Source organism: Pinus tabuliformis, chromosome 2_1 (genome assembly GCF_031772625.1).
Source record: "Pinus tabuliformis cultivar Carrire ecotype Pingquan chromosome 2_1, CPIR1, whole genome shotgun sequence".
In the NCBI taxonomy this organism is placed as follows: domain Eukaryota; kingdom Viridiplantae; phylum Streptophyta; class Pinopsida; order Pinales; family Pinaceae; genus Pinus; species Pinus tabuliformis.
Window position 1 is genome coordinate 975,908,245 of NC_142299.1, and position 72,089 is coordinate 975,980,333.

Consider the following 72,089-nt stretch of genomic DNA (forward strand, 5'->3'; position numbering starts at 1 on the left):
GGAGAGGGCAGTTCTGGAGGCTCTCCTCTTCCACCTTCATGATTTATCGAGGCATTATCATCTAGTTATTTCTTGTAAAGCTTGATTGTCTTATCATATTCTACAAACAACTTGTAACCTTTCACTTCCATAGTGAATAATAGCTTGTGATAATTTTTCTCTTCATCCATTCACGCTTCCTCATCTGCCATGTTCTGCCTTCGTGTTGCTCACCCCGCTTCGGGATCAACGGATTTGAGTTTTCCTTCTCCTCTTTGGAGTTTGTTCCAGGTTAGCATTCACTCATGCAACTCACATCAAGAAGACCTTCTATGATACGAAACTTGATCCAGATATTTTAATTCAAGGATGCATACAAAATTGCATTTAAATGAGCATGTAACCAAGTAATGTAAACACATGAAAATAAGCGAAAATCAATAGCAACCATGAGATCAAAGGCACAAGACAATTTGATGATGGAGTTCACCCAGTGTGGGCTACGTCTCTGGGCCCTGCTCAATGTGGGGAGGACGCTTTCTTTAAATGGTAGCATAAATCAAGTTACAATCAATTACATAAATGACCCTTATACCTCCATTTCCCAGGATGGTTTGAAAATGAAAAACTTAGTTATAGAAATGGACAATACCATTGGATTCGTGGCGCGAAATCATGTCAAATGACTATAAATTTGACCTTGTTCTGAGTAGGTGACTTATGGAGCCCTAAGGAATATTTTAGATTCCCTCAAGATTCCCTGCAAAAAGATTCTCCCAAGATTTCTTAGGAATATTTCTCGAAAATTCTTCCAACCTGGGTGTAGTTCCGACTTGGGATGCACTCTCAATTTCGCCTCCTCTTTCCGCTGATCGGATCTTCACCTCCTCGTTCCCTCATCGAGTGAATTGTTAAGGCTTATTTGTAGTGCAGCGGGTGAAATTTCCAATTAAGGCCCATAGGCCTATTGACTAGCGGCATATGAATTAAGGCGTTGTGGTTGGGAGGTCTCGGGTTGCAAATTACGGGGCCCCCATTATGACATATTGTTTTTATATTTGGCGTGCATGATTTTGTTGTTTGGTAACAAGGCCGCCTGTTTGGCGGGCCAACCCACCGGGTCGAGCAGGTTCAAATCCCATCGACCTCACAGTTGGCACATGGTTGTTGGATTTTGCGCGATATATATATATATATATATATATATATATATATATATATATATATATATATATATATATATATATATATATATCCTTCGGTTAATACATGCGGGTTCACGTGGTTTGACCACCTGCAAACCGATTGATTTGTTTTTAAATTTTAATATAGTATGGTTTGTGAAGGGGTGGTGAGGTTGGTGGCTCGCCCTCGATATTTTTGTAATAATGTTTTTTAATAACAACATTAGAAACCAACCATCAAACTTTTAGGGGTCATTAGGAAAATTAAGTAGGAGTACAATTTTCCTTCTCCAACCGTAGGAATTCGTCACCGTAGGATGCCAAATTGTTGTATCGTTAGCGTTGTCGCTCGGCCTAGTTTGACCAGAACTTTGAATGGCCGTAAATTTCACATACGAACTTGGATTGAGGTATCGTTCATGCTATTGGAAATCTTGCAATAAGATATTTGATTTGACCCTAGTTCCACTTCAATCCAATGAATTTGATTTTTGAGGTTTTACAAAGCCACTTCTGAACTTTGAGCATTTCTAGAGCCACCTGGATCATCAAGGATTTGTGGTATGGTCATTTTGAGATATTTAAAAAGGTGGAAGATAATGCCTATACACTCAATCTAAGCCCATAAATTTTGATTTACTTAGTAGTGAATGTGAAAAGTATGAAACTCTATGATCCTTCATTATTGGATCAAGAAGAGGAGCAAGTCCTGCCATCCTTAAAGGACTTAGCTCTAAATGCCCAGGAAGAGTTGATAGAGGATACAATGTTTCAATAGAGTTTTAGAACCACAAGGCAAGGGTTAAATGCTATTTGATAGAATGGGTTGATAGGACAACTTCCAAGAAAAGCTAAATGATGCTCCAAGGAGAAGGTAGAGAAATTTTCATCACCTTATTTAGTAAATCTTCTAGGGACTAAAAGGTTCCAAAAATGGTGAGGTATGATCTAGATTAAATAATTATATTACTTTTCATCTATATTTATACTTTCATAGTGGAAAAAATTGGAGGAATTAGTTTACATTGTTGGTTATTTTATTGATGGTCCCAGTTTGGAAAATTGGGGGTGAAATACTTCTTGAGCCATTTTGAGGCCTTAAGTGATATTTGTTTTTGTTCCAATATTACTAAGGGCCAAGATCCCAATTTCTACATACCATTACCTTTCCAACAAGGAAACAATCACCTCCACTAGAGCTTGCATGAAAAAATTCTACCTTCTACAAATTGACCTACCATGTTGACCACCATGGTATGAGCGAATGCCATGCTAACCCCGTATTTTTATACATATGGAGCTATCCAAATTGAAATTGAAATTAATATTTTTAAAACATTTTTAATATATATTTTAGAAATAAATTAAAAATTAAAAGATTATTTAAAAACTTTTAAAACATTAATTTATTATAAGCATTAATTTTTCAATTTTTAAGTATACTTTATTTTTAAATAATTTCTTACACTCGCTTATTTGAGTTCTTAAGAATTTTTTTTTATGTTTTTACCTTATAAATTTATTAATAGAACTTTTTTCCAAATTTTGCTTTATTGGTGCTTGATATGTCTTGGAGACCTACACAATGGATTTTGAAAATATTTTTAAAAAATTATAAAAAATTATGAAAATATATATATTTACATATATCTCATATTTTAATTATAAATTTAACAAATCAAAAGTTGAGGAAAGATTTACATTTTTTTGTGTAAAAATTGAGAAAGCATTTGCATCTCAAGATATTTAATACCTCTTAACACTTAATAAATCATAATTTAAGACAGATCTATACTCATAATTTATAATACAATTTATATTATGTATAAATTCCATATCTCTATATGTAAAAATATTCTTATATACTTATAATACATATATTTGATATGTTTTCTATTTTCTTTTTTAATTTATTGTTTAGGTATGCATAGCATAGATTGTGTGTCTCCTAACTAAATTATAAAAAAGAGGTTTGAAATATTAGATTTGATTATTATTATTTTACTTTGTAGAAAAAATGGATCTATAATATATAGCTTCACATTTGTATATACTAGCGTAGATGCATCTTAACTATGGACCTACCAAGCACTAGGATATTTGATCCCTCTTGGAACTTCATAGATCCACAATTAAAGTGGATCGAGGATGGTTTAATTAAATTAATTATAATTATAATTGTAATTATTAATTTTATGTTAATTAATTAAATTTATTTTTTGATTTGATCACGTCAAAACGTCAAATAAGGAATTACAACATCTCTTCTATAGGAGTGTGCTTCTTGACATTATATATATATATATATATATCTACCAACCTTACTTTAAACCTCTTACTAAAAACATTAAATCTTTATATAATTATTAACCAAATTTAAATATAAATTTCTAAAATATTATGGTTATCCATATAAATTCTTGTTACTTAAATTTCTTGTCTAATATATATTTTTAAATTTGAATAATGAAATCATTAAAAAAAATAGAATAAATCTATTTATTTTTATGAGAGTAGGAGAGAATTCACATAAAATTAATAAATTTTAATAAATGAATGTTTAAACAATTTCATTTAAAATAATAGTTTAGAAAAATAACTCCAACATAGTTATTAAAATAAAAGTATTATATATATATATATATATATATATAACTTCAAATTTTAAAAATTGATATCCCGTTCATATATATAATTATAAATTTTACTTTTATCTAATGGAATTTCAAATAATATTTAACAATTACAAATAATTAAAGCTGAAATTTTGCTGTTGGTCAAAATAAAAATATGATAAAAATCTATAAATTCGGTAACTATGCAAAAATTAAATATGGTTGGAATAAAAAATAATTTAAATAACCGTATAAATAAAAATACATTAAGACAACAAAGTTCGATCATTATTCTTCACACACTATAATTGTGTTCGATGTCAGTCGCTGGGCTTTGAATCACTAGATTTGTGCTCTCCACTTATAAATTTCATGGAATAGTTTTTCTGCATAACACTGATACACTCGGAACCATGTAACTTAGATTATAATATAATACCCTTATCGCGCACCTATAAGAAACAGCCTAAATTCGAGCTTCGTCTCATAGGTATACTCTACAGAGTGATATGTAGTTCAATGAGCTTTGAGCGGTAGAAATGATGCACTTTTCCCCTTATTTTATTTTTTTTAGTACCAAACAAATAATAAATATATAAATATCTAAACATACAAAATATTATTAAATGCATGAGCTCCCGAATGGAGTTGATAAGAAAAATAAACCTTAGATGGAATATTTCAGAGAATGTGAACTCAGACAATCAAATGATTTTCTGCGACGGTTATTTTTACTGTTTGATGCCCGAGAAATGCGAAATGCCGGAGTTGTTAGCGAATGATCCCAGGCAAATGTACCGTCTCATGACCGGTCGCGCCTTCTAATAATGTCGACCGAGATTGAGCCGAATGAGTTTCATATTGCTTTTGCTAAAAGTTTGAAATGAGGCGTTGGGCTTTTTTGGTGGTCAAAATATATATGTTGTTTGAAGAGAAAATGAAACATGTGCTTCAAAGAATGATAATAAGATTATAAAGTTATTTTGGCAACTAGAGAAAGATGTGGGTGTTCTCAAACAAAACTATGAATCGCTCAAGGCTCACTGTCATGGAAGAAAAAAGAAAACTCCAATATGAGGGAAGCAGATGACATAGTCAAATGAACCTGAGAAGCAGAAAGCTGTGGTATCATGGCCAACATATGTCATAGGTACTGTATTCATGCCTGTCACTTGTATGGATTCATGGCTTTTTGGGACAGGTTGGTCGAATAGATTTTAGTTGGGGTGGTTATATGCGGGCATTACATTGCTGCCTGGTGTTGGGAGTATAGTACTGTGCTTTTGATTTATTCATTTATCTGAATTTTCTTGGTCTGTTTCGGTTTGGGATTTACATTTGACCTTTGCTGTCTTGCCTGCTATGATAATCGTCTTTAGGATGTGGGGATAATATTTTCGTTTATTTTGGTTGGGCTCTGCATTTCTTATTCTGGATCTAGAATGCCAGTTTTTAATTTGGACGACCGGCTCTCCATATTACAATCAGAGATTGTGCACATTCTGATGATTCTCTTTATTGCCATCTACACCTTAATTTGCATAATTAGGACCCATATTCCTTCCTCTTTCAGGTGTCCAAATGCCTATCTGGATTGATATCCTTTCTCTTGCCTGCCCACACCATAACCAGGGGGAGGGATCTTGTCTGAGTCCTATAAACTACTATGCGCTCTGGCAATGTTGGGTTAATTCTTTCATCATTTCTAGGCCTTGCAAGGAATTTGGGTTCCGGTTTTGTAACATGTGGTGGACTTGTTTGGGGGTGTTGTTGTTGTTGCTGCGAAGGATAAACGATCTGGTTTTTCCTTCCTTGGCTCTGGTCGTATGTCTTGGATGATATGCTATGGGTTTTGTTGCACCTGGATGAATAGGGATTTCTAGCATCTGGTAATTTGAATTTTCAGTAGGAGGGCGTTGGGATACAATTAATTGAGATGACTTGGGTCACCATCCACATTATTCTCTAGCATATTGTTTCTTACGTTCTGGGTATTGATAATTGCGTGCAATAGCTCCGGATCGGGCAACCTATATTTGATATGCACACATCCGAATCTTTCCCATTTTAGATTAAGATTTGATGGCGGTGTCCCTCATTTGGCGGTATGCGGGTACAATGTAGTGTGGGTTCTCACATTGTGCCTGATGATTGGGGATCCCAAGACATTCCTGTAGGGATTTTCTGTTGGATCCACCTAAGAACTCACCTACCACTCTTACGTGCTTTTATGACCATTTTTAATTTTTATCCTCATATTACGCTCCCCTTATATCTTATTGCATTGTGTATAAAATGGATCCTTTTGAGTCAGAGACCTCAGCACGACACCTACATTCGGGCCACGCTGGATGATAAATCAAACTATCGGTTATTCTCCGGGTCAGAGCGGGATGGTGGACCCATTGACAAGGATACTTGGCGCTCGGTGGGCGCCCCGATGGGACCTGTCAGATGGTGGACATGCAATCCCCGAATCACATGGGGAGATACACGACGGTAAGAGACAAATGATCCCGGAATCATCAATGTTCTATTAAAATTACAACCCCAAACGCATGTGCTCTGTTTCGGCCATAATGTTTTGACAGACCTAGTTAGCAGTTTGCAGAAGAGGGTGCTTGTTGGAAAATGGCATTTTTCTGAATTGGGTGAAGTCGAAATGAGGATTTGGGTAGAAACAAAATGGAAGTCTTTGCTGGGTTATATGCCTTCGGTGGTGCATTTGATGTGTGGATGGTACAACTTCCATTTCCTCAGCCAGGACGATTTATTCAAAATTAAGGCACTTCCATGGATCAATGGGAGGAGTTTCTTGGGTCTGCATTCTTGGTATATTGGTTTCAATCTCCTGAAGGAGACACCTATTAACAAACTAATTTGGGTTAAACTGCCTGGTTTTCCAATTGAATTCTAGACTCGAAAATTTTTCATGGACATTGCCAATGCAATTGGTAAGTTTGTTTACGTCGACCCATAGTGTTTGGGTGCTCGGGATAAAAGAATTGCTTGGATTTTGATTGAAAAGGAATACAAAGGTGGCTTCCCAAACCACATCAAACTTCAATGGGAAGGCACCCATTTGGTGCAGAGGCTGGATTTCTGGGATGTTCCCTTTCATTGTCTTATTTGTCATCATACTCGACATTGTATGGCTTAGTGTCCATTTAGGATGGGTGGACGATGAATGACACATAGGCAGAATTGTTTTGGTGCAAAGGAGAAGGCTGGTGGTCATTCTGCTATACCAGTGACTGAACATGGGGTGAAAAGTCATCCTTGTAGTACACATCGTTCATCAGGTACACCATCTTATTCCATTCATTTCCCAGCCTGTGATTTACATCCTATGGAATGTGATGATTCCGCCCCTATTTTGGTTCCTTCATCCCCCTAGACTTCAGGAGGTTCTGGTACACCAGTGGTTGATGACCCCTGACTGTCCCCATTGGATAATATTCCCCTACTTCCCTGTATTGACCTACCTCTTTCGAATATAGAACTACCCCTTCTCATGACATATGATTCCCCCTCCCCTTCACACATTACGTACATCCCTGCACCTCCCCCCCCACACGCCACTCATCCATCTCCGGTGACTAGGACCCGACCTATTTCACCTATATAACCCATATATTCACCTACCAATTTGGTGGACAACGATTTAGATTTCCTGCTCCAAAAAAGGAACTCGGACCTCCATACTCTCACAATTGACAAACCCTCTGGCTCATCGTCTCCCCACATCAGTCCTAGCTCGGCGGGCAACATCACTGTCCGTCGGAAACAGAGTCGGGATAGTAGACATTTCAGAGGATGCACTTGGCCTCTTCCTTTTAGTTCGTCTAACCCACATAAACTTATTGACATTCCCATCGCGTCGTCCATCTCTCCTCGGGCCCTTAGAGAAAATATTCTCGCTCCTGGGCTGACATGAACTTCATCCTTTCTATGAATATCCAAGGTCTGGGCGCTGCTCCAAAATATTTGGCCCTCAAACAAATTTTTCTTTCGACTCGTCCTTATATCATCCTTCTTCAGGAAACTATGCATTCGGCTCTTTAGGTGATAAAATATTTTAGGAAGATTCTCCTCGACTAGCATATGGCAGCTATAGATGCTGCAGGCCTCTTGGGCGGTCTTCTTTCTCTATGGGATCCACGATGGGTCAATATGAAGGCTTTCTCATGTTTTGCGGGCATTCTACATGCTGGATATGTCAAACGTTTACCGAGACAAATTCATATATTGAATATATATGCCTTGTACAGAGACCAGGACTCTTTTTGGAGAAAATTGGTTGCATCGAAGGTATTGGGATTGGTTTCACTTGTCATTGATGGGGATCTGAACTATACCATTGGTTTGGATGAGGTATAGGGGAGGTCCAGAAAACTAGATGCCATGGCTAACCAGATTAAAGATATTATCATCGACTATAACTTCGTGGATATATGCCCCTCTAAGATTGTTCCTACTTGGGACAATGGAAGAGCAGGTGATGGATATGTGGCAAAAAGGCTGGATCATTTTCTTCTACATGAACAAATAGTTGAGAGGCTCGGGTTTGTCTAATCGGACATTGTGAATAATTTTATTTCTGACCATTGACCCATTATTCTCAACTGGAGGTGTGGGGATCTCAAACGTGGGATGCCTTTTAAGTTTAACTGTGTGGTTGGAGGACCCGTATTTTGATAAATTGGTGCGAGATGTCTGCAATAAGGATAAGGAACGAGATATCTCACCCATGGTGAATATCCTGGACAAACTACAGGCCCTTAAGCTGGATGTTAAAGCATGGAAGACGAGGAAGAACGCCTAATTGAAAAAAGATCTAAATGATATATCAATGGTCTTGGATACCCTGCACCCACTATTGTTAATGCATAATCCCTCGGCTGCATTTAGGGACAATACACATTATATGGAGCTTAAAAGGAAACACATACTTCAAATTAGGGAGACTACATGGTGCCTAAAGAGTAGGGCCATATGGATTCGGGAAGAGGATAGAACACAAATTTTTTTCACAAATTTGCTAATCATAGAAGAAAGATAAACTCCATATGGGAGATTTTTGGCGTAGAGGGGAGACGGGTTCAGTCACAACAGGATATATGCAGAGTGACTATTCAACATTTTGAGCGGGTTTATATCCGCAGGGAGTTAGACTATGCCGAGGATCAGATTTGGGGGTTGGATGTATATCCCACCATGTTTGATGTGGATGAAAACACAGACCTGTACAAGGCAGTCACAGGGGAGGAAATTCTGGGGGTGCTCAAATCTTTAAAAGGAGACAAGAGCTCGGGACATGATGGTTGGACAGTCGAACTATTCACACATTTCTTTGACATATTTTAGAGGGATCTTCTTGATATGGTGGAAGAATCGAGAATCAGGGGTTATATTAATCCACATATAAATTCAACCTACATTGCTCTCATCTCGAAAAGGGCATCCTTTGAAAATTTCTCGGATTATCGGCCCATTTGTCTTTGTAATCTTATATATAAGATTATTTATCAGACTGTTGTGGCCAGGATTAAGCACACTATATCAAGGTACATATCTCCTGAGTAGTTTGGTTTCTTACAGAACAAACAAATCCACGATGTGGTGGCTATTGCCTAGGAATGCATACATTCGATCCATACTAAAAAATTAAATGTTGTTGTTATGAAGGTTGACCTATAGAAGGCATATGACTACCTTTATTGGGGATATCTGAGGATGGTACTACATAAAATTAGTGTCCAGGACAGGAGTGCAAAGTGGACATGGATTGCGTCAAAAATTTTAGATATGTTGTTGTTATTAATGGATACCCCACATGTTTTTTTGGGGTTGGGCAGGGGCTCAGACAAGGTTGCTCACTTTAACCATTATTATTTATATTGGCAGTGAATGGGCTCATCTTACATATCAAAAAAGCTGTGGTGGAGGATAATTTTGATGCACTTGTCTTAGGGCGGGATATCAAGATTTCACATATTTTCTTTGTTGAGGATGTGATGATTATGGGGATGATCAAAAGGTTTACATGGCTGGCTTTATTTCATATATTTGAAAAATTTGGGAATGCCACAAGCCTTATCATGAATCTTGGTGGGCTCCAGTATTGCAGAAATGATGTTGCAACTCCTGGGACTCCCTTCTTTACTTTTATCAACCCAGCTATTCGTAACAAACTTGGAAGCGAAGGTGATGTATGCATAAGTACTAGCTCTTGTCGCAGGCTCTCACTTGATCAGCTGACACAAGTTCGCTAAGAGCTTAAGCCAACTTCTATGAGCTCTTAGAAGAAGCTTTTAACTGTGATGGATGGAAGCTAACTCAAGAGAGGCTAATCTACTTGCAGAAAGAAGCTAAAAGTTGAACGAAAATGCAAACCCTAGCAAACCCTAGTTCTACCGACTAACCCTACTTGTGCAAGAAAAGAGATGAAAGATGATGGAATGGATTCCATTGACTCTTGAAATGGTAAGATGCATGTGTCTAAGCTACCTCTGAAGGAAAATATGGAGAACACATCCTTTTGTATTTTTGAGTAATTTTACAGAATTATTATGCATGTGCTTTTAATTGTTTTTTACTGTGTAGAGGTTGATTGGCGAAAGGAAATGGAGTGGACGCTTGCAGGAGGTTGGGAAGGTGAGAAGAGGGCCTAAGGGGTCCCTATCACCCTTCCAGAGAGTTTCATAGCAATCAGATCTCGAAAAACTGCTCATGTGAACTTCTATAGGAAGTCTGCAGGGGTTCTACACGATGTTCTACAGGAAGAGCCGAAAGAGGATTTTAGAGGGTTGATGGGAAAAAAACGGTGGGAAAGTGAAAATGGAGGATGGATGAGGATGTGAAGGGGTCTAGGACTTGGTAAATGAAGCTAAGGCGTGATGAAGGTGGTTGTATTTGTTCAAGGATGGAGGGAGCAATGTTGCACAAGAATGTAGAGATTAGGGCAAGCTGGAGAAGTGTGGAAGATGAAGGGAAGAAATCTGAGTTAGGGGTTTGAGCAAGTGGTATGATGGAGGAAGGATAGGCAGGGAGGTATTACAGGTGCTCTACACACTATTTCTCAAAATTGATCGAAGAAAGACTAGAAAATCTAGAGATCTATCTACTTTGACCTAATCTGACCTAAAAACCAGAAACATGATGAGCAGAAGTTTATAGACAGGAAATCATGCAAGATAACTATGGAAACAAGCAAGAACAGATCTAAACACAACTGGTAGCAACTTTTCCAACTAAAAATCTAACACTAGCAATTGCATTTAAAGGCAAAAATAGTGTTTTTGTGGCAGCAAGTATGCCTTGGTCTCAGCTCATGGTCCCAAGGAGGGAGAGGTGAGATCAAGGATTGCTTGATGGCCTTTTTTGCAGATCCTTTCTATTACCAAACTGTCAAATCAACCTGAAGCATGAAAAGCTATTTTAATCATCAAAATCAACCTAAGTAACAAAGCAAGATCTTAACCTAAATAGCAGAAGTTATTCTATGGATGCAAAGAAAACACATAAAAGTACACAAAGGAGGTACTAGCACTTGGGTTGGGCCCAACCCTAAGAGCTATAGCCTCCTAAGAAAAGCTCAAAGTTGGTGCAAAGTGAAATTTATCTCCATTACTCAAAAAATAATCATGTCACAAAAATGTTTACAACAAAAGCTCGAAAATGCGCTGAAAGGCAGAGCAGCACTAAAGTGCTAAAAAAAACTATTCAATAGTTAAACTACCAAGGCTTGAAGCCTTCCTACTTATGCACCACGAGGACTCCCAATAGCCCTCCTTAACTTGAGGGGCTTGGCTACTCAAAACTGCAGTTAATCAACCACTTCACAAAATCTGCTCGGCTGCCCCTAGAAATCATCTTTGGTGGGCTGTTGAACTCCAAGCTAATGGTGGAGAACTCGAGGAAGGGGTCATTTAGTGTAGGAGACACCCTTCCTACCAATCCTCAGCCTTGTTCCCTCGTATTTGGCTATCAAATGGCTCATAAATGCTTGACCTTGGTCCAAAAGATATCCAAAAATCTGCAATAAGCATGTATTAGACTTTGTGGTCAAGTGACTATTCTCATTCATTCAATTAACATAAATATATTCAAAAGCATGCATAAAACTATGAATAATGGTGGATTAATCAAGAATAATAGGCAAAATGAGCCCAATAAGTTACCTATTTTTGGGGCTTATCATCACCCCCCTGCTGAATGTGTTACTCATCCTCTGAGCAACTAATCTAGCTCATCATCTTTGATTGCTTTGACTGCCTCTCTGAAATCCCAGGCTTCCGAGGTGATGTCCTCTTCTTGATCATCAAACCCTTCTTTTCTCTCTACTTCCTCCCATTGCCTGTGCTCTTATTCTTCTTTGACTCCTTCCAGAAAGTCCCAAAAGCAATGGAGGACTGAACTTTAGGCCGATCCAATTGGCCTGCAGATTTTGCATTGACTGTTTATAAAGTGGTACTCTTGCCAGGGTCTCCCTCATCCTTGTTGGGGAGTGGTACTCTCTTATTTTCAGGCTGTGGGACAACGTCTTCCATCTCCTTGTGCAAGCATGAATGAAATTACCCCCCAATAGCCTTTCCATGTCCTCAAAGTGGGCAATGGCCTGAGCTTGTCTTTCAATGTAGTCTGGGAGAACCTGGGGGTTGTTGGCGAGGTGCTGATGGGCATACACTAAAGCTGAGGGATCTTCTGGTTGTGCTTTGATCATGAGTGGCTCCCTTAGCTCCCTGTCCATAACATTCTGAATTTCTGCTGCCCTCTTTTCCTCATGGTTTAACCAAGAGGCCATGGCCATGAGTTGCACATCTCCCAATGCCGCATTGGGGTCCCATAGATTCATGTTTGGAAGGGCCAAGTTGTGTAAATAGAATTCTGATAACTTGGCCTTATCTTCAGCTGAGCTACTATCACACAAATCCATGAACTGATGATAATTCTGAAATGGAATGGTGCCCCTTTGGGCCAAGGTGTTAATTTGAAATTGCAACCATTGATCTTTAAGATATAAGGCATATGACTTAGTAGGTTGCCTACATTGTAAGGCTTCTACTGCCCAGCTGGCCATGCAGGCCATTTGGGCTTCTTTCTCTTGCACCTGTTGTTTTAAAAACTGTATTTCTTCTACTGCTTGTGACTCCTTTTCCTGTAGCAGTTTTGTTAGCATCTCAACATCTGCTTGCAGCTTTTCCTCTCTCTGTTGTTCCTTAGTTGTTTCCTTGTCTGCTGGAGGCCCTTCTTGCTACTGTTGCCCTCCTAAAATGGATGGCCTATCTTCCTTATGACCTCCGTGTAGTTGCAACTGCTATTTCAGCAGCTCATTCTCCTCCTATAATTTCACTCTTTGACTGCTTTCCATGTGACTCACCATGGCCAACTATTTTCTGGATTCTTTGAGCTATTCTTCCAGGTGGCCTATGTCTGCCACACCCTTGGATTTGGCAATCCTCATCCACATGTGAGTCCTAACCCGTTCTTGTTCCAATGCAAAGAAAAGTGGTAGTGCAAACTTCTGTGGGATGATATTCCCAGCTTCTAACAGGTTGTAGTATGAGCCCAGGCTAGGCTGAGGGCTTGGTTCTAGTATCTCCTTGGTCTTTTCTTCTCCCTGTGATTGTTTGGCTACCTTTTCCTCCAATTTCTCCGTCTCTTTTAACTTAGCTAGAGTTTCCTGTACAGATGTCTCAGCTTCCTCTAGAGCTGTCTTTGAGTCCATCATCCTAATTCTCTCTCACCAGGTCGAGGTTTTTGGGCTTCCTCTTTCATTTGTGATAGATATCTTTGAAGGAGACTCTTCTTTTGGTTTAGTGGTGGTTTCCTCAATGACAATTGGTTCCTTTGATTGTGGCTGGGGTTTGCCCACTTTGATCCTTGTGCTTCTCCTAGCTTTAAAGTACATGGAGGTCTGCATTTTTCTCTTTCCTTTTTGTTTTGTAGGTGTGCTTAAGGCAGCAAGCGCAATTGCTGCCTCCCTCGCCAACGTCTCAGGTGATTTCTCTTCCTGTTGCTCCTTTTCTTTGCTTCCTGTAGAAATCTCTATGTCCATTGTTCCTGTCTGTGTTACTGATATCTCAGGGTGTGTCTTTCCCGCTCTTTCTGGGTGACTTCTTTGGCTGTGGCAACCTTCATTTGGGCTTTCTTGGCCCTTTCCTTTCTACTCTACATCCTCTTTTCCCTTGTTGTTTTTGTTGTTGTTTCTTCCTTTGTTTTGGGATCAGCAGTCTTAGCAAATTCTGCTTTTCCTTTCCGTCCTTCATCTGTTTTGTCCTCTGCTTGAATGTCCTATGTTCCCTCATCATTTTTTTCTCATTTTCTTCAGTGTGCTCCCCCTCCTCACTGCTGGATGGGGTGATGTTTTTGGCCAAAGTTCTAATGTTATCATCCATGGACATGATTCTGAAGATTTCCCAAGATATGGGGACAATGTAGGTGTGCAAGGCATCTTCTAGCAACAGTTTGATGAGCCCATGATGGGCCAACTGATCTGGGATCCCCTCATTTAACTTTGTACCACATTCAATTAGGGACTAAAGAAGGAAATATGGGATGCTCAGTTTCTTGGCTGGAGGCAAGTCAATCCCATGCCTTAGTTCACACAACAACCTGAAATGATATCCATAGATGATGCTAAACCTCCCTTCACATGTGATATACTTCATAATTTGAAAACTAACTTCACTCCAGAGAGGAGGCAAGCTGGTTCTTCTAACCCCATTTTTGTCTTCTACAGGATGCTCCTCGGGTAGGAATATTTTTTTCTTACCAACTTGGCCCAATGATCTCTCTTCCTTGCTCCAAGGGAGCCCCAATGGTAGACCAGTAACTCCACTGATGAGTTCAGGGGTGAGTTCCAGGGTCAAACCCCTAAAACTAACTGTGGCATGTGTCTTTGAATGTGGCTTCAGGGACATTAAAAACTCTTCAGTTATTTCCTCATCATGACCCTGAATTTTGTCAAAGAAGGATATCCAATTTGCTTGGGTGAAAAGGTCCACTACCTCAGGATGCTCGTGCAGTTTGCTAGAGTCTGAGGGTTCTTTCCTTATGAATCCTCCTGGCATGGTGTTGAATGCTCTTTTATGTTTCAACCAAAAAAAGAACATGCTTAGGGAAACAACAGTCAACCACTAAAACAAGGGATAGCTGAACTCGGTTTCTTCTACACCCAAGAAGGAATTCCTTGTGTGTTCAATATCAACTAGCAATAATTCCTTTGTTTTAAGACTATGGTCACCCAGAATTCGATTGTTTGTTTATGAAAAGAAGAATTTTGTTTTTGCAGAACAGAGCACAAGGACATAGATTCTCTTCTCAACATATAGATAGATATGTAAATTCAGTTTTTTCACACACACAAGCTGGTCCCTACTGCTGCATATATCTTTCCTGCAGGAGAATTTAAAAATGATGAGGATATTTTGGAATGCAGAGGAAGAACTAGCTAAACTCAATGAAATATGCAGGCAAGATTTCACGTCTTTTTCTTAATGCACAGGCAGACTTTTACTCTCGTGTTTCCAACTGATGCCATTCAATTCACCACCTTGTACAAACAAATCATGCACAGAGAAGTTTTTTCGAGCCTACCTCATTTGGAGCTTCAAATTTAATGAAAATTCTAGGTTTTCCTTCTCCGTAGAGCTGTTCCGCCTTTCCTATAGAACCCTTCTTGTAGAAGGCTCCCAGTTCTTGTAGAATGAAACTGTGCTTCCGATAGAGCCCGACAGGTGGGAGATTTTTGAAAACAGGCAAAAAATCTGGTGGAGGACGACTGGTTAACTGTTTTTGGAAGCGGTGGATGCGTACTCCAGTCGAGGACATTGTGAGTGTAGAATGAACAGAAGGTGGTGCATGTTTCAGTTGGGCATCTTTTAACTGCGACGTGATTCGTGGTGAGGGGATGAGGTGGTCAGACCGGATCGTTGACGTCACAGCCATAATGCTTTTGCTTGTTTCTGACTGTCATCACCTCCTCTCTGCCGTTATTCGCTGCCACCACTACCAGTCCCGACGATTTCTCCCTGAATGGACACTCCACACATGCTGGCTACACATCTCATCAGCAATTTTGAATGTAACGGGGCTCATTTGGATTCCACGAGGATATGTAACTGGCTGAGGGTGGCCAGTTGACTGGCCACCGATTCCACTCAATCCGAACCATTCCCCTAGCCATGCATCTTTAAAATATGATTTATGCAATTAAAGAACGAGTTTAGGCACTTACCTGGGTGGTCGCAGCCGTGTTATGCAGATTTTGGGTTTTGGAACCCATTCCTTCATTTGTTGTTGCTGCATGCATGGGTTTTGGAACCCATTCCTTCGTTTGCTGTTGCTACATGCAAACTTCATGCTTGGCTTCGATTGTTGCTGATATTCTTACATTCAAGAAGAGCTCTTTGCATGTCTCTTCTGCCATCCTTTGCTGTCCCTATCTCCAGAGTATGTCTTCCAGAGGGATCAGCTGCTACAGGATTCCTGTAGGATGTCCTATAGCTACTTCTCCTCCTGGGATGCAAGCTAGAATGAGCAGGGCTATACTACTGACAAGGGTCTCGGCTGATGAGGAGTCTAGATGGAGGGTAACAGGTAAGGTGAGTGAAAAATTACTGCTTGATTTGTTATTAAAAGTTTTTGGCTGCAGTATGAAGAAAACATGATTTCTGTGTGTGATTGTGGAGGCATATAAAGAATGAGTGCAATGGAGGTGTACAAAGATGGAAGAAGGCGACATATGGCGATGGATGGAAACAGGGATGTTTACAGGCCTCATAGGCAGATTCCCAGCCTTCGCGTTCTCTTCTAAGATCAATTTTGGCTTGTCTGTAGGTTCTACAGGATCTTCCAGTAGAATACACAGAACTTCCTGTAGAAGGTGAAATCTTAACCCGAATGAAACCAAATCTTAGGAAAGGGTAGTGGTCATGGAGGAATTGATTATGAGGGATGCTTGCAGCCTAGTGCTGACCTCTATCCTTGTCTTGTGCGGTCCTCCTAACTTGCAATGTCCTTATTGGAACTTGCAATTATTCAACAGAGATTAGGTTTATTTATTTATTTGTTTTTTATTTTTTATCTGAGATGGTTGGGGTGCCTCCAACAGTTTTTCACCCTCACCATCTGCCCTGGGCACCTCCAAGAGGTTTTCACCCAAGGATCTTTTTATTCTTTTTATTTTTATTTTTTATGCTCAAGGTGTGGGTGGAGTGGAGACAGGGGCCTGCTCCACTACCAGCACTGATTTATCCAGAGTTTCAATGAACTCCTGCTTAGAAAGGGGCTTCCTATAGATTCTCAATCGATGCCCGTTGACGAGCATGGGGATGGCTTCTTCATCAATGGTCCTGATAAGGATTGAACCATTGTCGTTGCATTTCTCCACTGTATATGGTCCCAGCCATCTTGTCGTCATCTTCCCTTTGAAATCCTTGTATATCGAGTCATATAACAGTGCGCAATCTCCTGGCTGAAATTGATTTTGTTTAAGGTGCCGGTCATGCCAGATCTTTCTTTGAAGTTGGACCACCTCTGACTAGAGAAGGGTCTACATTCTATGTTCATCTAATCGATTCAGTTGTAGTAATCTTTCCTGTTGTGCATGGCTGAGATCTAGTTGCAGCTGAGCTACCAACCTTAATGTGTTATATTCAAATTCTATGGACAACAAAGCCTTCTTCTCGTAGACCAGCTCATAAGGTGTGAAACCTGTTGTAGTTTTCCAAGTAGTGTTGTAGGCCTAGGTGGCCTCAACCAAGCGATCTGCCCAATCTTTTCTGCTGCTGCTCACCACTTTAGTCAAAATCTCCTCCAAAGCTCTGTTAGTGACTTCCACCTGTCCATTTGCTTGCGGATGATAAGGGGTGGAAGTTATGTGCTTAATTTTGTGATGAGCAAGCAGGTCTTCAATCAGGTTAGAGGTAAACTGACTTCCTTGATCTGTGACTAATTCTCTTGGGTAGCCAAACTTGTAGAAGATATTTTCCCTCAAAAACTCAGCCACTTTTTCTTCTGTTGCTGCCTTGATTGCCTTTGTTTCTGCCCACTTTGTCAGGTAGTCCATGCACACAATGATGTAAGACTTTTGTTTTGAAGGAGGGTTGATAGGACCCACAAAGTCCATGCCCCACTTCTCAAATGGCTCAAAAGTCACTTGAGGTTGGAGGGGCATTTCATCCCTTGGAGTTGGTTTCCCCATCCTTTGACATTGGTCACATTGGCTGATGTATCTTCTGACATCTTGATGAAGAGTGGGCCAATAGTAGCTTGCCTATAGAATTCTGAAAGCGGTCCTCTTTGCTGCAAAGTGGTCTCCATAGGGCCCATCATGACAGGTTAGGAGGATGTCAAAACTTCCTCCTCCCTGACACAATGCCTCAAAATCTGATCTGGACCAAGTTTAAACAGGTTGCCCCCAATCCAAGTGAATGGGGCACTTTTCCTGACGATCTTTCTCTTCCCTTTTGAGGATAGGTGTGGTGGGAACTGTACTGAAACCAAGTAATTTGCTATATCAGCAAACCATGGAGAGAGTACAAAATTAGAAAACAGGTGTTCATCTAGAATTTGATCATCCACCATCCCTTCTTCACCTGTAGACAAATCTAATCTAGACAGAAAATCAACAACAACATTTTCCTTACTTGGCTTATCAACAATGGTCAAATCAAATTGCTGCAATAAAAGTAACCATCTAATGATACGAGCATTTACATCAGGTTTATTCATCAAATACCTAATTGCAACATGGTCAGTGTGTATGAATGTTTGATAACCTGTGATGTAGTGTCTGAACTTGTTTAGGGAATGGACTACTTCTAGGAGCTCTTTCTCGGTTATGGTATAATTTAACTCTGCCTTGGACAGGTTTTTACTGACAAAATATATGGCATACGGTAGCTTCCCCTCAACTTGTCCTAAGGCTTCTCCTATGGCTTTGTTTGAGGCATCTATGTGAATGTGGAAAGGTAGGGCACAGTTTGGACCTCTCAAGATTGGGGCAGTTACCAGCTTATCTTTAAACACATCCAGAGCCTCTTGACAGTTGTCAGTCCATATAAACTCAACATCTTTCCCCAAAGATCAAACAATGTGGAGGCTAGCTTACTGAAATCTTTAATGAATCTTCTATAATATCCTGCTAAGCCTAGAAAACTCCGAACATCTCTTACCTTTTGAGGAGGTGGAACCCTTTGGATGATAGAAATCTTATTGGGATCCACCTGTAATCCTTGCTGAGAAATTGTATGACCTAGCACGGTCCCTTCAGTCATCAGGAATTCACATTTGTTAGGACTAAGGGACAAGTTCATTTCAATACACTTAGTTAAAACTTTTCCCAGGTTAGTCAATGCTTCTTGGAAGTTGGACCCATAAGGAGTAAAGTCATCCATATAGATTTCCACTGAATCATGAACCAGCTCAGCAAATATGCTCAGTACTACTCTCTGGAAAGTGGCAAGAGCATTGCATAATCGAAAGGGAAGGACCCGGTAGGCAAAGGTACCCCATGGACAAGTGAAAGTGGTCTTATCTTGGTCTTCCAGGCTGATTTGGATTTGATTATACCCGCTAAACCCATCTAGGAAAGAAAAGAACTTCTTCCCTGCCAGTCCATCTAACAATTGATGTATGAAAGGCAAAGGGAAATGGTCCTTCTTAGCAGCTTTGTTAAGTTCTCGATAATCTACACAAATTCTCCACTTCCCATTTTTCTTGGGCACAAGCACCAAATGAGAAACCCACTTGCTGTCAAAGATGGGGTAGATGAACCCTGCATCCAACAACTTTTGCAATTCTTCTTTGACAATGTCCTTAAGGGCTGGATTCATTCTCCTCTGAGGCTACCTGACTGGTTTACATCCTCTTTAATGTAAATGTGATGGGTACAAACTGAAGGGTGTACTCCTTTCATTTCCTTATAGCTCTAAGCGAAAGCATCCAAATGGCAGTTCAATAAGCTACACAGCTCCTTCTCTCAAGAGGGGGATAGGGATGGGTTGATCTTCAAGGTTCTTTCAGCGCCAAATTCCACATTCTTAACTCTAGGAGAGGTTGGATCAGCCACATAGAGATCCATTAAAGCACTGGCTTGGGTATCTTCTACCAACTCTTCTAATGGCAGCACACTGGGAGGTGGATTTTGAATCGAATTCTCAATAAGGTCATCCTCGGTTTGAGGACCTCCCCTGGTGGCTTCCACTGTGCACACTGGTGCAGAGTAGACTTCATCCTCATCTTCCTCCTCCAACCAGAGAGGTAAGTCATGTTCTAGCAGAGGTTGGGCAGGAGGATATAGGACTAGCTGTTTGGACATAGGCCCATTCTTGATGGTCATGCTCCCAGCTCGGCAACTGACGTAAGTATCTGCAGTATCTAACCGGGGCCTTCCCAAAATGAGGGGGTATCCAGTGGGTTTTTCCTTTGGCTGAAGGACCAAGAATTCCGCAGGGTACTCCCAAGAATCAACGGAGACCATGGCATCTTCCACAATCCCTTCGGGAGTCACGGTGGAGCGGTCTGCTAACTGTAGTACTATCAAGGTCTTTTTTAGGGAACTCTGAAGGTTGAGGTTGAGCATAGTGTCCCTGGTCATCAAATTAATTATAGCATCTAGATCAATCAGGGTGTGGGGGATTATGGTGCCATTGATGTGGACATCAACTACAGGACTCGCAGGGTCCAAATATTTTGGACAGATTACTTGTCCCAACATTAGGTTGGATAGTTGTCCTATGACATTGATAGTTGGGGCATCTCTCTTGCGCCTACCTGGGTTCCTGAAACACTTATCTTTGATCAATTTGTTGTAAATTAGTACATCTTTTATGGCCTGAAGAAGTGGTATTTTTACACACAACTATTTAAGTTCTCCCAAAATTTCAGTCTCCTTTGGGTTTGGTTGCATGGTTACAGTTAGTCTCTCAGGAAAGGGTGGAATGACTTTGGGTTCACTTTCTTGTTTCTCTTCTTCATCCTCCGGAGGAGGAGGTTGGTGATCTGGGAGGACCTTCCTAGATCGTAGGTTGATCTCCTGAATCTCCACAACATAGGTAGGGCATGCTGTCTCTCTAGTATATACCTGCTGGGCCTGTCTGTTATTGGGGTTCGGGTTCGGTTGAGCAGGCATCTGGGGTTGTCTTGGAGGAGCAGGAGGTAATGGTTGTGGTTGAGTAGGTGGTGGAGGAAAAATAGCGGGAGGAGAGTTGTATTGGGGCCTCCACCCCTATTGAGGTGCATTCCACTAAGGTTGTGGCTGAACATGAGAATGAAACAAATGAGCAGCAGGTTGAGTATGGTATTGAGATGGATATGACCAAGGAGGGGGTGCGGACCAGGAAGGATGAGCAGGGGGACCCCAAGAAGGTATGTGAGTGGATTGGTTGGGGTTGTAATAAGTTTGGGATGTCCCTTGCATCCCCTGCTGGTAAGGTTTGGATCCATGTGGCCTCCTTTGGTTTAGGAAGTAGAGTGGTTCAGTGGCTCCTTCAGCCCCTTGGTACATAGCTTTAAGTCCGGGTAAGGTTGGGCATTGGTTTGTAGGGTGGTCTTCCTCACAAATGAAACATACCTCTACGGAGTGTAATGGACACTCGTTCCTAGGATGCTTCCTTGTACATCTGGGACAAAACATGGCCAAAGCCCTCTCAGCTTCCTCTTTCTTCTGTTGGATTCGGAAAGTATCCAATTGCATGGCAATGGTCTGTCTCATCTCACTTTTAAGGTCTTCCATTTGATTTGTAAACTCATGTTTGGAGAAGGTGGCACTAGCTGAAAGTTGATTCCCCCTACCTCTTTTCCGGGCTACCCTAGAATGGTTTCTAAACACAGTCTTTATGTCATCATAAGGTAGTTGGTAGATGTCTCCTCCAGCCAGCAAATGGAGGGTATCTAGAAGGTCTTCAGGGACTCCTCGGAGCAGAACCAGCTTTAGAGATTTGGGGTCAAGTGTCCTGCTGGCCCTTTTATAACTGAGTTGGAACCTTTCTTCATAGTCTTCTAAAGATTCATCACTTCCCATGGTGATTTGAAAGATTTCTCCCTTCGTTTCCTTTGACCTATAGTAATCCCGGTATTTGTTGTTAAAGGCTTACTGCATTTGAGCCCAAGTCGTGATACTATTTCCAGGTAACCACACAAACCAGCGTAGTGCTACATCCTTGATGGTAGCGGGAAAGAGTTTAAACTTTTGCTCGCCTTCTGCATAGTCATAAGTTCGACAAAGGACAACAAACCCAAACAAGAAGGTATCAAGGTCTTCAGTGGTCAATCCATGGAAATGAGGTAAGGCTGAGGGACTTATGTTTTTCATTTTTGTGTCCCCATTGGTCTCTTGGATGGGAAAAGCACCTTATATTCTCTCCTCATCTCCTATACCATTCCTGTGTTCAGCCATGGTCTCAGGAGGAATGTTTTCTTGCTCTTCTTTTGTTATAGGATCTTCATATATCTCTGGAGGTTCACCTATAGGTTCTTCTGGATCACTGCCACCGAAGAAAAGAGAAGGGTGACTCTGTGATATGGTGGGGGTGTTTGGTAAGAATTTTCCTGTATTGTCTCTGTTCCTACGAGGCATGAAATGAAATGTTTTTGGTTGATTTTTGTGTTTTTTTCTCTGCTTGTACCTGCAAAACTGAAACTGATTGAATGAAAAATTGCAACTAACTAAAAGCTAGCTTGTTGGAATGGAAATTGCAGGATTGAAATGAAAGCAGGAAATGACTAATCTATGTTGCTAAAATGAAATTGCAGAATTGAAATGACTAATCTACGCTTGCAGAATTGAAATGCTAATCTACACTTGCAGAATTGAAATTACAGAATTGAAATGCTAATCTATGCTTGCAGAATTGAAATACTAGTCTAGGAAAGCAGGAAATGTCTAATCTACTTTTGTGAAAATGAAATTGCAGAATGGAAATACAACAACTACTCTACTCTTGCTGAAATAAACTATTTAGAAGAAGGTTGTAGTAGAAGATAGAAGAAAAGCAACAATCACAAATACTCTGACGCTTCCCCGACAACGACGCCAAAAAGATGGCGGGCTCCAGTATTGTAGCAATGATGTTGCAACTCCTGGGACTTCCTTCTTTACTTTTATCAACCCGGTTGTTCGTAACAAACTTGGAAGCGACGGAGCTGTATGCACAAGTACTAGCTCTTGCTGCAGGCTGTCACTTGATCAATTGGCACAAGTTCACTAGGAGCTTAAGCCAACTTCTATGAGCTATTAGAAGAAGCTTTTAACTGTGATGGATGGAAGCTAACTCAAGAGAGGCTAATCAACTTGAAGAAAGAAACTAAAAGCTGAACGGAAATGCAAACCCTAGTTCTACCGCTAACCCTGCTTGTGCAAGAAAAGAGATGAAAGATGCTGGAATGGATGCCATTGACTCTTGAAACGGTAAGATGCATGTGTCTAAGCTACTTCTGAAGGAAAATATGGAGAACACATCTTTTTGTATTTTTGAGTAATTTTGCAGAATCATTATGCATGTGATTTTAACTATTTTTGATTGTGCAGAGGTTGATTGGCGAAAGGAAATGGAGTGGGCGCTTGCAAGAGGTTGGGAAGGTGAGAAGAGGGCCTAAGGGGTCCCTAGCACCCTTCTAGAGAGTTTCACAGTGATCAGATCTTGAAAAACTACTCACGTAAACTTCTACAGGAACTCTGCAGGGGTTCTACAGGATGTCCTACAGGATGTTCTATAGGAAGAGCTGAAAGAGGATTTTAGAGGGTTGATGGGAAACAAACGGTGGGAAAGTGAAAATGGAGGATGGATGAGGATGTGAAGGGGTCTAGGACCTGGTAAATGAAGCTAAGGAGTGATGAAGGTGGTTGGATTTGTTCAAGGATGGAGGGAGCAATGTTGCACAAAAATGTAGAAATTAGGGCAAGCTGGAAAAGTGTGGCAGATGAAGGGAAGAAATCTGAGTTAGGGGTTGGAGCATGTGGTATGATGGAGGAAGGATAGGTAGGGAGGTATTACAGGTGCTCTGCACACTATTTCTCAAAACTGATCGAAGAAAGACTAGAAAAACCAGAGATCTATCTACTTTGACCTAATCTGACCTAAAAACCAGAAACATGATGAGCAGAAGTTTATAGATAGGAAATCATGCAAGATAACTATGGAAACTAAGCAAAAACAAATCTAAACATGCAAATACAACTGGTAACAACTTTTCCAACTAAAAATCTAACACTAGCAATTGCATTGAAAGGAAAAAACAGTGTTTTTGTGGCAGCAAGTATGCCTTGGCCTCAGCTCATGGTCCCAAGGAGGGAGAGGTGAGATCAAGGATTGCTTGATGGCTTTTTTTGCAGATCCTTTCTGTTACCAAACTTTCAAATCAACCTGAAGCATGAAAAGCTATTTTAATCATCAAAAGAAACCTAAGTAACAAAGCAAGATCTTAACCTAAATAGCATAAATTATTCTATGAATGCAAAGAAAACACATAAAAGTACACAAAGGAGGTACTGGCACTTGGTGTTAGTGTCGATATCTTCATCCCTCTGTCAGAGATCAAATCCTCTTGTTGCATTACATATTAGGTGTCTCGTTCAGTCAGATTCATTCCATTAGGCGCAAGGATCATCTAATGGTAGTTGCTTTCCTACAGTTTCCCTCATGTCATTTACCTGCTGGCTCATGTTTGTTCATTAAAAAACATATGCAATCTTATTTTTGTCTTAAAGATTGCAAAGGTCTTTTAGGGTTTCATTGTCAATTAGGTCTAGGGTTTCATTAGGGTTTGATCAAAAGGCGTTTCAAAGTGTCCAATAATATCCATCAGGTACATGAGGAGGTTTCAGCATCAATAAATTTCATCATCAACTGTTCGAAAATGTTTTTTCCTCAAAACTCTGTTTTGAGGAAAAAACAGAGTATTTTTTCTTTTATTGTGCAAAAATCATGAAATTTTGTTTTCTTCATTGTAAATCCCTTCATCTGTAATCCTGGTCACTTTCCCTAGCTCCAGTAGCTTCAATCACCTGCAAAACAAAGAAAGCACAGGTCATTTAGTTCATCACAAAGTTCAAATGAAGTGAAAAAGTCCAAAAGTGAAAAAGTCCAAAAAATAGAGTTTTAAAATAAAGTCATTTCAAAAACCATTGTAAAATGGGTTTTATGAGCCAAAAATCTAAAAGCTCCTTGTTTATAAGCCATTTCTTTATTTCAAGAGTTCATTTGCAAAGTGGAAACAAGGCAAAGACATTTTGGGGTGAGCAAAGCAAAGTTGGAGAAAATCGGTCAAAAACTAGAGGCGTGGCGCACACAACTGGAGCGGCGCATTGGGCCGCATTTCTCAGTGCAAAAAGACACGGGCATGGCGCATATGCTGGGCACAGCACATTGGGTTGGATGCACGGCGCACACAGCCAGAAAGCCCGAAAACTGCCAAAACTTGCTCCAATCGCCTGAAACTTGTGGATCATTGCTTGTTCATGTAAGTTGACCCTCTGTCACTAATTTGCATCCAGATTTGGAGGTTGTTTTATGTTGTTTAATGTATGGTGATTGTTTAAAGAGAACCAAACCCTACCATTTGAAATTTCTCAAAGAAAATTGCTACCTAGGGTTTCAAATTGTTGTTTTTCTACCAAGTTATCCTCTCACCTTACCATTCCCTCACTCCATTATTTCCTTGATTTCCCTATCCCCTAAATCCACACACCCTTAACTTCATTAATCCCATATCACAAATCCCATTTCCCAAAATCCCACATGCAAATTCCCAAACCCTAGTTCTATACTAAAAACTCCCAAACTACTCCCTAATTCCCTGTTCCCTTAACTAAACCCTACCCCAACAGTCCCTAAATCCCTCACTGTTCTGCCCACCACAGTCCCTCATTTCACTATTTCCTTTGGTAGCAAAAGTTAAAAACATCACAATCACCTACTTCTCATCAAGGCAGCTCCAAGACAGTTTATCCACCAACAGAGATGGCATCTGATCCTTCATATGATTATGAAGAGGAGACCCATAGTGACTCACCTACAGAGGGACATGCACCCAGGAGGCCTCATAGAGGTGGCAAACATATTAGAGAAGAACCAACCACTCTTGCTGAATTACAGGCTTGCCCTCTTGCCATCTCTTGTTTCCAACATCAGTCATGTTATGAATTTTGTGAGAAGGTTGCTAGCATTCAGTTTCATCATGAGTTGGCTCGTTTGTTTGTGCTGCATTTACATGGTGATCAAGCCACTCTAGCTGGTGTCACTTTCACATTAACACCAGAATCCATTTCACTAGCAACCGGTATTCCCAACATTGGAGAGCAATGGAACAAGAGGCAGAAAATTGACCGGCAGCATTATGAACCATACATCAAACCTGGCTATATGAGGCAACTCAGCAGAGTATTTCCTTTCCGGTACCTCAAAGATGCTTATGCCCCTTTGATGAAATTGATCATGAGGTATTTCAGCTGTGAGGGCCGATTTTCACGTTTGTATGTTTATCATATCAGGCTGCTGATGCATTTTACCAAGGTAAGGATGATGAACATCCCTTAATTCATGTGTTGAAACATAGAGAAGATGACCATCCTAGTGCAGCACAAGACTCGTTAGCAGCAGTTCAACAGTATTTACCATTTTTCTCTCAGTAAAATTGTGGTCATTCATCAGCTTGGCTTACAGGGCATCACTTGGGAGGACTTCATTTCTCGTGATTTTTTCAGAGCTCCACAGGGACCTTCAGAGGCTTTGCATGAGACAGGTGGACCTTCTTATCAACATGAGAGCCATGAGACACAGATCGCTAGCATGCCAGTGTTCATCACCTATCAGAAGGGCACTAGACAGTTGTTTGCAGTAGCAAAGCGAGTGTTATCTCCACCCGGGGTGGAAGGGGCCTTGCTTCCGTAATCAACACAACAGGTTCAGGACCGAGGCAAGAGGCCACTGTAGGAGGAAGGATAATCAGGTGAGCGGGAGACTGATTTCATTCTCATCGAGGGTGATGATACTGATATGGGCCCGCAAAGCACAAATCTTAGAGAAATCATTCAAGAGCAACAGGTGGACATTGATGCCTTGTCTATCAACTTGGATAGAGCCCAATGGAAAATAAAATACCTGGAGCAAAGAAATAAGCATCTTGAGGACTAGTAGGTGATTATGGAGTTGCAAAACATTCGGGAGAATCGCCAAGCTGCCCAAAGGAGGAGGGTGGAGTTCACTTCACTTGAGCAGGAGATTAATGCCGATAGGGAGTCATGGCTTGAAAGAGCCAATATCCACTTGGAGAGGAAGCTAGAGAAGGCCATCAATGAGAAGAATATGCTTAGAAACCTGTCATATCATTACTTGTCAAGGAACTTGGTGTGCCAAGTGAGAATCAGGAGTTTAAAGGTAAAGTTGAAGAGAGCATCAAGGAGGCAAAAAGAGGATGAAGGACTTCAGATATTGGCTAAGGCTTCCTTGGCCCAACACCATGTTTGATGAAGAAGACTCAGCCCAAATTTCAAAAAATTTGGAGCACTTTTTTCATTTTTCAAATTTTTGACACAAAAAATAGGTTTTTCTTCCCTATGCGCCGCACCACGTGGCACTCGGTTTTGATAGGAGCCTCCAAAGCACAAAAGCTCAGCATTTTTTGGATTTTTCATGAAAAAATATGTTTTCCTACCAATGGCCAAGAAGTTTGGACAGGTTTTGAGCCCTCAAAAGGGTAAAAAACACTCAAAAAATGACCTCACTACCCCTATTTTGACATGCATGAAGTAGTGTTGGGAGAATGGACTTCTGGAGGGGTAAATAGAGGCCAAATTGAAAAATTCCACTTAGGTTGGAAAGCAGACAGGCAGAAATTTCCAACAAGCACACCTGGAACTCATTTGGACACCAGGAAGGCATCCAAAAGTGGGTCCAAACAGGCGCTATGCATAGAGAATCAGGTGCAGCGCATAGAGGAAAAATTGTCAGTTTGATCAAGTTTTGCTCTGTTTTTCGCCCAGTTTTGGCTAGTTTGACTTTTTCACTTTCCTAATGACAAATTTGTGATGTAATTTGATGTACATCGATGGATCGTGATGTAATATGTTATATTTTTACTTGTAGAGGTAGATTCATCAGTTTAGTGGTTGTTTGAAACTGAATGAATCAGTTCCCTTGTTTCTAGAGGCATGCTGTTATGTTGCTTAATTTCTAGTTCTCAGTTTAGAATTAGTTGAAATAGCTCCTAAACATGTTAGCTCAACCCCTAGAGGCAAGGATGAGCTATGTTTGTCTTTATTATGTTGTTTTTTAGTCATTAGCATGGTTGGACTTTTGAGAAAGCCTTGAGCTTCATTTTACACTCATTTCAGCATTTTGGCTAAGGAATTGAGACCAGGATTTGCAGCACTCTTTGGGATCCATGTGGAAATTTGTCTTGGTACAGTGCTTTCCTTTGTAATTGTGAATTTACTTATGTGATTGTATGCCATTATCTCTCTTATTTCTTCTTAGCTAAATCAAACAAGAGTGTAAGTAGAATCCATTGAAATTGCAGTGCTCTACTTGAGGTTTGCTTTAGTTTCTTGATGTTTTCAGCTGTTTGGGGAGGATCCATGGTTTCCCTTTCCCTCTTCAACACCTCACTTGTCTATTCCTTCCATCTCATTCAATTTTAAGTGCCAAAAACAATTGCCTACCTTGCCCCGTTGAGATCTCTGCAGGACTGAGCCTCAATCTCTACACCCAAAATCTATCTTTCCATCTGAGCCAAAAAAACATTATTTTATTAAATCAAAATATCTTGCACATATACCTAGCCTAAAATCAGTCTTTCTATAGGTCATCTCAAGCCCTCATCGATCATAATTTGCTTAGATTGACCTGGAGAGAGCCCTCTCCTGACCTGGTAAGGCTAGCTACCAGGCTGAGCGTGGTTTGATGTTGGCCCTGGATCCTACCTTTTCAGCCTGAGGTAAATCTAGGCTCTAACACTTGGGTTGGGCCCAACCCCAAGAGCTACAGCCTCCTAAGAAAAGCTCAGAGCTGGTGCAAAGTGAAATTTATCTCCATTACCAAAAAAATAATCATGTCACAAAAATGTTTACAGCAAGAGATCGAAAATGAGCCAAAAGGAAAAGCAACACTAAAGTGAGAAAAACAACTATTCAATAGCTAAACTACCAAGTATTGAAGCCTTCCTACTTATGCACCATGAGGACTCCCAACAACCCTCCTTAACTTGAGGGGCTTGGCTGCTCAAAACTGTAGTTAATCAGCCACTTCACAAAATCTGCTCGGCTACCCCTGGAAATCATCTTTGGTGGGCTGTTGAACTCCGGGCTGATTGTGGAGAACTTGAGGAAGGGGTCATTTAGTGCAAGAGACACCCTTCCTACCAATCCTCAGCCTTGTTCCCTCGTATTTGGTTGTCAACTGGCTCATAAATGCTTGACCTTGGTCCAAAAGATGTCCAAAAATCTGCAATAAGCACGTATTAGACTTTGTGGTCAAGTGACTATTCTCATTCATTCAGTTAACATAAATATATTCAAAAGCATGCATAAAACTACGACGAATGGTGGATTAATCGAGAATAATAGGCAAAATGAGCCCAATAAGTTACCCATTTTTGGGGCTCATCAAATCTACAAAAGTATATCATTTTATATGGCACTTGTGATCTGGAAGTCATTACATACTTCCATAGACTATTTGGGGTGGGGACTGATACATTGGTGGGGGGCATGAAATACTTGGGTTATCATATCAAGCCCTGTCGGTATAGGATTAATGACTGGATGTGGCTAGTGGATAGATTTTATAAAAACATCATTGGGTGGGAATTCAGATGCTTATCTCTGGGTGGGTGTATTACTCTCACCCAATCGATGATCACACAACTCGGAGTATATTGGGCCCACTTATACTATCTCCCTCACATAATTATTAAGTATCTGAATCAGTTTATGAAAAAATATATTTGGTCTGGAGAGACCTCCACTACCAAATACCATCTGGTTAAGTTGGATTACATTTTCATTCCAAAATGACTGGGTGGTTGGGGAATCTTGAATCTGAGGCGATTTGGATGGGTGTTGTTGCAGAAGACATTGTGGAGAGTTTCACATGGGGACAACATATGGGGTAATAGAATTAGACATAAGTACATAAAGGACAAAGAGCTTACTGTTTGGATGTGCCGAGGGTTCATTGGGACTACCTCAGGATCAGCCATATGAATTAGTTTAAACAAAATCAGAAAATCTTTTTTGCAGAACCTGTGTTAGATACTTGGTTCTAGGCACCAAATAATGATTGGATTGGACCATATTCTTGGCATGGGAAGGGACATAAGCGTATTGGATGGCCTTGTAAAATGTATCAATAGTCGAGGTATCTTCTTTTGGTCATTAGATAATGGCACGGTTATATTCCAATATGGAAAAGATCATGGGAGTTGGGCATGGAAGGCCAGATGGCATGATAATGGGAGCAGATCAGGACATAGATGAAATTATTTGGAGTCAGTCGAGAGGCAAGCGAAGATCAGATTGTCTGGATAGGCAAGATGAAGGAAGGAGGCATAATAGTGGTTTACATCTATAATACTCTCTACAAATAGGAGGTACACAACATAGAGGTATGCTGGTTTTATAAGTTTTGGAAAACTAAAATTCCCATTAAGATCATACTATTTCTTCGGCTTGTTTGGAAAAACGGAAAACCTTCAAAAGAGCAATTGGCAGGGGTCGGGGGTATGTATACTATGCAGGAATGCGGCAGAGGACAATGTTCATATATTTTTAAAGTGTCCTATAACTATATAGTTCTGGAGTTATATTGCTAGTTTCATTGGTTTTCCATACAACCAATATGATAACATCATTGACTGCTTGATTTAGTGGAGTAAACAAAAATCCCCATGGCGGACAATCCCGCTAGCTTTATTTTGGGAAATATGGAGATGGCTTAACAAAATTATATTTGAGAACTATAAGGAAAATGATATGCAGGTGATGGATCATATTATTAGATGGTATACCTTAGGAAACGAACATGACAATGGCCCTAAGAAGACTATAAGTAGGAAGACAGGCCATGGGATTGAGTATCTAGTGGGTTTTTTTGATGGGCACAAAGGGGCATTTACGGACATGGTTTTTGGATCATTATATCAAAGGAACAAGAATACCGGGTCCACTGGGGTGCTAGTAGAGGCACGGATATGAAGGCTGAAGCAATGGCCCTATGGGGTCTCCTTTGGTTTTCATCTTATCTAAACGTTCCCTCCATTCACATATTTGGAGACTCTCGGACAATCATTGATCATGTAATGGGCAACACAATAATATATCAACCAATGCTACATGGATGGCTCAGACAGATTGACAATCGTTGGGCCTCTTTCATAGACAACGATTCTTCATATTGGACAAGAGTTTAACCAAAATGTGGATTGCATGTCTAAGATGGGGCTACAAGATGCACTGGACGAGATGCATATTGAAATTAAGCTGGGTGACAACATAGTAGATGCTAGGATGCTTCCACTTTCGAGATAACAACAACTCTTGGATGGGATCATAACTGCTAATATTTGGTTTCTTTTGCTATATCCCGATGGCAACTTTGAGACTGTTTATTTTTCTTTTATATGTGCATAGCATACATTACAAGTAGATATATGGATGATTTCATTTTTTATTAAAATGGAACAATATTTGGTACAATATATTTTGTTTATTACTACCTGTGGGTACATAGGCACATAACTTAGATATATCCAATGTATAGCTGACAAAAATGGATGGAATGTTATAGTGACAGTACAAGGAATGGACTATGATGGTATTGGAACTATACAATATCAGTTATATGTACTGTTTATATATATATATATATATATAGATATCTATATATATATATATATATATATATATATATATATATATTATATATTATATATATATATATATATATATATATATATAGATATATATATAAAATCAGGTGCTTTTTGATACTAAAGAAAAAAAAAAACCTTGAACCTCGTTGCAAGATGTCAATCTCCAAAAGCAAGCCTAAACCCCCTCAAAAATTACTTAGTGGAGATTACCAATGAATTTGACGTAGCGGAGAGGTTGGAAACATTTTCACGTAGGTCATAGGCGAGGATTTTCATTCTGAGCAGGAGTAGGACTATTGCCAATGTTACCCTATGGCAGTCGACTGCTCCTAGGTTGATCCTAACCTTGCACAGATGCTGCAAGATCTCATCGTTGTTAAGCGTGTTATTGCATTCCTTGAAATAATGTTGAGACCATGCCATGACATGGCAGTTTGGTAGAATCATGAACACTAGCTGTTTCATCGTCAAGAGATGGTGTGTTGTTTTTTGTAGTTGTATCTATTTTCCTTTTATTTATTCATGTTCTATGATTAAATTTTCACCATTTTCAATTTTGAAGATGAATTACATTACTTGATCTAAAACGGTGAAACACAAATTTTAAAATTGGGTTATTTAAAAAAAAAAAATTCTTTACCAAAAACATAAGGGCTATAAAAAAAAAGTATTTTATTAGTTGATTGTCTGTTGTTTTTCTCAAATTTTCTTTATCTAAGTTTGAGATATTATAGGAATAAGGACTTTTGGATCCTCTGACTTCTTTCTCATTTTGGATTTCTTGATCAAGATTTCCTTCTCCTTCTCAATTGTGCGACCTTGTTGCCACCATGGCATCTCGATTGATTCCTTCACTTGGTGATGGATCTTGTGGATTTGAGTTATCCTCGGTTATGGGATCCTCTTCCTCTTCTTCATCAGGTTGATGGGCTGGGAAATGTCATCCCTTAGGCTTCTTCACTGGTTGCTTTTTCTTCCTAGGATCTTTCTTTGTCAAAGTACATGCATTTTGTTAATGTCCAGTTTGTAAACAAGAGCGACATTTGAATGTCGTATTCTCATAATCTAAGAACTGAGTCCTGCACTAGCTATTGTGTGTTAGAAGAATATGATCTAGAAGACATTTTCTGAGGTCTACCTCTACACAAATTAAGGTAAAAGTATATATTTCTTCTTCAGTTCTTTGTGTATCGATCTTAATGTGTCTCCCGAGCAGGTTACCAATTCCTTCCTAAACTTTTGGATGCCAGAAATGAAGAGGTATCTCTAGTATTACTGATACTATGAATAATATAATAAATATTGATGTTATTAGCCAAATGGATTATTAATATTATAAACCCAAGGCACTAATAAACCCAAGGGATTAATATTAAAAACCCAAGGGAATAATATTAAATAGAAGGGATTAATATTGCAAACCCATGGGATTAATATTATAAACCCAAGGTATATAAACCCTAAGATAAATATTATAAACCCTAAAATAAATAAGGTTGACCATGATTGGTTTTCATATTGACACAATATTTGTCATAATGCAATGTTGAACCATGGTTGACCATGATTGGTTTTCATATTGCGACAATCTTTGTCACAATGGGAAGTTGGACCATGGTTGACCATGCATGACTAGGGTTGATTTTCATATTGAGACAATCTTTGTCACAATGTGACATTGGACCATGGTTGACCATGGTTGACGATGGTTGATGATGGTTGACAATGGTTGAGCATAGTTTATTTTCACATTGAAACAATCTTTGTCACAATGGGAATTTGGACCATGGTTGACCATGATTATAAAACAAAGGTATTTATATTCAACCCTAGGATTAATATTATAAAACCTATGAATAATATTATACCCTAGGAATATGAACCCTATGATTAATAAACCCAAGTGATTGGTATTATAAACGCAATGGAATAATAAACCCAAGGGATTAATACTAAAACCCAATGTATATAAACCCTACGATAAATATTATAAACCCTAAAGTAACCATGGTTGACCATATTTTATTTTCATTTTGAGATAATCCTTGTCACAATACGATGTTGGACCATGTTTTACCATGCTTGACCATCATTTATTTTCATATCAAGAAAATCTTTGTCACAGTATGACTATGGACCATGGTTGACCATGATTAATGATGGTTCATTTTCATATTAAGACACTTTGCCACAATGAGATGTTGGACCATGGTTGACCATGATTGACCATGATTATAAACCCAAGGTATTTATATTAAACCCTAATATTGATATTATAAACCTTTTGAATAATATTATACCCTAGTAATATGAACCTTTAGATTAATAAACCCAAGGGATTGATATTATAAACCTAAGGGATTATAAACTGAGGGGAACAATATTAATTCTATGGGATTAATATTATAAACCTAAGGTATATAAACCATAAGATCAATATTATAAACACTAAAATAAACATGGTTGACCATTTTTGACCATGGTTGATTTACATATTGAGATAATCTTTGTCACAATATGACACAGGAACATGGTTCACCATGGTTGACCATGATTGATTTTCATATTGAGATAGTGTTTGTCACAATGTGATGTTGGACCATGGTTAATAATGGTTGACCATTAGCCATGATTGATTTTCATATTGAGACAATCTTTGTTACAATGTAACGTTGGACTATTATTGACCATGGTTGACCATGGTTGATTTTCATATTGAGACAATCTTTGTCACAATGTGACATTGGACCATGGTCGAGCATGATTATAGACCTAAGTGATTTATATTAAACCCAATGATTAATATTATAATCCCTATGAATAATATTATACCCTGGGAATATGCACCCTTATATTAATAAACCCAATGGAATAATAAACCCAAGGTATAAATACTAAAGTCCCAAGGGATTATAAACTTGAGGGAATTATATTAAACCCAAGGGATTAATATTATAAACCCAAGGTATATAAACCCTCAGATAAACATTATAAACCCTAAAATAAACATGGTTGACCATGGTTTATTTTCAGGTTGAGACAATATTTGTCACAATGTAACCATGGTTAACCATGATTGACCATGGTGGGCCATGGTTCATTTTCATATTGAGACAATCTTTCTCACAATGTGATGTTGGACCATGATTGATTTTCATATTGAGACATTCTTTGTCACAATGCAACATTGGACCATGGTTGACCATGGTTGTCACAATGTGATATTAAACTAAGAGACAATCTTTGTCAAAATGTGATCATGATTATTGACCATGTTTGAATATGGTTGACCATGATTAACCATAGTTAATTTTCATATTGAGACATTCTTTGTCACAATGTGACATTGGATGATGATTGACCATGCTTTATTTTCACATTGAGACAATATTTGTCACAATGTGACGTTGGGCCATTATTGACCATGGTTAACCATGATTGACCATATTTGACCATGGTCAACCATGTTTGACAAACGTTGACCATGGTTCATTTTCATATTAAGAAAATCATATGATAATTCCTAAGATAAATATTGTAAACCAAGGTATATAAACCCTATGATAAATATTATAAATGGTAAAATAAACATGGTTGACCATGGTTTATTTTCATATTGAGACAATCTTTGTCACAATGCAATATTGGACCATGGTTTACCATGGTTGTTACAGACTTATTTGGGCACATCAAACCCAACTCACATGTCGATGTTATTAGGGTTTATCAACCCCTAATATAGTTTTTTTTATACCCTAAAGAAACTTAGTCCTTTGAATGCCTCATTCCCCAAAAGTTCCATCACAAAATTCATCCAAAAAGTGTCTCAAAGAGATCATTGCAGGGAGCCCTTCATTAGGCTGCTATGCATAGCAGGTGCCACACTAACCAAGTGCTATGCAATGCACTTAGGCCCTCTTTAGGGTGTGATGCTCGAGCTTGGACAAAATTCCGGGAGAGTTTGAAGAATCAGTTACTAATGGAAACCTCTAGAAGCTTCTCCAATGCCACCTACCCCTCTGAGTTCGCCCAAGGATGACTAAAGGAATTAGGAAACATCCACCTCCTATTCCCCTCTTTCATGGAACCAATTCCTAAAAATAGAAAGGCATTCATCATCATCATTGATGACCCAACCTCCTTCACTCATCTATAAATGGATCACTCATCCAAGGGATCTAAAGGCTGAATAATTCTGAGTTGTAAGGAAGTGCTGATGGTTTTAGTATTGAGGCAAAGTATTGTGGTAATGTTGGAATTTCTTGTTGATTCATGAGGTGAAGAAGGTTTGAAGCTAGGAGGACGGCACTAGATCGAACTTATGGGTTGTAATCCTTCTATCTATTAATAAAGCTTTTCAAGATTTTCCCCCTATGTTTGTGTAATCTGTCAATGCATTCATATGTTTATCATACTTTCGATTCTATGATGTTTATGAATTATGGATCATTATGCTTTGACAGGTCTATGTTTATGTAATTACGCAAGTACTCTCCAAGCATGTTAAGTACGGGGAGGAGCAACGGGATAGGCCAAAGGGGAGAGAGATCAAGTGAGGAATCAAGCGAAAGTTATAGGTTTTCCCTTTATAATCTTTCTCTTATCTATCATTCATAGGAAAGATAGTGAATTGTTTTAACTGTTGTTTCTAGGTTAGCTACCAAACCTAGAGGGTTACCATTTATTAGAAATACTAATTTTCCCGAAAACAAATTGGCGACTCCACTGGGGAAAGGTGCCCTTTTTGGTAGCTTAGTAGCCTCTTATAACATTCCACTACACTTTACTTGTTGTTGTTCATTAAAGTCATGCTTAATCCACTAAAAATTGAATCAAATTTGAGCCAAAAACAACTTCAGAATCGCTCACTGTGATCATCGCACTGTCCTTAACTATGACCTACTACGCATTGTAGTTCTTGAATGGACAAAGTGCTATGAAGCTCATTGTCTAACACTACAGTCTGTGATGATTGATTGAAGCTCAGTTTTCCCATCTAGGAATCGAGGTTTTTGACTAGTTTTTCATCTTTGATTGATTTCTTGCTGAACATGAATGATGCCTTATCACTGAAACCAACTTTCATCTCTTACTTTGGCCCTGTTTAGACTAGGATTGGTGAATGTTTTTATGTATTTGTTTTGTCATTTACAATCCATTTTCAAAAAATAGTATTGATTGATTGTCATTTCAATAGAGAAAGTGTCGTAAAGTCTTCAATTTCGTCGAAAAGGTGAAGTGTCGTAAAAAGCCTCCTTCATAGCTGATTGATTAATCTATTTTGTGAATTTGATTTTATTTCATTTAAAGTGTCAAAAAGTTTTATTTCTTCAAACTCTAAAGTGTCGTTTAATCCTCCTTTATCTCTTCGAAGAAAAAATTGTCGAAAATCACCATTTTCTATGAAACATTTTGAATCATTTATGCATTTAGTTTTCCTTATTGTCTCATTCATATTAAGGGAAGCTGAAAACAAATACATGCATCTGCATTTTAGAATTTTGGTCTATGTGCTCAAAATAATGACTTAGGGAATTTCACTTGTGTGTGCTCTTTGATGTTTGCTCAAAAGTACTTCTATGCTCTATCCCTTGTAGTTAGGATTTTCATTGTTGAAAATAAACGAAAAGAGTGCTTATCATTCTAGATGCATTTTTAGGAATTTCAGAACACATTTCGCGGTGAACCCTCAAAGGAAAAATTTTAAGCAAGATCAAACAATGCTTTGGAATTTAACGCAACACATCTAGAGGTTTGGGCTAGAGACGTGTTTCGACGTCTTTAAACCTAGTGGCTGTCGTTTTCACTGAAGGTTGGTTGATTCCTCCTCTTTGATACGATAAGTGCTAGTATGGACTTGTGCTCCCTGTACCATCACGTATATAGTGGGAGACCCCAATAGGTTGAAATCCTTTATCCCTAGGAAGCTGAGTCTGCCGCCTTACTGATCACAATGCACTTAACACAACATTCAGGAAGATTGACTGTTGCATGTAAAGTCCTTGGTAATTTTTCTCTCATTTATCACCAAGGTGTATATTACAGTTTTGCGATTTGTCAGGTAAACCTCTTGTTTAGAGTCTCCAGAGTAGTCACTTTCATTCCTTTTCAACTCTCTAAAAGTAAAAGGATCATCTGAGCACTTGTCCTTTCAGGATCATTAAAAATCTAAGGCGATTAGAGTCATCTTTTGCTTTTTCTCGACTCTTTAAAACTGAAAAAGCGAAGTTGTGTCCAAGTGTCGTTAAAAATTAATTGACCACGAATAACATCCTTTTCCCTTAGCTGAGCTTTAAGTTGATAAAGTAATCCACAATCGTGGAATAAAGTCAACCCAAACCCCATCGTTCGCGAAGAATATCAAGTCAACCGTCTCTGCCTCCTGAAGTGACACCAATTCGGACAAAGCAGTCTCGTTTAACTGAGTCTACTACATCAAGAACTCCTAGTTCTTCATTTGGGTTGTTTGAGACATTTTTTTCAACAACTTTATAGACTCCAGTTACTCCAATTATTTCTGGTACATCCATCTCCAAAGAAGAAGTTTCACAGTTACCTGAGTAAATTAGTACTGATCCTAGTGTAACAGTAACCAAGGTTGTCCAACAACAAATTGATCCTCAATTTGAAATTGTTCAACCAAGAAGTACTTCTGAACCTGAAACAACTCCATCAGGAGTTGGTCCGGAACCTATTCCAGTTTGAACTGAGGTTACATCTAAACCAGGAGTTGTTCAAAAACCTCCCTTTGATACTATAGTTCAATTACCTAAACATCTAGACTTCGAATTTCAATATTCAGAAGTTGTTACCCCTCTGACATCAGTCACTGTAGAAACTACACCTTCTGCAACACCATAAATATTTAACTGACCTGACGGTCAACCTCTTCCACCTGGTTTGATTGCCATAGAGGAGATAGTAGAAGATTCCACATCTGGTACCCCGTTTCATTTTGGAACTAGAATTAATCTTTATCCTGTTGCTCCTTATCACTTTGCTTCATTTAATCCTGCTTCATCGCAAGTTCCCATCGAATCTTTAGGATAGCTTTTGGGCTAGTTAACTATGTCTGAACAACCATCAACATCCAAGACTGTATCATTTGATGCAGTTGCAGCAGAATCTTCTGTTGTCACTCCTTTGATGTTTTCTACCACACCTGAGTCACACCTATACGGTGAATCATCCGTTCCGGTTGGTTACCAATCCTTGTCTGGAACCCACTCAGGGGTTGCTTCTGCACCATGGTCAACACCCATTTACTCGTCCAGAATTTTACCTGGTTTTTCTCACATGGGAACTCAACAATTTGATCCTGCACATCAGTATCAATTTGGGCAATCTATTTATTAAAGACCGGTGTATCCATTAAACACTGGATTTCTACCATATGGAGAGCAATATGCTTATTCACTGTTTCCTCCTTTTTCCGGGGAACAACCATATGGTAATTTCCCACAGTATTCAAGTGAAAATGGAGTTAGAGTTTGTCAATGGAAACCAGTACTGGCAGATCAACCGAAGCTGGTGTATCCAACACAATCAGTGCAAACTGTGTCTAATATTCCTACTACACCTATTGTTACTACTGTGCCATAGTCACAAGCTCAAACTATTGCATCTCAACCGGTACAAACTGATCCTTCTTCCTTGCAACCTCAAGTTTCAAGGCAAGAGGTTCAAGTTTCTCAAGTTGTTATACAATAGCCACTTGTTTTTGGAGCTCAAAAACAACCTCAGGTTAGTGTAATTTTATCTGGAATGACCCAGGTGTACACTGGTACAGTTGATCCATAACTTGTTCAATCTTTCAATACTAGGCAACAACAGTCAGTTCAACAACTGTGGCTGTCGTAATTTCAACAACCTCAATTCTAGCAGTCCCAACCCCAGTTTGGACTTGCTTCACAAGCTCAAACTTGTTTTGGTCAATATCAAGCTTACCAAGGATCTGGGCAACAAGGCTTTGCAGGTTATGGACAACCACATTTCCAAATTGGTTATCAACAACCACGTTATACTGGTTTTTTACAACAACCTTACCAAGGTTACCAAATGCAGATGCCCTACGCTGGCATGCAAAGACCTATTGCACTAGCGATTCCATCTTATCTTGCGTATGCTCAACCTGACTTGAATTGACGGTTGCCATTTGTAGCAACTTTAGAACTACCAGATTTAAACTGGCTCACTAATGATCCAATTGCACATGCGCCTTGATGGCCGGTGATTTCACATAAATTTCCATCTAACATTCCAAATTTTAATTGAAATCTAGGAGATGACCCATCGAATCATGTAATGACTTTTCATCTATGGTGTTCATCCAACACTCTGAATGATGATTCGATCAGTCTTCATCTTTTCCAAAGAACGCTCACTGGTCCAGCTGCTAAATGGTATATTGAATTACCTAGAGCTTCTTTTGATAACTTAACCATTCTAGCCACTACCTTTCTGACCCACTTCTAGTTACCTATCAGGTATGAGACTGGAACAGAACTCTCGACCAACTTTAAACAGACTACCTCCACTCATATATCAGATCATACTCATGAGTTGCGGCGTTGTCGTCAAATGGTTAAGACATATGTTCCTGATCAGCTTTTAGTTGAGTGGTTCATAAAGTCTTTACTACCATCAATCACTGATGATGTGCCAAAAAGAGGAGTTGTCACAGAAGAGAAAGTTATTGCTCGTGCACAATATTTGGATTTGATTTACACACAATCAGGAATGCTCTATGATAAAATTCCTGACGCACCTAGACTAATTTTCACAGTTCCAGCACCTCCGAAATTGAGCAGGGACTCTCATGCTGGCGACAACGTGATCGGTTCCTCAAGCACACAAATGGCAAGAGGACCATCTGGACAAACTATTTCTATTTCCAATCAAAATGCAAATCAATTAGAAAACACTCTTGCCTCAGAGATTAATGCCGTGTCATCTGACAAAGGAAAAAATCCAAAGCAACCAGGAGGTAAGAAAAAGGGAAAGAATAACAAGAAGAAACAGGAGAATCCCACTCCTGAAAAATCATCTGAATCCCCTACTGCGGCTAGGAAACCTCATTATCCATGTCTGATATGTAATGACGATCATTTTACAAGAGATTGTCCACATCGATCTGAGGTCTCTAAACTTTTAAAGGCTTTGAATACCTCAGCAGTGTTGACAGATCTGTTTCCAACCCCAGAAACACATTTGGTTGCCATTGATAATGCTTCCACATCTCAATTACTCAGGTTATCTATCACAAATAAACAAAATGATGTTTTGGTGTCAACAAGGAATAAAGATTATGGAAATCCATCGTCGTCAAATAACCAGGTTACTGATCAACTTAGTACGTTGACCACGACTTCACCAGAAGTTTTTCCACCAGTTATACTTGAATTAACAATAAAGCCACCAAAGGCAGTTGTACACAAATCAACATTTAATCCTTATGCTCGAGCAACTCAAAATTATAACATAGTGGAAGATCTGGCTCAATCGCCTTCTGCTATGTTGACACTTGAGGTGTTGCAAAACTGTCCCTCCTAAAAAAAAGCTTTATTGTCACCAATAGGTGTAATAGATCCTACGGATTCTAATCTTGTGGTTTTTAACCATACGGGATACACACCACAGTTACCAGCGCAACTAGCCTTCCTAATACAAGTAAAAGCTCTCAATAAAAATGTTCACTGACCTATTATTGATGAGGGGGCATCTACTTACATTATGTCTATGAGCTACTAGAAAACTCTTGGTTCACCACCCTTGTCACGATCACCAACTACATTAAAGGCTTTCGATGGAAGAACATACACTTCATTTGGGATATTGAGTAACTTGCAAATTGAACTAGGGGGAAAAACAGTAAATGTTGAAATTGAGGTCGTTGATGGACTCCTTGATTACAACATTTTGCTGGGAAGGACTTGGTTATATGCTATGGCTACTATTTTTTCCACATACTTTCAAATGATTGCATTTCCCTTCAGAGGTGGAATCACAGTCATTGATCAACTAGCCTTCTTTGCTAATAGTTCACAGGCTATAGGAAGCATTCCATTGATACATGGAAATTCACAATCACTTCAAAATGTTGGAGTAGGTCTCCTAAAAGATCCTTCCTTGATGGGTACTTTTACCCTTCTGTCACCATCTGGTTTCGCGGAAGTGGTGAGAGTGGAAACCTGCAACATGATTTCTTCTACATCATCTGATTTTAAGAAGAATTCCAACTATTTTGAAAGTGATGATTATCGCGAGGCGATGCCGCCAAGCCCCATTGAATCATTATAGCAATCAATCTATTGGGCTTGTGCGGCAAACCCTAATCCGCACTCAACAGTTGTATGGGTAGATAGGTCTTTAGAATATGGCACCTCTTTGGATCCTTTTTCGCGTATACATTCTACGGATGAAGGAATAGTCCAATCAATGATGATAGGAGAGATGTCGTGGGAAGATTATCATCATCATTCCCACCTTCGAGATGACAATGAAGATTATTCAAATGAACTCAATCACCCATCAATCATTGATTTCTTGTCAAATTCTGTGTATACTGTAGATTTCGAGCGTAACCTGTCTAACATAGAAGAATAAATTTATATAAACATTTCGACCATGCCTAACATTGTAGAAAATATTCATGTCGGAAAATCTTGTTCTCCATTGGAACTAGATAATTACTGTGCTCTTTTCTATGAATTTCAAGATGTCTTTGCATGATCTTATGAGGAAATGCCAAGCATTGACTCGAGAATTGTTGAACATGAGATTAAAATGTATCCTGATATCAAACCAGTACGACAATGGCTTCGACCTGTTCATTCTAAGAAAGTCGCTGCCACTAAAGCAGAGGTTGAGAAACTTTTGCATGCTGACTTCATTTTCCCTGTACCTCTCACTGATTAGGTATCTAATATTGTTCCAGTGATGAAAAAACAAGGGACAATTCGAGTGTGCGTCGATTATAAGGATGTAAACCAAGCATGTTTGGAGGACAACTATCCTACACCTTTTATCAACAAGATTATTGACAAATTTTCCCGATGAAAAATCTTTTCATTCATGGATGGATTTTCTGGCTACAATCAAATCAATATCTGCCCACAGGACCAATCAAAAACTGCATTTATATGTCCGTGGGGCACATTCGCATATCGAAAACTACCCTTCGGTTTGAAGAATGCAGGGGCTACATTTCAGAGGGCGATGAATTATGCCTTCCATGACATCAAACACATTGTTCAACCATATCTTGATGATCTGCCTGCTCATTCACGAAAACGGACTGATCACCCGCAACATTTGAGAGCAATATTTTTACGTTGTCGACACTACAAAATAAGACTCAATCCACACAAGTGTGTGTTTTGTGTTGGCTCTGGTCATCTGCTCAGTTTCGTAGTTTTGAAAGATGGAATTCGACTTGATCCCATAAAGGTTCAGGCAATTCTTGACATGCCTCCACCTTCAAATTTGTTACAGATTCAGAGACTTTAAGGGAAGGCAAACTTTCTGACGAGGTTCATTCCAAATTATGCTAAATTAGCTAAAGCTTATACACGTCTATTGAAGAAAGGGGTACCCTTCCATTGGGACCAAGTCGTGCAAGCTTCTTTTGATGCTCTCAAAGATTCCTTGATTAAAGCATCATTAATGTATGCCCCAAACTATCAAAAAGACTTTTACCTGTATCTCGCCATTATAGATACAACCATTGGTATGGTTTTAGTGCAAGAGGAAAGTGGAATTGAACATCCTATATATTATTTGAGTCACAATCTTAATGATACAGAAAGTAAATATTCATATGTTGAAAAGTTAGCCTTAGCAGCCATCCAAGCTGTGCGGATATTTCAACATTACATCCTCCTTCGAAAAACTACCATTATATCAGATTGCAACCCTATGACATACATCTTTTCACATTAATTGCTAGGGGGAAAATATTCTAAATGGATAGTTATCTTACAAGAGTTTTATCTAGAGTTCATTAAATCCAAATCAAAGAAATCTCTCATCTTTGTTGAGCTACTTTGCGACCTTCCCTCGTCCTCCAGTGATTTAACATCAGAAGCATCAATCTTGGATGAGTCTCGGTTTCTGATTTCGTCAAGTCATCCATGGTATGGGGATATACTAGTCTATCTCCAGACCCAAGCTTTTAGGCCTAACACCTCTCGCTCTGAACAACGACGTACTCGATACCAAGCCAAATATTATCTGATCGTTTGTGATACACTTTATCGTCATGGTGTCGATACCATCTTACGTTGGTGCCTTACTCATGAGGAGGCTGAAAAAGCTTTGAATGAATGCCATTCAGGTGCTTGTGGGGAGAATTTATCTGGTTAAGCAACTGCACAAAAAATTGTACGAGCTAGTTACTTCTGGCCATCTATATTTAAATATTGCATACTTGCTATCAGAAGGTACCATGCTTCTCAGATTTTTTATCGTAAAACCAAATTACCACCTGCACCACTGCATCCAGTCATTGCTGTTGGCCCATTCGCAAAATTGGGCATTGAATTTATGATATGTAACCCCACCTCGGCCGGGGGGCATGGGTATAATATAGTCGTTGTTGACTATTTTACCAAATGGGTCGAGGCGATGCCTACATTGAACAACAGTGGCGAAACGGCTGCTCTCTTGTTTTTTAACCATGTCGTTTCCAAGTTCAGTGTGCCACAAGCTATAATTACAGATCATGGGTCACATTTTTGCAATCACATGATGATCGAGTTAACTACCAAATTAGGACTGTCTCATGATAGTTCTACTCCATATTATCCACAAGCTAATGGACAAGTTGAGGCAATCAACAAAGTCCTTAAGTGCATGTTGCAAAGAATGATTGGAGTCCATAAATGGAATTGGCATTTAATCCTATACTCAGCTCTATGGGCATATCAGACCTTGGTGAGAAATGTGACCAGATTTACGCCTTTTCAGTTGGTATATGGTTTGGAAGCAGTCTTACCAATTCAATGTGAAATCTCATCCCTTAAGCTCGCAATTGACCTGCTACTCGATACTTCTAAAGAAGAAGCACATTTCTTGGAATTAATCCATCTGGATGAAACCCGTCGTGATGACGCATTGGCTAATGAAGCACACAAGAAATGCATCAAGGCACAATATGAAAAAAATATTAAGCTTCGTGTCTTCTCAGAAGGTGACCTGGTCTTGCTTTACGATCAGGATTCTGACAAATTAGGAGCAGGGAAGTTTGAACCGTTATGGATGGGCCCTTATATTGTTAAACATGCGTTGACAAAAGGAGCCTACTAGTTAGTCAATTATGATGGGATTCCATTGTCGCAGCCCCGAAAGAGGTTGTATCTTAAACGTTACTATGCTTGATTAAGTGTAGTAAAACTCATTGTACATATGCTTTCATTGCATTTCTGTGTGTTAGTTTTCTTTTAGAGTTTCGATTTGGTTAGGTAATCCACTTCACATTTGTTGCATATGTCGAATTTTTCGCAACCATTTGTTGGGTATGTCGACGGAGCTAGTCGTAGTACGCAGAACCTATCTTCTGCAACATGGGCCATTTTTGCTCCAAGTGGCGAGTTAGTGAGTTTCACAGGGATATGTATTGGTCGATCGACAAACAATATTGTTGAATATAGCACATTGATTAAACTCCTCTCTGATGCCATTTCACATGGCATGCACTGGATATTTGTTAAGTTAGAATCACAACTTGTCATTCTACAACTTACTGGTGTCTATTTCATCTGAAACCTAGCTATTCATTGCATGTTCCTTAGAGTTCGAAATTTGGAAAGACATTTTGAATTCATTCAATATCAACATATTTCCAGAAATTTAAACACATTGATTGACTCTCTAGCAAACTATGTGTTAAATAGACATTTGCAACATATGTAAAGAAAGCATTTTTCAAATCACATTATCATTTGAACAGGATTTCATCACTTAACCATAATAAAACTCCAAAAGTCAAATAGATAGCTGTATATAAGTTTTTACAAATATTTTATGTCCAAGACAAAATTGGTCATCTGACCCAAAATCTCAAAAATGAATGCAGAAAATATCCTAGACTAGTGATGCTGAGGATAACAAGTCACCGCCTGTGCTATCATACGCAGGAGCCTCGTCCAACGAATCGGCACACTAGTGGTATGGCACTGCAGTCTCATGGGTAACTCATCAATCCGGACATCCGGAATACTGAGGGTTAAGCCTTCTACATGATCTTGCAACTGAGCCAAGGTCTCTGCTATGTACAAATCTCTAAGAACTGCCCTCCCGACAGCTCTCTCCACTGGAGCATCTGCTTCCCGTGGATGTACCACAGGTCGAACCGGTCCAATATTTTCATACATATAAGAGTTTATTTCATCTTGGTAACAATCAAAAAACACAAAAAAAAAAGAGAAAACTCAAAAAAGAAAAGTGTGGTAAAATCAATTTACCAATAGCGCTCCACTGCGCCTCAACTTGCAATGCCAGATCTGGATCGCCACGGAAGTCCATCCCAGCATATGGATATTCTGCGAAGGCGATCTCCTCACAGTCAAACCACTCGAAGAAAGTGGAGGAAAATGAGATCGGTGACTGGCCAGCATGCCTAGCCATAAGGTCTACCCATCGCTGCATCCGTGGTTCTTTAGGTCCAGGCACTCCTAGAGAAATGCACTGTGGTTACATAAGCGAGATTCTTTCGAAGGTGAAGGAAATCAAAATAAACCCATAACCAAATTTTTTGGTCTTTCCAGCCTTCACTTTGGTCAGCTGATCTTTCATAAGTGGAAGAATTGCCTCACACTAGTTGAATACCTTTGGTTCCAGGCATTCGAAGGCATAATGCATATAAGATCTGTTTGCTGAATGTAAAGCCACACTGCCAGCAAATCCAGCAAGGGTATAGAGGATAGTTCGCAAAGGTCGATCACTAACATCTCGGATATGAATCTTTCCATCTCTGCTGGGTTGAGATCCTTCTCGACAGAACTAACGAATATAATATCTCACCGATTCACCTCCCTTGGTGAGTCCTAATAGTGAAATAAGGGCACCCTGCCTCGATAAACCCATTAGAAAGTAAACATCCTCGATGGTAAAAGGGATAGCTTTACCCCTGATATGAAAAAACTTGTTAGTAGGGTCCCAAGCATGAACAAGATAATGCAGTAGTTCCATTTGTTGCCGCATGCTGGATAAGCGAAATAACTTCAACAACCCACAGTTCTTTAAGGCATCAACTGTGCCCTGGTCATTTAAAGAAATCATGTCTTGTTCCTCGTGTTCTCGTTCTTGCCATGTAACAACCATATTGATCCAATGAATGTCTGAAACACAATCATTGGATAAGTTAGGATCCAACTTGAGCAAAAATTAGTTAAAAATTTGAGGAAAAACAACTGTTTAAATTTAATTTTCTACGCCCATCACACTTTCCCTTTGGAGACAGTGCTATGCATAGCACGCTGCCTATTAGGAGCCTGAAATGCATCGCACTTTTTGATAGGGACAAGGTGCGATGGTCTAAAAACACAAGGTGAAACCCTATAGGGTTGGAAAACTAAGAAATTTTGCCCAAAACTGAAAAAGAATGGAATAGAATGGAAGAACACTGGGATAGCTCCTACCTAGTCCTGACGGTGCGAGAAATGGTCCAGAGAATCTTTCGCAATCAGCTGGTGAAGTTTGGGGTAAAAATTGCTTCAGAGCTCCATAATCCAATGTTAGAAATGAAATGGTTAAAATGAATTGCCAAAACTTGTTTTTATATTTACTTTTACATTTAAATCAAGTAGATGTTGGTTTTATTCATTTTTTCATCCATGAACATGTATTTTTAATCATCTTTGGTGGAGTTTTGAGCAAGATGAACGACTGAAAATAGAATCCTATGTATTAAATGGAAAATTGAGTCTCTTTGACCACAAAGCAAACTTTTCGTTCTCTTTTCGAGCTTTGATATAAAAATGAAAAGAAAACCATAGAGTCCTCTTTAAACTCTTTTCAGACTCTTTAAATAAGAAAAGATAGTTGAGCACTTGTCTTTTCCAGCTCGTTAAAGTATTGGAAATGACATCTCTCTTGTATTATTTTATCCTTTTTCGGACCTGAGGGATTATTTTATGAAAAAGAGCTTATAGAGTTTTCTTTTTGTCCCTTTTCAAACTCTCTAAACATGAAAAGGACCGAGTTATCTTTGTCGTTAAACTTGTTAAAATATCATAATAGCGACAAACTTGTCCATCTAGACAAGACTGAGTTTCACCGTCGTTAGACTCGTTAAAACATAAAATAGCGATGGGTTTTCCCGAAGGGAGAATTATAGAACAAGCATATGTTATCCTCCTCAAGCATGATAAAAAATAAAGAGGTACTGGTCAGAAATGACTGGGGAAAATGGAAAAAGTCTTCAAAACTTATGGTAGCGAGTCACTCTTGAACATGACACTTTCACTTCATCGCAGTGACTAAGCTGGGTTGGGTTATTCCGTTTGATGGTTATCATACCTTTGGTATATCATCACCATCTATCACTTTTGCTTTGGGTCAATGCTACCAATTCATCTCAGTGTCGTCGATATGTTCAAGAGAATTCATCTAGTTAAAACTTCATCGATTGAAATACTATAAACCTTCATTTCATGACCGCCAATTCGTCATCAGTCAATTTTCATCTCCAAAAATTATTTACTTCGTTTCGTGTCATAGATGTGGGATACATCAAGGCCCTCCTACGACGAGTTGCTTCTTGTTGACATTAGCTCATCATCCAAGAAGTTGACTTAGAAACACCTTTTTAGTGCTTTGAAGCTTGCATTCATCAACGACAAGTTTCTCGCTTCCGGCAACAGGTTGACATCAATGGCCTTCGACCGAAATATTTTTCATGGTGTTCGACATCGAATCATTCATTCACACCTTGTGAGATGTACTGTAGTACCTTGAGAATCATCATTATTGTCGGTGATCCATCTCATGCATGTTAACAACTCACATCATTGGCTAGTAATTAGGTGATGTCTCTCCATGTTTGACCTTGGAACATCTATTCACATGGTTAGACTTGTACATTAAGTGAAGATTGAACAAGTTTGAAGACCCCGGATCTAGTTTCATCGATTCGGGCTGCGATATATTCAGGAGTACCAAATCAAATGTACAAAGGCTTTACACAAATGGTCATCCTAATCATGGATCACAAATCTATATCTGTAGAATCACAAGTCTATATCTGTAGACGACTATCTGATCTATGTACAAGTAATGAAATTTTATAAGTTGAGCATGGGAATGCCTTCCTCAGCTAAGTTCATGAGAAAAATCAGATTATCATGATGTATTGTATTGTAATTGATGCAGGTCACCTTCCAGTTTGAAACTTCCGATCCTCATGATAAAGCATTTCACCTGACATAGATATTTATGACCTCATGCTTTAGGGGGAATTGTTACAGACTTATTTGGGAACATCAAACCCAACTCACATGTCGATGTTATTAGGGTTTATCAACCCCTAATATAGTTGTTTTATACCCTAAAGAAACTTAATCATCTAAATGCCTCATTCCAGAAAAGTTCCATCACAAAATTCATCAAAAAAGTGTCTCAAAGAGATCATTGCAGGAAGCCCTTCATTAGGTTGCTATGCATAGCAGGTGCCACACTGACCAAGTGCTATGCATCACACTTAGGCCCTCTTTAGGGTGCAATGGTCGAGCTTGGACAAAATTTCGGGAGAGTTTGAAGAATCAGTTACTAATGGAAGCCTCTATAAGCTTCTCCAGTGCCACCTTCCCCTCTGAGTTCGCCTAAGGATGACTAAAGGAATTAGGAAACATCCACCTCCTATTCCCCTCTTTCATGGAACCAATTCCTAAAAATAGAAAGTCATTCATCATCATCATTGATGACCCAACCTCGTTCACTCATCTATAAATGGATCACTCATCCAAGGGATCTAAAGGCTGAATAATTATGAGTTGTAAGGAAGTGCTGATGGTTTTAGTATGAAGGAAAAGTATTGTGGTAATGTCATAATTTCTGTTGATTCATGAGGTTAAGAAGGTTTGAAGCTGGGAGGATGGCGCTGGATCGAACTTATGGGTTGTAATCCTTCTTTCTATTAATAAAGCTTTTCAAGATTTTCCCCCTATGTTTGTGGAATCTGTCAATGCATTCATATGTTTATCATACTTACAATTCTATGATGTTTATGAATTATGGATCATTATGCTTTGATAGGTCTATGTTTCTGTAATTGCATAGGTACTCTCCAAGCTTGTTAAGTATGGGGAGGAGCAACGAGATTGGCCAAAGGAGAGAGAGATCAAGCAAGGAATCAAGCGGAAGTTATAGGTTGGCTCCTTATAATATTTCTCTTATCTGTCATTCATAGGAAAAATAGTGAATTGTTTTAATTGTTGTTTCTAGGTTAGCTACCAAACCTAGAGGGTTAGCATTTCTTAGAAATACCATTTTTCCCAAAAACAATGGTTAACCATGATTTATTTTCATTATGAGAGAATCTTTGTCATAATGTGACGTTGGACCATTGTTGACCATGCTTGACCATGGTTCATTTTCATATTGTGACAATCTCTATCACAATGTGACATTGGACCATGGTTGATTATGATTGACAATGGTTGATGATGGTTGACAATGGTTGATGATGGTTGATTTTCATATTGAGACAATCTTTGTCGCAATGTGGCATTGGACCATGCTTGACCATGATTATAGAAAAAAGGGATTTATATTAAACCTTAGGATTAATATCATAAACCCTATGAGTAATATTACACCATAGGAATATATATGAACCCTTAATTTAATAAACCCAAGGGAATGATATTATAGACCCAAGGGACTAATATTATAAAACACATGTATATAAAACCTAAAATAAACATGGTTAACCATGGTTTATTTTTGTATTAAGATAATCCTTGTCACAATGTGACGTTGGACCATGGTTAACTATAGTTTACCACGGTTGATTTTCATATCGAGACAATATTTGTCACAATGAGACTTTGGACAATGGTTGACCATGGTTGATTTTCATATTGAGACAATATTTGTCACAATGTGATGTTGGAACATGGTTGACCATGATTGATATTATAAACCCAAGGCATTAATACTAAAAGCCCAAGGGAATAATACTAAACCCGAGGGAATAGTATAAAGCCAAGTTATATAAACATTAAGATAAATATTATAAACCCTAAAATAAACCTGGTTGGTCATGATTTACCATGTTTTATTTTCATATTCAAGGAATCTTTGTAATAATGCAATGTTGAATCATGTTTAACCATGGTTGACCATGATTGATTTTCATATCAATACAATCTTTGTCACAATGTGACCATGGTTGCTAACCATATTTTACCATGATTAAGCATCGTGCACCATGATTGATTTTAATATTGAGACAATCTTTCTCACAATGCAACATTGGACCATGGTTGATTTTCATATTGATCCAATCTTTGTCACAATGAAATATTGGGCCATGGTTGACCATGGATGACCATGGTTGCCACAATGTGACATTGGGCCAAGAGACAATCTTTGTCACAATGTGACCATGATTATTGAAAATGGTTGAACATGATTGATTTTCATATTGAGACAATCCTTGTCATGATGCGATGTTGGACCATGGTTGACGATGATCTACCATAGTTGATTTTCATATTGAGACAATCTTTGTCACAATGAGACATTGGACCACTATTGACCATGGTTAACCATGATTGAACATAATTGACCATGGTCGACCATGTTTGACCAATGTTGACCATGGTTGATTTTCATATTCAAAAAATCCTTTGATAAACCAAAAGATAAATATTGTAAACCAAGTTATATAAACCCTATGATAAATATTATAAACGGTAAAATAAACATGGTTGACTATGGTTGACCATAGATGATTTTCACAATGAGACAATCTTTGTCACAATGCAACATTGGACCATGGATGACCATGGTTGACCTTGATTTATTTTCGTAATGAAACAATATTTGTCACAATGCAACATTGGAGGATGGTTTACCATGCTCGACCATGGTTGATTTTCATATTGAGATAATATCTATCAGAATGTGACATTGGACGATGGTTGACAATGGTTGATGATGGTTGAAAATGGTTGAGCATAGTTGATTTTCATATTGAGACATTATTTGTCATAATATGACTTTGGATCATTGTTGACCATGATTATAAATGCAAGGGATTTATATTAAAATCTATGATTAATAGTATAAACCTTATGAATAATATTAAACCCTACGAATATCAACCCTTAAATTAATAAACCCAATGGATTTATATTATAAACCCAAGTGAATAATAAAGTTAAGGGATTAGTACTAGAACCCCAAGGGATTATAAACCCAAGGGAGTAATATTGAACCCATAGGATTAATATTATAAACCCAAGGTATAGAAACCGTAACATAAATGTTACAAACATGGTTGAACATGGTTTCCCATGGTTGCTTTCAATATTGAGACAATTTTCGCATACATCATGACCCAATATTAATAACTACCTACTATGCTCCTATCACTAAATTTAACTTTCATTAAATTTATATTCAATAGTTGTCACATGCATCCATGTTCAATCATCTCATAGAAAAGGATAACCCATGCAATCATACTCATATGTTTACATATTATACAACATAAAGACTAAAGAGCCAACATATAAAACATCCTATGCAATTGAATCAGACCAGGGTAGTTGAAAGAATGTCACTTGGAAAATTGAGCACCACCACCCAACCTAGAACTGACTTCCTCCAGTTCACCCCCGAGTTGAGAGTTCTTGCCATGGATCAACTACCTCTTGTTGATCTACTCAATGGGTATTTAATACCCTCTTTCATGATATGTTTTCCTTTAGCAACGTCCCACTTTTATGGATCTTTTCATCCATTTTCCTAGGATTTTCCCAGAAAAGCTCGCATTTTTCTCCCACGACGATTTTCCCATAAAATCTTGCCTTTCTCTCCCACAAGGATTTTATGTTTTTCTTAAACTTAGCATCTTTCTCCAGCTAAGTAACTTAATGGATATTTATCTCCCATCCATTAATAGTCTCTAGAATTTGATCTAGAAGTCTTGTCATAGCTTAGGTTCGGCATGATAACAACAAAATGTTACATACAACGAAGGGCACTACATATTCCCCCCTTAAATTTACACCGCCCTCGGTGTGTTACTGCATCTTACAATTTACTTCTTCGTTTACACGTAGCTGTTTCTGAATTTACCAGTTCCCATGACCTTGTTACCTAAATTAGATCTTTTGATATATAGGTTAGAAATAAGTTCCACCAAAAGATCTCCTTCCATTGTTACTTGTAACATTTGTTTCAGTAAATTTTGTGAGAGGCTTCAGATGCAGAAACTCATTTTTTGTTTACCACGATTAATGTCATAATTTGATATAACAACACTACTATTGGAGTAACTACGGGTTAATCTTTCCCACCATTTAATTATGATTCCTCATTTTCAATTTCATTGTATTTAAATAATAGGAAGAAATACATGTTCTTCCAATGCATTTGTTTTCTTGTCGAACACTTGCTTCTTGCAGTTTCCCTGCACTAGTCACAACAAGTCAAACTAGCACATTTGACCAATCAACATGTATAAAATATCACATTAGGTTAGCTCAAAACATAACCATCAAAATCATAAACCATATGTAACCATCATAACCCCAATCATAGATCACATGCAATCATTATTGATTAGAATCGTAAATCGCATGTATACTAGAATTGAAACAAAATACCGATACTTATCCTTTAATAGATTTGAGGCTTTTGCGATCTGCATTATGTGTGGTGATGTCTTCTGAAGTCATCACATTCATGTTTTTTGTATCGATGTTTTTAACAAACCTATGTGGTTCATCATCAGGATTAGATGGTACTGGTGAACCACAAAGGTTGGTTTGAAACATCGATACAAAAAACATGAATGTGATGACTCTGGAAGACATCACCACTTATCCTTTAATCATTCCTTAGTTTCCACCTTTGTCTTGCCTTTATATGCACTCTAGATTGGTTTCCACACCAGGAAATCACCCAGTTCCTTCTTCGCAACCATGTGTATTGTAGAAAATTTGTGATAGGTTAACCCAATAATGCAATATAAATCAAAGAAGAATACTATAACCTACTTCTACTATCAATTTGCAGAAGCTTAAAGATCAAGCTGAACAATATAACCAGAAGAAGAAGAATCAATGGCATAATAGACATGAAAATACTTTGGGGAAAGTCTCATATAAAAACCCCACACTATTGTATTATCATACATGGTGGAAATACATAGGAATTATACAAAGCCTTAGCTCTCACAGCTAGCTAGCTCTCAGTAAAATCCTCACAGATGCTCACAGGCAATCTTGGCTTCTCTCCAGCCTTCCTCTCTACCATCCAAGCTCCTATTTCCTTACGTTGTTCCTTGTGGACGATTAGCCTATTACCAAGTGGAAAACAAGCCTTCAAAACTGTACAATCCTCAAGGATGAATCCTTGACTGCATGCATGAGTTTTTTCCATGAGAAAACACATGCAACTGATAGTACATTGTCCTTGAACATTAATCTCAACTGGGTCTTTCTTAGAATAGACATGCATGAGTTTCTGATGATGGAATCTTCAGTTAACTGGAGTAGCACTAGTTGAGTGCATTAATGCATCAACTGACTGTTAACTGACTATTAGTTCCTCAAACAGTTTGGAACTAATTTAACTAGACTTAACTCAGTAAACTGAGTTAACTAATTACAACTCAAATATAACTCAATCTTATCTACTTAATTTAAGGGATAACTCTTGCATGACTTTAGAACAACTTCTAACTTGAATTTCTCCAACTAATTAATCTAAAATAAATTAATAAATTATTTCCAAGTAGCTGTTAAGACTAAATTCGATTTTAATTCACATTTTAATTCAAGGACAAATTAAATTGGAATATTCTTATTGCCATATTTCAACATGTACATTACACACATAGTGTGCATCACACACATACAACTATACATGTCATCCAACATCATGCAATACCTTCATCCACACCAGTACCATCTATACCACATGTACACAGTACTACCTATACAATGTGTACACAATACTCAATGTCCATAGCCTCATATGCATGACATATACATGATCCACATGTTTTAAACAATTTTAGTATTATTATCATAACATCAAGTCAATGTCAAAATTTCCTTTATTTATTCACACTACCTTTAGGCAAGTCAAACCATGCTCGGTTTGTCAATTGGATAATAATGAATTCATGAACCTATTCAACTTCTACAACAAGAGCATAACTGAATTTTTTTATGTCAAAGTATTCAAGTGCTTTTATTTAGCTAATCCTTTTCATGTATCTTGTGGTTGCATGAAATTTCAGCAAAATAATAACATAGATGTAATTATGCATAATACAACTTTATAATCCCAATAACTTTGAGTTTTGGGATTGAATATGTCCCTTAGACAAGGTTTTAATAATAACAAAATATGACCTTCGCTTAATCATAAAGAAGGCTATTGCCTAGGATAGTTAGTCCAATATCGACTTCAGTGTTATATTTGAAGTCTAATAACAACCTTAACTTTGTCTTTAGCTAAGAAAAAAAAAATTGGTACTCCAAAGTACTCCACATATAAATTGGTTGTCATATGATTTCTTGTTTTCTCTTTTTAACACTACTTCCAACACCTTGTTGGCCATGAATAATTCAATGTATATTCCACACCAATGGAACAATCAGTATGCAAGTACATACACCTCCTATACATGAGTCATAAATGAGGGTTACCATGTTCTCACATTCCCCAATCTCTTAATTTACAGAGTACTATGTGTACCAGGGTGTGAACTTAGATCATTAATATACCTTAACACTAGATCATGACCTAGTAGAATATAATTCATTTCTTGGAAACCAAATCAATTATCAAATTCTTTAAAATAAATAGTTTATGCAATAATTGTTATGTTGTCATATTCAAACCTAGACAACACTATTCATGCAATCTAACAGGTAGACTTCTCCCATATTGCTTGATAGGAAATAGTGGTACAAAATATGCATCTTAGATTGTACGATTGTCAATTAATTTGAATAGATTGCTATATATCATTTTATCGAAACCAATTATATTTGTACACAACAATCTTGATTACCAACACCACTTAGCCATCAATATGGTTGAAGCATCCTATTGATTTAACAATGAGTTGTTTGCATGGTTTGTTATCCTCTGTCTTGTCTTACTTGATGCATATATTATTTTACTACTGGCATAAGATCCTTAGGTCACCATAATTTGCATTAATGCAAAACCTTTTGGTTTATGAAAATTTTGTTAATTAATTTAGACCAGTCATGTAATGAATCTAGTGTACAATTTTTGTTAGTCATTAGGCTGCTCTAAATGGCTCTATTTATACTTCAAGTTCATCCAACGCCATCATATCTAATCTATTTTTCATTTCATAAAGAATGTATATACTTTATTTATATAGTAGAAGAACACAAATCATTTTTATCTTATTACTTCCAACAAGAAGTACATTTGTAAGATCTACAATCATTCTACTGGAAGCATCTTCTTCTTGTTGTAGATTTGAAAGGTTCCTATTTGTGAGATATTACTAATGGAACCCATCTATGCACATCAAGGTTGTGGAGTTTGAGGTTGCATACTTTGAATTATAATAATTGACACTTGTGAATGTGCCCTTGAACTTAATACTATCTTACTACTATTAATCGAGAAGCACTAGGAGTTTCTTTTACACTCCCATTATGTATTTACACTAGATCTACTTTTGGTGTCAATCACATTGATCTTCTTATTAGAGTCATAATTTATTAATGTATGATGTCTCCTCCAACATGCATACATTGAGTTGTATTGCATTTGTGCATTCTAGTTCCATCTAGATTGGAATATAATTTGTGCCTCTTATCTATCTTAGTTACAATTATTTAGATATTGCTTTACTTAAAAGAAACATGTAGGTTCCAAACTATGCATGTCTAATTAAATATGAATATTACTACTGAATATCTGAATAATAACCTAGTAAGGTTTAGTTCCCTCCAATAGTGTATATTTGAAGGATTTTCCCCATAAGGGGAATTATACAGTTCCACCAGTGGAAAAACCACCTCCAACAACAAACTGCATCATTACATGTAGATGCATCAATTAACACAAATATTAAATTGGAAGACAATTTTAAAAATACATAGTCTCATACCACATACAGAGACCTGTCTTTCATGAGCTTAACGATATTTCATGGGAAACTTCATGAATAGATACAATTTAAAGAAACCCTTCAGAATTTGTTCTAGGATGGAAACCAATCAATTAACCATCAATTTCTGCTAATATTGATAGAATGTCATGAACTTATTTCATATGATCTATATAGATTCCACCTATATAATTTAATTTTTTTAATCTTTCCTCGTGTTGGCCATGATCTATGGAAAGGCACTTATCTATTCTATATATGTTTGTTTCCCATTTAGCTCATAAGAGTTCAACATTTCTTCCCTTCATATTTCATCCCTTTTTTGGATCTCTATAAGCATAAATTTAATTCCATTAAGTTATGTCCTTGATTATACTATGCATAGAAATCATGCAACCCATAATTTAATTTTAATATGAGAAAAGTAATATGATGACAGTATGTAAGAAGAGACCTATTGGCATGCAGTTACCCATAGGATTCAAACTTTCCTTATCCACCATTACTCCTTTCAACACTTTCTTTCATATTCATCAGCCATGATGACAAGACCACTAAAATTCATCATCCAAACTCTCAGTAATCATACCTTACAATTATTTCAAATTTGTTCATTCATCAAGATCGACTATGAGCATCTAAATCTAGGTCTATAATGTGTAAGTATCTTAAACCAATATTAAACCATCGCAATTTTGACCACTTCTACTTATTGAAAATAATCAATAGGTTAATTGTTGTCATTTCTTTGCATTAATCTCTACTCCATCACAACAATACAAGGTTTTATGTTATATAACAATATTGAAAAATTATTTGTTCCAATCTAACCTTACAAGGTTTCTTCTCCCATAATGCTATTATAGCTATCCACCATGGTGTATGAAATACCATACTTAGACTTGAGAAATTCAAGTTAAAGTGCAAGGATTAAATCCAACTTGTTCATTCACCAAACTTGACTATAACCGTCAAGCTCGAGTATCTTTAATTTTTAAATCATGGTAATTAGTGAGAATTTTGAGCCATCCATGCATGTAAGCATACAAATGCAGCTCATTATAACCACACAAATGAGCCATACATGCGAGCCATACATATATGTAAGCACATGCATGTAATCACATCATGAGTTTGGGACAGTATCCACTCATCGTATGCAACATGAAGGATAAACATACATCCTTCAAGCATAATGTAAATTATTAACTCCAAGGAGAAAGTATTCATATACTTATGAGATGCTTTATGCATAAAAAAAATAGCTCATATAACTATGCACACACACATACATAAGTTATTTAGTTGAGCTACAATTAAAAACTAACCTTTACCAGCAAGCTTGCTAATGTCTTCCCATCATGTAGAAATGTATATTCTAATTCATATACTAATATGGAAAGCATTTACATTTCTTGACACACAAAAAACTCACACTGCTAGAGAACAAATTTCTAACTAAACTAGGAAACCCATCATGAGAAACGAACTCAATCTGGGTGGATGGAATATAGAGAACTCCTTTTATGGTGATAGTTCCCAAAAACTGTGACAGACTCTCGCTTGAAGATAAAACTCTTCATTGGGCTCCCATAGTTGTTACTACCCCACAAATTTCTGCAAGGTGCTAGCAAGATGATGTGACTTTGTACTTGAGATATTTTAATGAGAAGAAAAGTGGCTTATAAAATTTAATCCATGGTAATGAACGCGATTAAAAATATCTTCACAAAAGGAAATGTGAGTGACTGAAAAATTCAACATAGACAATTTGGGTGCAACTTAAAAAAAAGTGGAACACATCTAGCCAAGCCAACAAGACGCATAAATTCGATAGTCTGTTACCTTGATGGTGAACACTGTCCATCTCTGTTCCTGGTGGACCGAACTCATTTGTAGAATAACTTTAATGGGTTGTTAACTGAATAGAAACTCTACATGTTTTCCTTACAAGAGAGGACGAAACCCGATGTTGATAACTCATATGGATATATGGGGTTTTTTAAATGATCATTTTGATACCAATTATACAATGTAAAGATAAGATAGAGCTACAATACGGGGTCAGTTGGAAAACTAGATAATCATTGCCCAAACAGAATGAGTTGATGGCATGACAACATGGATAAACATTATCCACTAAATTCTTTTGTGAGCATGCCCATAAGGATAACCATTATCCAATGAGTATGCTCATTATCAAAACATATCTAACTCAGTGAATAAAGCAAGTGAAAAAAATAGTATTGTAGATCAAAAAGGAAAACAACAACCTTACTATGATGTTTTCCAATTGGGAAGGTGCAGTCGTGCCTTAAAGCTACCAATAACACGCAATTTCTAAACTACCATAACCGAGTGTGCCACCATGCTTAATGGCGCGAGTTTTTAGCAGAGATTCAAAGCATTTATTCAATTTGAAAGAAATTGAGAAGGTGTTACTCTCTCTCGAACATGCTATAGTTAGATTGATAAGGTGGGACTAGGAGGCGCGGTTGTACTAGCATCGTGTTAGACACTTAACCATTCCCGCAGGATGTTTGCAGTTGTATCTACCACTATGACAATGCGGTTGTATGTGATCATGCTTCCCATGAACATACCCACAATAGTTTACCTAGCCCTACGTGTGCCCTTATTCCCTCAGGATCACCTGGCTCTAGTAGCACAATGATGCTGATCGTCCCGCTCCCACTCAGAACCAAGACTCTGAGATGGAAAGTTTGGTAGAAAACACATGTTTCACATTTCTTGATGTTGAAAAGTTCATACTAATAGAGACTATAGTCGTGAGATCTTCCAGTTGAAAACAAGGACTTGGAACCTATATTGGAGGCAGTCCCCAATAACATTCTACTTTGAGAGCCCAGAGGCGCAACAATTTTAAGAATACCACATAATCCGGATTGAACATGCTTGAATTTGAGAATCTAGACATACATGCAATCACTGGCATTTAAGTAATAGTTAAGAAGGGAAAGGGCTGCCTTTAAGTAGTATCTAAAACTGAGGCCAATAGCCTTTTTAACCAATGATAATCCCTTGGCCGTTGGTCCTCATTTATTTTCTCACACAGGCTTTACAGGTTATATACCTATATCGTTTATGTCGATATTTGAAAGACAAGATATCAATTGGCCTTCAAGCTTAACCACACACATAATTTTCATAACACTTCAACCCTCACTATTCTTTAGTGATTCATGCACATAGTAATCCTTTACTGGTTCTAAAACTCACTCCATCAAACCTTGCAATGGTCATTAAGATATGTATTTTAACTCTATATATATAGTGGCTCCACTAGATCAAATGATGTGGACTTTTAGGTTCAATTAATAGATTTATTTACTACATTCCAAATCAACCCTTCAACAATTACTATGCATACATTACATCCCGGAGGAAATAATCAATCATGAGAATTCAACATGATAAGATTATGCATTTTGATTTCATTCCTTTGATGACCAAAACAAGAATTAATGCATTCCATACAAATCACAACTTCATATTCAATGGGTAAGTTGTCACCCACCATGCTTACATTGTCATAAATACATTGTAGCTAGTATTTCCATATATCATGATCATAGTCCTACTATCATAGTCAAAGGTATTACTGACATATATCTTATGCAATATGAATCATAGTGAATAATGTGTCATAGCTAAAATGAGCCTCAGTGGATGCAATTCAACCCATGATGCATAATGCATAGCATAGATAACCTGAGCCATAGGTTATACAATTGCAAACCTTAAAGACATAATTACAACCCATAAAGTGAGTCACATATTTTTCTTTGAGCATAGTGATGCCACATGGAGAATGCAAACCATAGAGATCATTGAACTTGTAGCCTTCATGGCACAGAGGCTAGGGTTAGTTATTCCCTTATAAATAAATATCTAGTAATCTAAATAAGGGTTTCAGACTACTTCTGTTTTTAAGTGATCCTTTTGTGCAATTGGAAACACACATAGTTACATGCTTGTCAAGCAATATAGGAGATTCCATTCTTCATTAAAATATCAAACTTTAGCTATTTTCAAAATCCATAACTTCAAACAACCTCAGTTCAAAATTACTCAAAGTCATTCCTCAAATAAATTATTTTAAGATTTATTTGCAATCTTTATGGCTTCTAAGGCCTTTGGAACTACTCTAGAACTCATTGGAATATTTTTCCTTATAGAAATTTTCTAACCAAACCCTTAAGTGAAATCTCTTATTCGTTTAGGACTTGGTTAAGGACCTACAACTCATTCATATCTTACCAATGAGGATTGACCCTTAGGCCACAATATTTTAACTTAGAGCTCAGATACAATTTGTCACATACCTCCTTGACCCAATATTAATAACCACCTACTATGCTCCCATCACTAAGTTTAACTTTCATTAAATTTATATTCAATAGTTTTCACATGCATCAGTATTCAATCATCTCATAAACAAAGATAACCCATGTAATCATACTCATATGCTTAGAGATTCGACAACATAAAGAGTAAAGAGCCAACATACAGAACATCCCATGCAATTGAATCAAACCAGAGTAGCTGAAAGAATGTCACTTGGAAAATCGAGCACCGCCACCCAACCTAGAACTAACTTCCTCCAGTTCACCCCCGAGCCAAGAGTTCTTGCCATGGATCAACTGCCTCTTGTTGATCTCTTCAATGGGTATTTAATACCCTCTTTCATGATATGGTTTCCTTTAGTGGTGTCCCACTTTTATGGATCCTTTTATCCATTTGCCTAGGCTTTTCCCAGAAAATCTCACCTTTCTCTCCTGTGAGGCTTTTCCTCATAAAATCTTTCCTTTCTCTCCCGTAAGGCTTTTATGTTTTTCTTAAACTTAGCATCTTTCTCCAGCTAAGTAACTTAATGGATATTTATCTCCCATCCATTAATCTTATCTATAATTTGATCTAGAAGTCTTATCATGAAATAATTATCCATTCCCATTCACCAATGCAATTTCATTTCGAAAGAATCTCATCTCTTGGTGTCTCATTTTCCAAGTGATTAAATTATCTTTATTTATTTAATAATAAAGTATTTACTTTCATTGTTACACCTTAGACCTAGATTTTGTATTACAACTCAGTCTTAGCTTAGGCCTGACATGATAGCAATAGAACGTTACATACAACAGAGGGGTGTTACAACAATCATTTTCACAATGCAACGTTCAATTATGGTTGACCATAGTTGACCATGATTGATTTTCATATCGAGACAATCATTGTCGCAATGTGATGTTGGACCATGGTTGACCATGATTAATTTTCATATTGAGACAATCTTTGTCACAATGCGACGTTGGACCATGGTTGATCATGCTTGATATTATAAACCAAAGGTTATAGTTTTAAACCCAAGGGAATAATATAAACCTATGTTATATAAACCCTAAGATAAATATTATAAACCTTCAAATAAACATGGTTTACCATGGTTGATTTTCATCATCACACAATCCTTGTCACAATACGATGTTGGACCATGATTCATTTTCATTTCAAGACAATCTTTGTCATAATGATACGTTAGACCATGGTTGACCATGGTTGTCACAATGTGGCATTGGACCATGAGACAATCTTTGTCACAATGTGACCATGGTTATTAACCATGGATGACCATGATTGACAATGGTTGACCACGATTACTTTTCATATTGAGACAATCTTTCTCACAATGTGACATTGGACCATGGTTGACCATGCTTGATTTTCATATTGAGACAATATTTGTCACAATGTCGCATTGGACCATGGTTGACCATAATTGACCATATTTGACCATGTTTGACCAATGTTGACTATGTTTTGACCATGATTAACAATGGTTGATGATGATTGACAATGATTGAGCATGGTTGATTTTCATATTGAGACAATCTTTGTCACAATGTGATGTTGGACCATGGTTGACCATGATTATAAACATAAGGGATTTATATTTGGATTAATATTCTAAACCCTATGAATAATATTATATCCTATGAACATGAACCCTTAGATTAATAAACCCATGGGATTAATACTAATACCCTAAAGGATGATAAACCCAAGGGAATAATATTAAACCCAAGGGATTAATATTATAAACCCAAGGTATCTAAACCCTAAGAAAAATATCATTGAGACCATCCTCGAGACAAACCCTAAGATAATATTATTGAGACAAACCTTGAGATAATATTATTGACCATCATTGATTTTCATATTTAGACAATCCTTGTCACAATGTGAAGTTGGACAATGGTTAAACATGATTGACCATGGTTTACCATGATCAATTTCCATATTGAGAAAATATTTTTCACAAACCTAAGGGATTAATATTAAAAACTCAAGGGATTATAAACTGAGGGGAATAACATTGAACCCTAGCATTAATATTAAACCATAGGAATATACTCTCTAAGATTAATAAATGCAAAGGATTATTATTATAAACCTAAGGTATTATAAATTGAAGGGATTAATATTAAACCCTAAGATTAATATTATAAACCCTAGGATTAATATTATACCCTAGGAATATAAACCCTATGCTTAATATTATAAACCCTACGATCAACATTACAAAGCCAAGGGATTAATAAACCCATTAAATTAATATGAAAACTCTGAGGGATTATAAATCCAAGGGAATAGCGTTAAACCCTAGGATCAATATTAAATACTATTGTGACTTGAATATCTATAATGGAGATCTTCTAGGCTTTTATAGATTCAATTGGTTTTATTGTTTAATGAAGTGGACCCTTGGGTTTAAGGTTTATAATTATGAGATTCAAAACATCGCTAACAATGTTTTGACTATGAATGATTATGGTTAACCATTGTGTGACTATCGCTGACCATGGTTTTACTATGGTTGTTCATGATTGAATATGGTTGAACATGGTTTTCATATGACTCACCATCATTTGACCAAGGTTTTCCTATTGTAACCCATAGTTAAATATTATTGACTATAGCTGACCATGGCTTGAATATGGTTTGACTCTGATTGACCATATATCGATTATGGTGTCTCTATACTTTAGCATGATCTCATTATGGTTACCATTGAAATGGTGGTTGTTGATTCTCAACCATGGTTTGACTATGGCTAACCATGACCATCCAGTATAGGCATTCACAGTCAAGAATGGACATCCACCATAGTTCAATATAGTTCACTATGTGTTAGTCCCTATAATACTAGTGTATTCCCTTATTATTATTATCATTGTAGCCCCTTTTTGTTATTGTTGTGCCCATGTTGTCCCCATATTGTTATTATTGTGCCCTATAGAAGCCTACTATTGTTATTGTTGTGCCCTGACATTATTATTGTTATGTTGAATCTGATTATATTGTGACCCCTTAGACTCCTATATATAGAAAGTAGGTCTTGTAATTTGTATCATCCAAGAATTGTTCATTTGTGTAATGTAAATGAGGTCTCCCCCTCGAAGAGGCTGATTTTGAAGTCGTTGATCTCTCTTTTCTTCTATTTTGTGAGCTAGTTGCATAACACTATGGTTGACAATAGTCACCTAGTGATAGCCCTTGATGTCCGTGATAACTATGGTTCAACATGGTAGTCATGTTGAATATTATTTATTATGATGCCCATGCTGACTATAGTTGACCATGTTAATAGCAGTCAACCATAACCATGTTGACTATAGCTGACCATGTCAACAATGGTTAACCATAATTAACATGTTTTAATGGATAAATTAATTTTTAGGCAAGACATTATAAATGTGTGAAATAATATATTATTGATGCACCATTGATATTATATTAAACTTTTATTAAGGATATTTAAATGTTTTAATGATGTTTTCTACATTTATTGCTATTATATTAATGCCATAATTAAAAATTATTGATATATTAAACAATAAATATTCGTATACTAATTGTGTATTAAGTAAGTATTGTATCAATAAACTAAATTAATGATTAAGTTAATATATTTATGTATTATTTAATATTGAAAATACTAAAATATTAGTTTTTTTTTTGTAAGTTGGGTAGGACTCTTCTATTTCATTTCAAAAAGCAAAGAGTAATACATGTACATCCAATGTTAGATGGCCTCAACCCGCCCCCTGGGAAACTGGATATGTTGATCATCTAACTACATGATAAGCCATCCAAAATTCAAATTTTTTCAAAATGTCAAGAAGCGCAATATAGGTTTGAATATATTTAGCAGTCCTAATATCTAGATAACTAAAACAACAAGTAACATCCTACAAAAGCTAAACCAAACATTGATCAAAATTTCCAAGCATCACAACCATGCTATTCTGACCATTACTTGTCTAAAGAGTCTACAAGAGTTGGATCTTTAGCACTAGAACCCGACAACACATTTTGTGGAAGACACGGCATATGCTGCTCAATCCAGCTGAGACGAACATTCTGAAGTTGGATTTGACATTGAATCAACTGAAATTCCCTGTGAAATTCCTGGAGCTCCAAATTGGGTTTAGATGGACCAACTGAACTCGACCCTATAACTTTTGCAACAATATTCTTCGTAATCTAGTATAAGTAAACTGACTGTTGGAATTGGGTGTATCTACCCCTAAACTGACATAGGTCCCGTACTAAACATAGCCACTTAAAATATTAGTATTATTATTTTAGTATTAGAATATTTGTATTATTATTTTTGTGTTAAAATATATAATTTAAGATAATTTTATTTCTCATTCATTCAATCAATCAATCAATCAATCAATTGACTATATCGATGATATTAAATAATTAATAGTTAATTATAATTAATATGAATAATTAAATAATAGTATATATTAGTTAATAATTTATTATATATATTTAAATAATATAATAATATATCTATAAAAATTATAATTGACATAATAATATTTATTTAATTATTTAATTATAAATATTAACTAATAAATTAACATATTTAATTATAATTTTTTAATGGTAAATATTAATTAATAAATTAATATATTTAATTAATTACTACAATTATATAATTATAATTATATTAGCACATCAATCATCAATAATGATAATGCTCCAATTGTCAAATCAACCACACTAACAAGAAACGCTGCATGGCAGATAGTCCCTGCCTTGAGGGGGAAGTGGGGCTTGAGCACCGAATTAGTCACAGCGTTGAAGCAGTCATAGTCATAATTATTGATCGAGTTGATTCTTCAGCAACAGAAGTGTATTCGGGTCGTTAAGCAGCCGATTAGGCTGTTTATTAAGCAGTTAATTCCGTTGACCCAACAGTCGCTGAAGAAGCAGTCGATAAGGCGAATACGACCAAATTATGCCATTCTAGTCCTACCATCATAAAGAAACTTTCAAGATCAATGAATAATATTTGAAACAGATAAGAGCTAATTTCTAGTATCTCAATTGCAGGTGAAAAGGTCCTAGTTGTAGCTAGAAGAAGGTTGAATATGGCAGTCTTACAGTCTGCTCCCGGGGGGCATCAAAGCTGCATGTGTGTGAGAGGATTTGGACTCAATAAGAGGGGCTCGTCTCGAAGGTGAATGAGGTTAGGCTGATGTGAGTGAGAGGCTAAATATTGTGTTGCACACAACGTATTCTGTATTTTCCTTAATAGTATTTGTGTATCTTCCACGAGCCCTGCTAACTCCGACGACAAAAACTGAAACATAACAGCAAAAGTTGCTTCTTCAACTATTATTTCCAGATGTCTTTTACATTGCACCCTGTCTCAAAACACAACCTGAGTAAAAGAAATTTCCATCCACTGAACACCATTGATAAAAAACAAACGAAAGAAGGGATTTGCAGGAAAGAATCCCAACTGCACAACAGAGGAGAACAACCTACTAATGAATAAATATATAACAACTATGAACATGAAAACAAAGCAATCATGAATATGAAAGAATATGATAACACCCAAGGAATTCAAAGTCCTGTGCTCTTGTGACTAATCAGTTTGAAGGCTTCATGTGAGATGGCAGAGAAGACCTTGGTTTGGAGGGTTGGAACTTGCAACCATTTTTACAGGATAAGATGCCTCCATGCACTATTGCAAAAGAAAGTATTGAAGCTGCAAAAAGTGTAAAGAAAATATTTGTTTCAGATTAGATATTAAAGAGGATGGACTCCAAAGTCATTCCTGGACAAATATGTGGGCCATGTGTCCTATCTGTCACATTTGTTCACAAAGCATGTGAATTTGATTGGTAATCTTCCATGGTGGTCTGATCTCCATGTTTTACCCTTTTGTAATCCAAGTTTTTTTAGGTGTTCTTTGAATCTATGGAATTGAAAAGAAAATTATAGCTGTCAACCCTACTAGTTGATCTCCTAATTCACAGTACAATATAAATTGGAAAATAGCTCACAAGATTGGCAACGCTCTGCAATGTTCTCAAGGAGAAACTGAAAAGAGAATAGACCCTTGCTCGCAATGAATTTCCAGCAGTGCAGAGTTTTACTACTACAAAGAAGGAATAGAATCATGACAGATGCATTTCAGGGAACTGCAGATTAATGTAGTGAATTGAAGTGTTTTTCCAATTTTAACATCTCTATTTAGATGTATAGCAACCATACCCTACTTACCATTGAACTATAAGCCAATGGGCTGGTGAATGGAAGTGTTGTGCTAAACATTTAAGATATTGAATGTTAGCGTTGTGCCAAACAGTTAAAATATTGAAAAATATTTGCATAATTTAAACATCGAAATTCATAAACTGAAATCCACTTTCGAAATAGTTAATTTGTTTTCTTGGTTAAATGTTGACATCTGTATAATCTATACAGGAAGAAAAAAAAGGTATTTAAATTTCAGATCAAAGGATTTGAAGGATCCCTAAGTGTTAATGAATGTTTCAAATGGGAAATGATGATATATTTCTTTCTAAGGTCAAAAGTGTTGCTACAGCTAAGGCATGTGTAAGATTAAGGAATGTTAAGACCGTCTGTGCTGTTAGGTAAGCAAGCAACTTGGCTTCGTGCAGAGATAGCTGTAGGTTCACATCCAAAACCTCACCGGCCAATGCCACCTATCCAGACAACCATCCAAAAGAGGAGCCACACTTGATCCAGATGGAAGGTTATGCATTTGGAATTGGGTTTCCACCCGGGTTTTCAATTGCAGACATCACTTCCACCACCCCAGTTTTCAATTACAGAGATCTCATTTTTGGGTGGTACGGAAGCAAGACCATTCTGCTTAGGTGTGTGAGGGGAACTTTTGTTGTGGCCTCATATGCAAGAAAAGCGCGAAAAGCAGTAGACATATACTCACCACCAGCATCAGAGCTAAGCTTAAATTGAAATTTGCTGGTTTGCTTCCTTAAATGAAATTTGTTGGTTTGCTTCCTTAAATGATGTGATGGTTTTCTTCCTTAAATGATGTGAGAGCTTCATTAACAGAGGTAAATATCCTATCCTAGTGCTATACCCAGTTGTTTCTGGCTGAAGCGGTTTGCTTAAAAAAAACACCAGTTAGCTCGTCTTCATGTCTGTTTTTTTAGTTTTTGTTTTCATTGAAAATAATCAAATCAAATTTGCATTAGCTAAGATATAGAGTGAAAATTGAATGAAAATTTGCAAATAAATTTGTAAATTTATGGAAATTGTTGGAATCTGCTGAACCAAACTAGAGGATATGCAATACTCCCCTGTCGTTACAGAGCTACTCTTCCACCCTGCTTTAACGAGTCGGTGTTTTTTGGCTTCTTTCGCTACGATTTCATTAATAAAATCGTTATGTAAAATTTTCTCGCTATTAGATTGTGAAACAGAGTTCTTAAAGTTGCTTTTCCAAAAGAAGTTTTGCTCCGACGACAACTCGTAATCGAATGAAGTTGGTAATGCTTCCTCCGATGGCAACTCGTAATCGAATGAAGTTGGTAACGCTTCCTCGATCTGGCAATGGTTAGCAGTGATGTGAGTGGGCCTGGTTTGATTCTACCATCCCTCAGTAGCTGGACCTCCACTTCTGTGCTGCCATCGCCTCTCCCACCAGCTCATATTTCCACAAAAGTACTTTTCATGCCATCCAGAAAGAATTCATACCATCAATTTCGTATAAGAAAGAAGAGAATACAAGCTGGTAGCTTTGCTAATAGCTGGGTGTCAGCTTCTTGCTCATGTTCTAGATTTCGTAGGTCGAACAAAAGAACCGTCACATGCTCCTATAGAGAGGAGCAACAAGAGAGGCATTCCATAACTCGTAGAGACAAAGGTCAAACAAATTCTTACTTCTTGCTCATGTTCCACTCACAGAGGCAGAGGTCGGATAGCTTCTTGCTCATATTCCACTCGTAGTTACTCATATTCCTTCTTGCTCATATTCCACTTGTAGTTTTTCATATTCCACTCGCAGACGCACAGGTTCTTGCTCATGTTCCAGATTTCGCAGAGGCACAGGTCAGACAAAAGAACCGTCATATGCCTCCATAGAGAGAAGCAACAACATAGGCATTCCAAAACTCGCAAAGGCAGAGATCGGACAAGAGGATTCTTAGTAAAGTAGGTTGCTCTCATTAAAACTACATTTTTGACACAGCAGGGCAAGCATGGTTTGACACGGCAGGGATGGCAGGGATGAGACATGGTTTGACACGGTAGGGATGGCAGGGATGACCTGTCACCAGATTGTAATGTGAATTTCAACTTATACTAATACCCCGTAGCTGTTTATGAGCTAACATTTAATGTTATCAACTAATGCTTACATTAGTTCACCATTCCAATTAACCAGGTTCAAATTCCAATTAACCAGGTTCAAAATGCCAAGAAAATAGATAATATATGATATGGTTTTGCCTCCCCACCTCAGGAAGAGGCCACATAAGACTGCAAAATAAAATGCAGTGTAAAATATGCAGTGTCACTTAAAAACTTTGCCTAAAAACAGTTCAACTAATACTAACTACGAAATTTCGATTACTAGAATCCCATGCCATTGCCAAATAGTAGGGACTAATAAAATGTAAGTTATCCATGCAACTATACTAATATACTCATATTATCTAATTTTTTATGTAATTATAATATTAGATAACTTAAATGGTATTACAAAAATAATTCAACATCTTTTAAAATTTAAATAGATTTATATCTAGTGGATAACTTAATTTTTTTTAGTCAAAAAAAAACTATATAAAAAATTGATATATAATATCCAAATTCTTTAACTAACTTTGAATGTTTATGATATTATATCCAACACCCTCATAGCATATGCAATGTGCGGCGTTTTCCAAACGTTGACCTAAGGTTAAGCTTCCCAATTTGATTTATCAATGATCTTTTATGATATGATTTATATTAAAAATTTAGAATATCCAAATTCTTTAACCAACTTTGGATGTTTATGATATTATATCCAACACCCTCATAGCATATCCAATGTGGGGTGCTTTGCAAACGTGACCTAATGTTAAGCTTCCCAATTTGATTCTATCAATTATCTTTTATCATATTAATATATAAATCATATTAATACTAAAAATTTAGATATCAATAAGTTTGGTTGAAAATTTTGTAAAATAAATTTTGATATTTTAATTTATTTTTTTAATAAATTACATACTTAACTATATTTTATTTTACACTTTATTAATGAAAATTAACTTAAAATAATATTATAATAATAATTTCAATCGATATTATATTTATTTTAAATTATCCCTTTTACTCACTTTAAATTAATATTATATTTATCTTAAATTATCTGATATACTAATTTTGTCTATCTTGAATATAATGGAAAAAAATGTTATCTTTTAAGGTATACAATTTTATTCTTTAAACTATTACTATGCTCTTAAGTTGTTTTTTCTTAACAACTTCTTTCCCTGAATTCCTTCCTCGTATTCTTTTGACAACTGCGTTATTTTTTAGGGACAAGTTTCTTCCTTAAATTCTTGGCATGCTTTCTATAACTACTTTTAAGCTTTTGTTTGGTCTTTTATACACATGAATCTTCTCCGTTGATTTAAAATATATATATTTGAAATCCACAACCCCACATCAACCACCATGAGTTGAAATATATACTCACTAGCATAATGATATAAATTAAATCAAAATAATTTTAAAGTCGAGAATATATTTTAAAAGGAAACTATTTAGAAACTTTGATTCCATCTCAAACTTGATGAATGAATGTGCAACTCACAGGTGAGATGCGATGCATTGGAGTTTTCCCAAACAACGTTGTCACATTCTCATTAATCAAATCAAAAAAAGATTACATGATCCAAAAATGAAATGAAGGAATTACTGAACAAATTGCAAATTAGTTTATGTATTCTTATGCAACAGATCGAAATTGTGAGAACACATAAACTTGATAAACATTTGTAGCAAAATAAAAGAATGGAGATTGAAAATAGAAGCAAGAAAAAAAAGACAATTTGATAATGGAGTTCACCCCTCTTGGGCTACGTCTCTAGGTCTACTTCCAATGTGACATCTTTATTAAGATGATAAAATGATCAATTTCATCTATTTACAAGCTCCAACGCATCAAAATAATGCTTCCAATGCCTTTAGAATGCCTGAAAACCCATGTTTAGGCTTTTGAAACGCTCAATTTGGCCACCAAATGACCAAATTACGCCAAAACTACTATCTACCTAACACATAAATAAAAAATTTCTGCAAACTATTGAACAAAACTCACATAGTCGGATTGGTTGTGAGCGTTGGTTAAAGACTCGAAGGTCTGATTTTCAATCCACAATGAATGTGATTTTGAATGATATATCGGTGGCAGTTGTGTGATATATTTGGCATCCATTAATTTTACATGGCATGTGGCCTTATCCCCTCTCGTTAAATTAATGGCATGTGGCCTTATCCCCTCTCGTTAGTTACAATGGATATGATATGCTCGCGGAGAAGATATAACCATTGATACATATGGCAGGCTCCACCTTTTTAATGCCAAAATTATAATATATATACCCTTTAAATAAATGTGGCACCGATATATTCACCAGGGATCATGTGTGGTATAATGGTGAAGTGTCAGATTAGTACAACAGAGGTTACGAAATCAAATCTTGTCTAGTTTGTTGA